The sequence below is a fragment of the Rutidosis leptorrhynchoides genome, chromosome 6, assembly GCF_046630445.1.
Source record: "Rutidosis leptorrhynchoides isolate AG116_Rl617_1_P2 chromosome 6, CSIRO_AGI_Rlap_v1, whole genome shotgun sequence".
In the NCBI taxonomy this organism is placed as follows: Eukaryota; Viridiplantae; Streptophyta; class Magnoliopsida; order Asterales; family Asteraceae; genus Rutidosis; species Rutidosis leptorrhynchoides.
Window position 1 is genome coordinate 388,634,696 of NC_092338.1, and position 72,089 is coordinate 388,706,784.

At 34.5% G+C, this 72,089-nt stretch overlaps 1 protein-coding gene across 1 annotated transcript; it reads left to right on the forward strand.

The window, feature by feature from the left end:
• The first annotated feature begins 22,042 nt into the window (after positions 1-22,042).
• LOC139853013 (ACT domain-containing protein ACR8-like) lies at positions 22,043-45,311 on the forward strand. The gene is made up of 6 exons (XM_071842381.1): positions 22,043-22,144; positions 22,390-22,435; positions 22,543-22,657; positions 23,143-23,210; positions 43,731-44,300; positions 44,544-45,311. Exons 1-6 carry the CDS (start codon positions 22,074-22,076, stop codon positions 45,012-45,014), a joined length of 1,341 nt encoding a protein of 446 aa, XP_071698482.1. The 5' UTR covers positions 22,043-22,073; the 3' UTR covers positions 45,015-45,311.
• Positions 45,312-72,089: the final 26,778 nt, after the last annotated feature.

Sequence of the window (72,089 nt, forward strand, 5' to 3'; positions counted from 1 at the left end):
CGGAAGTTTAAATAAGCATAATTCTTTTATTTCATATTTAATTTCCTTTATTTTATATTTAATTGCACTTCTAATTATCGCATTTTTATTGTTATTTTATTTAATTGCACTTTTAATTATCGTACTCTTTAATTATCGCAAGTTTATTTTATCGCACTTTTATTATTCGCAATTTCATTATCGTTATTTACTTTACGCTTTAATTTAAGTCTTGTATTTATTTTTAATATTTTACATTTGGTTTTAACTGCGACTAAAGTTTTAAAATCGACAAACCGGTCATTAAACGGTAAAAAACCCCCCTTTATAAATAATATTACTTATATATATATTTGTATTTTTATAAAAGTAAACTAATATAGCGTTGAGCTTTGTTTAAAGATTTCCCTGTGGAACGAACCGGACTTACTAAAAACTACACTACTGTACGATTAGGTACACTGCCTATAAGTGTTGTAGCAAGGTTTAAGTATATCCATTCTATAAATAAATAAATATCTTGTGTAAAATTGTATCGTATTTAATAGTTTTTCCTAGTAAAATATAAGCTATTTTATATACACCTCGCATAACATCAAGTATTTTTTGGCGCCGCTGCCGGGGACATCATTCTAGCTTAAAAGCCGGAAGCGCAATGCTAATATAAAAAAAAAAAAAGATTTTTACTTTTAGTACGCTTTTGTAAAAATACGTTTTAAATATTCGAAAATATAAAAAAAGAAAAACAAAAATATAAATATTTTTAGGAGTTTGATAAATATTTAAGTTTTATAAAGTTTCTTTATTTCCATTTTTTTTTTAGTTTGTAAAAATATAAGTTTTATTTAATTAATAAATATATTTTATATTTTAAAAAAAAAAATAAATATATATTAATTCGGCCCGAACACTGTAGCAGCCCAGCTTTTGGCCCGAAACCCTAGCCCATGCGATCGCATGGCTGGGCAACTGAGGACTCATGCGATCGTATGAGCCCATCTGACACGCCAGACTGCAGCCTGCCTGCATTAATTACGGATAATAATAATAATTATAATATTAAAACCCTAATTAGGGTTATATATAATATATATTAATTTAGTTTTTATTATTAATTTGTATTTTTAGTTTAATTAGTTTATTTAAATTGTAAAATTAATAGTTTTATAAAATAAATAATATAAAAATAATATTTTTATAAAAATTGTACTTTTTACAACTTTTTATATATTTTTATATTTTATCCTTTTTTTTAATCGTTTTAGCGTAACTTTTGTATTTTTAGCTCATATTTAGTTTTAATTCATAGTTTTTGCCATAATTATTTTTACTTCTAGATTTTTAGGCTTTGCCGTAGAATTCCTTAAGTGCTTTTTCTTTAGACTAAGATTTAGGTGCTTTAGAATTTTGCGACGCCTTTTTAAGTTTTAGTTTCTTTTTAAGTTATTTCCATTTGGGATTTAGTTTTTCCTGTAAGCTTTAATATTTTTAGACACCTTTTACTATGTATCAATTATCATTCCAATTAGTAATTTCAATTTGCGATTATAATTTTAAGTTAGTTGTAGTAATAAGGTTAGGTTAGTCAAGTATTTTTAAGTTTTTATAAGTTTCTTTTATTTTTCCGTCACCTTTTATTTTTCAACCATTTTTTTTTTTTCGACCTTTTTCGACGAACTCTTTTTCTTTCTTATTTCTCGCTATTCTAGTTTTAGGACTTAGATTTTTTTTTATTCTACTTCTTATCTAAATTTCTTAAAATTACGAAAATTTATTTTAAGTGGTTAAATTAATAGACATCAAAATTTTCTGGTTCGTAGTAATAGTTGGATTTGTACGTGGACCGGGTTATTGGAGCCAAACAGTCCTCAATTATATTGAGACCAAACGAATCCTGCCCCTCTGCTGCATCTTTTGGCTATTCGAAACGTGGGCAAAATCAGAAAAGTCTATTGATTGGATAACTTATTATAATTTTTCTTTCCTTTTAAAAACTAATAGGATATTCATTGAATGCACCGAGCAAGACGTTCATCACCTTTTGTACGTTCACCACCTGTAACTAGATCAAGACATTTAGCAAATATAACCGCCGTTGATTTTTCTTTAGAATCGTCATCCAGTCGACCAAGAACTTCAGTTCAAATTTCCGATAATCCATTTTTTGAACCCGACCTCACAATTGAGAATCCGGAGAATATTCAGGAACGGTTCGTAGATCCTGAACCACTAAACCTTCCTCCAGAACCACTAATCATTCAAACAGAGATTGTTGAGGAACGAACCATTAAATCAGAATCATCTAGTGATACCGATTCAACAAATTCAATTATGGAAAATCTGGAACCTTTAAGTATGGAAGACCGAATGAGAGCTAAACGCACTGGCCAAGGTCACGCAATTACTCATCCAGATATTAATGCGCCAGATTATGAAATCAAAGGACAAATTCTACACATGGTGACTAATCAATGCCAATTTAGTGGTGCGCCGAAGGAAGATCCAAATGAACATCTACGTACCTTTAATAGGATCTGCACACTATTTAAAATACGAGAAGTGGAGGATGAACAGATATATCTCATGTTATTTCCCTGGACTTTAAAGGGAGAAGCCAAAGATTGGTTGGAATCGTTACCTGAAGGGGCGATCGATACATGGGACGTTTTAATTGACAAATTTCTTAAACAATTCTTTCCTGCATCTAAAGCCGTAAGACTTCAAGCAGAAATTGTTACGTTCACACAGAAACCAAATGAAACTCTATATGAGGCATGGACAAGATATGGAAAGTTGTTAAGAGGATGTCTGCAACATGGTTTAGACACCTGTCAAATAGTACAAATATTCTACCAAGGATGCGACATCACTACAAGAAAAGACATAGATATAGCAGCTGGTGGTTCTATTATGAAGAAAACCGAAACTGATGCTTACAAAATTATTGATAACACTGCTTCCCACTCACATGAGTGGCACCAAGAAAAAGATATCATTAGATCATCTAAAGCAGCTAGAGCCGATTCTAGCCATGACTTAGATTCCATTTCCGCAAAGATAGATGCTGTGGAGAGACGAATGGAAAAGATGACTAAAGATATTCACTCAATACGAATTAGTTGTGAGCAGTGTGGAGGACCACATTTGACAAAAGATTGTCTCAGTATTGAATTAACAATGGAACAAAGAGAGAATATTTCATACATAAACCAAAGGCCTGGAAATAATTATCAGAATAATTATCAACCGCCAAGACCGATTTACAATCAAAACCAGAATTATAACCGAAATATTCCATACAACAACCAACAAGGTCCTAGCAATCAACAAGTATCCAATAATACTTATAATCAGCAAAGACCTAATTTTCAAAACAAACCACCACAACAAACCGATGATAAAAAGCCGAATTTAGAAGATATGATGACGAAGCTAGTTGAAACTCAAACACAGTTTTTCACATCTCAAAAACAAACCAATGAACAAAATGCTCAAGCATTTAGAAATCAACAAGCTTCTATTCAAAATCTAGAACAAGAAGTAAGTAACCTAGCAAGGTTAATAGGTGAAAAAAAACCGGGAAGTCTACCTAGTGATACAAATGCTAACCCCCAGAATGGAACAGCTAAAGCCATTACCACAAGAAATGGTACAACACTTAAACCACCTGAAATACCTGTAACTTCTGATGAAACCATTCCTACTCCACAAGAACCACAACCTGATCAAGATAAGGAAAAAGAACCGGTAGTTGAAAAGGTTAATGAAGATAACACAGTTAAGGATAAACCTTATGTTAAACCATACCAACCACCACTTCCTTACCCGAGTAAAATGAAGAAAGAGAAACTTGAAGCCGAGCAATCCAAATTTTTGGATATGTTTAAACAGATAAATGTAAATCTTCCTTTCATTGATGTGATTTCAGGAATGCCTAGATATGCTAAATTCTTGAAAGATCTAATCTCAAATAGAAAGAAAATGGAAGAACTCTCGGCTGTTACTATGAATGCTAATTGTTCAGCAGTGCTGTTGAATAAGATACCAGAAAAACTATCTGATCCAGGAAGTTTCACAATTCCATGTTTTCTGGGTAGTCTTAGTTCAATAGAAGCATTGGCAGACTTAGGTGCTAGTATAAATCTAATGCCGTATTCACTATACGCTAAACTAGACCTTGGAGAATTGAAACCAACCAGAATAAGCATATAACTAGCCGATAGATCAATAAAATATCCTAGAGGGATAATGGAGAACATGCTAGTTAAAGTTGGTACTTTAGTATTTCCAGTAGATTTTGTTGTTTTGGACATGGAAGAAGATTCTCAAGTTCCTCTCATATTAGGAAGACCATTCTTAAACACGGCTAAAGCAATGATAGACGTGTTCGGTAAGAAACTGACCCTAAGTATAGAGGATGAGAGTGTTACCTTTTCAGTTGATAGAGCAATGCAACAACCGCAATCTACAGATGATACATGTTATTATATTCAAACTATAGATGCACATGCAGAATTATTAGAAGAATTTCCAGAATTACAAGGAACAGGAGAATGTTCTTTAGGAGAACGTAATGAACCAATTGATGAAGCTGAAATGTTAGCTACACTTATAGCTAATGGATATGAACCAACAACAGAAGAAATTCAAATGCTAAAAGAAGAAGACAGATATCGATATAAATCATCGATAGAAGAACCTCCGAAATTAGAGTTAAAGCCACTTCCAAACCATTTGGAATACGCTTATTTACATGGTGAATCTGAATTACCTGTAATAATATCGTCTTCTCTTACTGAAAATGAGAAATCACAACTCATTTCTGTGTTGAAAGCTCATAAACCAGCCATTGCATGGAAGATTCATGATATTAAAGGAATAAGTCCTTCGTATTGCACACATAAAATCCTTATGGAAGAAGGTCATAAAACGTATGTGCAACGCCAACGAAGACTAAATCCTAATATGCAAGATGTAGTTAAGAAAGAGATTATTAAACTGCTAGATGCAGGTTTGATATATCCAATCTCTGATAGTCCATGGGTAAGCCCAGTTCAATGCGTGCCTAAGAAGGGTGGCATGACTGTCATTACAAATGAAAAAAATGAGCTTATTCCTACTAGGACTGTAACAGGATGGCGTGTGTGTATTGATTATAGAAAATTAAATGACGCCACCAGAAAAGATCACTTTCCCTTACCTTTCATAGATCAAATGTTGGAAAGATTAGCCGGAAATAGTTACTATTGTTTTCTAGATGGATTTTCCGGATATTTTCAAATTCCAATAGCACCCGAAGACCAAGAGAAAACCACATTCACGTGCCCTTATGGTACTTTTGCTTACAAACGCATGCCATTTGGACTTTGCAACGCCCCTGCAACCTTTCAAAGGTGTATGATGGCGATTTTTCACGACATGATAGAAGAATGCATGGAAGTATTCATGGATGACTTTTCAGTCTTCGGTGATACATTTAAATCATGTCTAGTTAATCTGGAACGAATGCTAATTAGATGCGAACAATCAAATCTAGTACTTAATTGGGAGAAATGCCATTTCATGGTTAAAGAAGGCATCGTTCTTGGACATAAAATTTCAAAAGAAGGAATTGAAGTGGATAGAGCTAAAGTAGATGTAATTGCTAAACTTCCACATCCCACCAATGTTAGAGGAGTTAGGAGTTTTCTAGGGCATGCCGGTTTTTACCGACGTTTCATAAAAGATTTTTCTAAAATTGCCACTCCTATGAATAAACTCCTAGAAAAGGATGCGCCATTCATCTTTTCAGATGAGTGTATCAAATCTTTTAATATTCTTAAAGAGAAACTCACTAATGCACCGATCATGATAACACCAAATTGGAATCTACCATTTGAACTAATGTGCGATGCAAGTGATTTTGCAATGGGAGCCGTTTTAGGACAAAGGATTGAAAAACGATTTCAACCTATATATTACGCTAGTAAGACATTACAAGGAGCACAAACGAACTATACAACTACTGAAAAAGAACTCCTTGCTATTGTCTTTGCTTTTGACAAATTTCGATCATATCTCGTTCTAGCAAAAATGGTGGTCTATACCGACCATTCTGCTCTTAGATACCTATTTTCAAAACAAGATGCTAAACTAAGATTAATCCGTTGGATCTTACTCTTACAAGAGTTTGATATTGAAATCCGAGATAAAAGAGGAGCAGAAAATCTCGCCGCTGATCATCTTTCTCGTCTTGAAAATCCCGAATTAGAAGTTCTAAATGAATCAGCCATACAAGACAACTTTCCTGATGAATATCTATTGAAAATAGATTATAAAGAAATCCCATGGTTTGCAGACTATGCAAACTACTTAGTTTGTGGATTCCTTGAAAAAGGATTATCGTACCAAAGACGAAAGAAATTCTTCAGTGATATAAAACACTATTTCTGGGAAGATCCACATCTGTTTAAAAGTTGTCCCGATGGAATAATACGCCGATGTGTATTTGGAGATGAAGCTAGTAAAATATTAAACCATTGTCACACAGGACCAACATGAGGGCATTATGGGCCTCAACTAACAGCAAGAAAAGTTTATGAAGCTGGATTCTATTGGCCTACAATTTACAAAGACGCACACCTTCTTTGCAAATCCTGTGATGCATGTCAAAGGGCCGGAAAAATAAGTCAACGTGATGAAATGCCACAAAATGTCATCCAAGTATGTGAAGTATTTGACATTTGGGGTATTGACTTTATGGGTCCATTTCCAAAATCTCATAATAATCTATATATACTCGTAGCCATTGATTATATATCTAAATGGGCGGAAGCACAAGCTCTCCCAACTAACGATGCACGAGTTGTAGTCAACTTTTTAAAACGTCTTTTTGCAAGGTTTGGAACACCGAAAGCTTTAATAAGTGATCGGGGTACTCATTTCTGTAATAATCAACTTGAGAAAGTTCTTAAAAGATATGGAGTAACTCATAAAATCTCCACCGCATATCATCCACAAACAAGTGGACAAGTTGAAAATACCAACCGAGCTTTAAAACGTATTCTAGAGAAAACCGTAGGATCAAATCCAAAGGAATGGTCCATTAAATTGGAGGATGCACTCTGGGCTTTTAGAACAGCCTACAAAACTCCAATTGGAACCACACCATTTAGACTTGTTTATGGAAAAGCATGTCATCTTCCAGTAGAAATTGAACACAAAGCATTTTGGGCTTTGAAAACATGTAATCTTGATTTACATGAAGCCGGACGTCTACGATTAAGTCAACTAAACGAATTAGAAGAATTAAGACATGAAGCATACGATAATTCGTTAATCTATAAAGAAAGAGCGAAGAAATGGCATGATAAAAGAATCAGAAGTTCAAAAGAATTTAAAGAAGGAGACAAAGTTCTTCTTTTCAATTCACGATTCAAGCTATTTCCTGGAAAATTGAAATCAAGATGGTCTGGACCATTCATAGTCAAAAGAGTTTTTCCATACGGAACGATAGAATTAATAAATTCAAATGGGATTGAATTTAAAGTTAATGGTCACAGAGTTAAACATTATATACATGGTCCGATGGAAGTCGACAACGAAGTTAATCACAATTTCGACACCACAGCTAACTAAGTGTGGGGAGAATCAAGTCTTTAAAGGATAATATGTATTTCTGTTAGAGTTAGATTGTCTGTTTTCGTGTAGTTCTCAAAAATGGAACCCGAATGGTCTTTCCCTAGCAGACCCTAAAGAACTAGTCTTCTCCCCCCATTCTGAATTTTTATTTTTTTTAGGTTTTTACAAAATGAAGACTGCCTGTGAACTAAACCATGGTCTAATGCTACACGCTTTGATCACTAAACGTAATAATGACATACTCCCGAGTGAATTAGTATCAGTAATCAGAGAAAGAATGGACGGAGTTAGAAAAGAATCCAGATGCGAAGATAATAAGTTACAATTTGGTAAAGGAAAATCAAAATCCGCAGCGAAAAGAAGAGCACGACACCTAGAACGATGTCACAAATGCGGAAAATGGTCACATGGAGGTAAATGTTCAAATAATCAAACCTATTCAAATACCGAATTTGTTACTTTATGCAGAGACGGACCGTTCATATGTTTAGAAGAAAAGATACTGAATGCTCGAGGTTACGCCTATGTAGCCATGGAAAACCAATTAAACCGACTATCTTATGAATGGGATAGATCATATAACTAAGAAATCTATTTCACAGGTATGTCTGTACAGTTTTTATTTTTATTTTTATTTTTAACCTTTTGATAATAAACGCTAATTTGTTCGCTAAAAAGTATTAAATTGGTATTAAATAAAATTAGGTTTGGCGACCGAAATTATTGATATCATTCAAAAATTTATTACATCACTGCGAAATTTAACGTTTATTCTTAAGGTATAAATATCTTTAATCAATCAACCCAAAATATTTCAAAAATTCGTCATGAGTTAAATTAGGTCTTGGAACCGAAATTACTTTACCGAAAAGAGGGGCGCATATTTTTGATAATATTTGATAGATTAAAGTGGGATAAAAAGACAAAAAGATTTTTAATTTTATTTTTACCATGTTTTTAAAATTAATATTTAAATCTTAAATTAATATTGTAACTTCGTAAAAACAATATTTTTAAAATTGTAAATATTTGAATTTTTAAATTAAGTTTGGTGTGAATTTTTAATTTTTAAAATATGAATTTTTAATTTTATGCATTTCAAATTTTAAGTTTGGTGTGAATTTTTAATATTAATTTTGAATTTTATATTTAAGTTGTGTGAATTTAAAAACAAAAATTTACTTTATCTCATTAAGTTAAAAATATGATTTTTAAAATTCATCGTAAGTTGAAGACTAGGTCTTTAAACCGAAATTGCTTTACCCGAGGGAGGGACGAGAACTTTTATTATCATTATTTTTAATCTTATTGAATTAAAGTATGCCAAAAACATTAAAAAAACCCAAAAATCTTTACTTTTAAAAACCGCGCTGTGATTTGACAAATTTTAAAATTTTGTCGAGGGACAGATTAGGACAACGATCCGAAACGGCCTCGCTCCTAAAGGAAAACAAAATTTTTATAATTTAATTAATTATAAGTTTTATAAAGCATAAGGTTTTACAAAAAAAAAAAAAAAAAAGGCTGAAAACACTGTAGCCGGCACCCCATGCGATCGCATGGGGTTTGCACTTGGAACCCATGCGATCGCATGGGGACCAAATGCTGGTCAGGAACAAATACAGCAGAGAGTCTGCTTCTACACCACAACACACACACATACCCGAAAATACTCCCAAATATTCACCAAATTTCACCAAAATTCACCGTAATTCGTCATTTTTCTTGCTCTAATCATGCCTAGATTCTCATTCTTCAGCAAATTGGTAAAAATTACACTCCTAAACTCTATAAATTCCTAGTTTTTGTGATAATTACCAATTTTTTACCTAATGCAATTTTGTTAATTTCTAGTGTAATTAGTGTTAAATTGTTAGTATTTTATGCATGTATAACCTAGATTGATGCTATTTAACATGATTTGAAGCCAAAAACTTCAAAATTTTTAGAAATCTAGGGTTTGTGTTCTTGAGCAATTTGGGACTTTTTGATATAAACAGGTTATGGCCAATTTTTGTCATGAATTATTGCTAAATTGAGTAGTGTAACATGTTTAGATAGTTAAATGATCCAAACAATGATCCTAAACATGATTTTTGGAGATTAAAGTGGACTTTTTAAGTCCAAAATTCATGAACTTGATTAATTTGATATATTTGCCATTTGAGACTTGTTAAATTATTAGTAATGAATATTTTGACATGTTATTTGAGTTAAATGCTTATGAATTTTGTATACATTTTCATATGTGCTTATTTGAAAAGTGTAGAATTGTGAAAAATTGTGAAAATGTGTATAAGTTTAATTTTGATTTAACATGTTATAGTGATTGTTTTAAGTTGTTATTTTGCTAACACTAATGCATATTTGGATGCACAATTTTTGTGTTTAATGTGTTTTACAGAGAGCCGATACTGGAGGTTCAGGAGCATCATCATCTAGACGACCAGCACCAGCACAAGAACCACAGCCAGAAATGCAACACGAACAAGAACCACAACAGGAACAACAACAGCCTGATCAGCACATACCTTATTATGATCCGGTCCAGTTTGTTGATGAATTCATAGTATTCCCAATGAGGCCGCCAGTAGAATTCCCAACGATTCCTGAGCACACTCTACATCCTAATCTGAGATTTGATAGAAGATGGAGAGATTACGAGACATATCAAAGGAACAAATTCAAATTGGTAACAAAAAATGTAGAGGTGCCAAGGGTAATTGATTGGGCCCCTTTGGAAACGGTCCATCTAGCTGACCGTGTTAGACAGCTTTTAGTTCAAAGGTATGGCAGTTCTTCTTTTACAGATTGGGAACGTCTTTTCACCATTCGTAGACCTGTATATAAGGAATGGTGTGTTGAGTTGATGAGTACTGTATCACTTGATACAAATATAGTTAGGATAGATGATAGAAGATTTCTTAGGTTTATCCTTGGCGGTAGGATGTACAGAATGTCCATGCTGGACATGGCCAGGGCCTTACAGATATATACTCCTGGTGAGTTGCTATTACCCGATTGTACAAACTTGATTCATTATGGTGAACGGGTAGATAGTAACTTTGATGCTGACGCCATTTGGAGGCGTATGTCACATTTTGATGTTTTTACACGAGCAGGAGGACACTCCTATACACATATTGACAGGGCCGAGCTTCATATTATTCATAGATTTTTGGCCAACTCGATTACACAAAGAGGTCATAATAAAGAAAAAATTACCTTATATGATTTATTCTACCTAAAGTGTATTCGGGATCCTAGAAGCTTTGTCAATATCCCTTACTGTGTTGCTTTTTATTTATCTAAAATGGTAGAGGGAATGCAGGACGGGAGTATAATAGGAGGAGGTATTTTTGTTACTCTCATTGGAGAGTATTTAGGTGTTGATAGGAACCAAGGGGGTCCATTACAGATTTGTAGAGAACAGGTTGAGCCATTAGGATTGAAAGTTTATGTGGGTGCTAAGGTATTGAAAAGTAGACGTAACCAGGCAGTACCCTATGAGGGATCTCATCCTCAGGTAGAGAGAGGCTCAGACGAGGAAATGGAGGAGGCGGAAGACATTAGGGATGTCTTTCGAGATGCTATTCTTGACGTTCACGTTCGTATAGATGAGGAAGCAATGACGAACGCGGCAAGACATAGTATGTATGAGCAGTGGAACTCCGAGCGAGTATACGAGGATTATAGGCGACGCCAACACGATAGCTGGTTAGTTCATCAGCACCAAATCATGAGCCAGCTATCATATCAGGTACCAAATAACTATGTACCTACTCGACCTGCTCATTTTCCGCCACATAGCCCCGATATCCGACCACCCTTTAACCGGTATGACTATAACCAAGCCTATCAGAACACCTATAACCAACAATGGAACCCACCCGATGAGATGAACTGGAACCCCTATCCAGACTGATTTAGTTCCAATTGGTTATTTTTATGATTTTTATGTTTTTATCTTTTGACTTTTTCATGTCTAAACTTATGTTATTGGATAAATTTGTGTAATTTTTATTATTTTATTATTATTGTGTACTAATATTTCATATTTAGAATTTGAAAGTGGGATATTAAGTCCCATTTCAAATTGCCATGCATGATTATACTTGTATGTATGTATATTGTCGATTGTTCAAAACAGGGTAAAACAGCGCATTTTCAAAGACTGGCATTAAGTTCAGCAAAAGCTACTAATTTTGACGACAAGATGACAAATAAATGTGATGTCACAACAGACGGAATGAATAAATGATGTGCACCATTTATCATTCAGCAAACAAACGCCAATATATTTGGAAACTTTGGTAAAATTTAATCATTTTCACACTAATCACCCTCAATAATTTAAATTGTTACTGATTTCTTGCAAATGAGGGCATTGCAAGATCTTAAGTGTGGGAAGGGGTTAAATTCTTTCGGATTTTAAAATTTTTATCTTAAACACTTGGTTACCATTAAAAATACTAGTAAAGCAGTAGTTGTATTAGAATCTAGTGCTCTCTGATAAAAAAAAGAACAGCCCTAGTCTTATATACTGACTACCCAATTCTAGTAAAATTTTTCAAAATTTTCAATTAAATGAATTCAAAATCATGTTTATACATATTTATGAACGATAAAACTAGGTTTTAACACCGAAATTATTGTTACCTCGGAAAGGACATAAATTGAGAAACAAACTAAAATGTTAAAATTCATTTAAAATGGAATAGAGGACGATAAAAAGGAAAATAAAAGCCAAGTGTGGGAAAATTTACCAAGTTATCTTAAACATATGTCACATATTTCTGTAACAAATAACTGAAAATACTTTTGCTTTGGACTAAACTAAACTGTTTTACCCGATAAAAGAAAAGAAGAGATGGATCTACACGATGAATCAATTCCATCATTAAAAGGAAGTAAAGTCTTCCGAAAAAGAAACGCGCTTCTTGATCTAGGTCATGAAGTTGTCGTCCAGACCAGCTGTAGGTTGACGAAAAATCTAGAAAAGTCATCACTAAAATCAGCAGGAAATCCACGGACCTCAGCATTAAACAGGGTCGCCAAGTGGTCAGATTTATCCTAACCATGAGAAGGATTTATCTCGTACAATGGGGGGCACCATGCAAATTAGCTGGATAAGACTAATGAATCAGATCCCCAGAAAGGATAATCTCATTAAAGATTAAAAATCAGCTTTTAAGACTGATATCACTCAATCCTAGAGATTGACCTTAAAGATTGAGAATTACAAACTCATGGAATTCAATGATATCTAAACTCGAGCTTGAACGAGAAAATATTTTGATCAAAATTACAAACCGATTTGTTTTCTGAAAACCCTAATTTTAATGCGTTCATTACCATTGAACGTGAAATCCTAGGAATTCACCTGGAATTCATTAGGTCACCTGAACCAAATCGGGTGTCAACCGTAAGAACGGTGGTTGCATAGTGGTCAAAGACAGGACCTTGTGCCATACCGAAAAATCATAAGGGTAAGCTTTACTATTGCTCCTACCAAGGATAGTAATTGCGTCCGACACGTTATAGACCATAATTAAAAGCATGTCAGGGGACATTGCCTTAACAGTTGCTTGTTCAACGCTTTCCTTTACAACCGGACGGTAGTTTACCGAAAGGTAATATACGGGACAAGTAAACTGGACGTGTTGCTTTCCAAATACAAGGTTAGCAAGTGGGTGACACAAAACCGCAAGTTTTGAGCTAAAATTTTCAAATCTGAAACCCACCAAACCCACAAAAATATTTTGCAAACACCGGTAAAGGGTTATTCCGGAAAACTTATCTAGGGTAAAAACTAGATTTAATTTTCAAAAGATCAAATGTTTTCATAAAGATCCAATTTCCTTAATGGATCTAAATTTTTATAGTCATGTGGGACTGTAAACCATATCGTTACTACCATTGTTTATACCGTCGTATAAAAATCACTGATGTACAAAGTGTGAAGAATAAAGAAGTGATTCTAGTATTTCAAGACGATATTGCTTGAGGACAAGCAACGCTCAAGTGTGGGAATATTTGATAATGCTAAAAACGAACATATATTTCATAGCATTATTCCTCAAGAAAGACAAGCTTTTAGTTGCAATTGTTCTATTTACAAGTGATATTCGTTTAAATAATAAAAGGTGAAGACAAAAGACAGATTCGACGAATTGAAGACGCAAACGACCAAAAAGCTCAAAAGTACAAAAGACAATCAAAGAGGTTCCAATTATTGATAAGAAACGTCTCGAAATTACAAGAGTACAAGATTCAAAACGCGAAGTACAAGATATTAAATTGTACGCAAGGACGTTCGAAAATCCGGAACCGGGAACGGAGTCAACTCTCAATGCTCGACGCAACGGACTAAAAATTACAAGTCAACTATGCACATAAATATAATATAATATTTAAATAATTCTTATAATTATTTAATATATTATATTATTTATAAAACGTCGGCACAAGGAAACAAGCAACATGTGAGCTCTCCCAGCTGGCCATGCGATCGCATGGCCAGGAAGAAGAAAGTCCATGCGATCGCATGGCATGAAAAGTCAGGCCACATCTCCTATAAAATCGAGCTTTGGTGAACCAAAAACATATCCATCTTTCTCTCTTCTCTCATATATACGTAAAATATATATATAAAATTTATATTTTAATTTTAATTTTAATTATAATTCTAATAATAAGGGTATGTTAGCGAATGTTGTAAGGGTGTAAGTCGAAATTCTGTCCGTGTAACGCTACGCTATTTTTAATCATTGTAAGTTATGTTCAACCTTTTTATATTAATGTCTCGTAGCTAAGTTATTATTATGCTTATTTAAACCGAAGTAATCATGATGTTGGGCTAATTACTAAAATTGGGTAATTGGGCTTTGTACCATAATTGGGGTTTGGACAAAAGAACGACACTTGTGGAAATTAGACTATGGGCTATTAATGGGCTTTATATTTGTTTAACTAAATGAAAGTTTGTTAATGTTAATATAAAGATTTATAATTGGGCGTCCCTATAAATTACCATATACACTCGATCGGATACGATGGGCGGGGTATTTATATGTACGAATAATCGTTCATTTAACCGGACACGGGAATGGATTAATAGCCACTAGAATAATTAAAACAGGGGTGAAATTACATTCAAGGGTAATTGGTGTAATTGTTAACAAAGTAGTAAAACCTTGGTTTACACGCAGTCGATAACCTGGTGTATTCATTAAACAAAGTATTAAAACCTTGTTACAATTCGAATCCCCAATTAGTTGGAATATTTAACTTCAGGTATAAGAATAATTTGATGAGGACACTCGCACTTTATATTTATGACTGATGGACTGTTATGGACAAAAACCAGACGGACATATTAAATAATCCAAGACAAAGGACAATTAACCCATGGGCATAAAACTAAAATCAACACGTCAAACATCATGATTACGGAAGTTTAAATAAGCATAATTCTTTTATTTCATATTTAATTTCCTTTATTTTATATTTAATTGCACTTCTAATTATCGCATTTTTATTGTTATTTTATTTAATTGCACTTTTAATTATCGTACTCTTTAATTATCGCAAGTTTATTTTATCGCACTTTTATTATTCGTAATTTCATTATCGTTATTTACTTTACGCTTTAATTTAAGTCTTGTATTTATTTTTAATATTTTACATTTGGTTTTAACTGCGACTAAAGTTTTAAAATCGACAAACCGGTCATTAAACGGTAAAAAACCCCCCTTTATAAATAATATTACTTATATATATTTGTATTTTTATAAAAGTAAACTAATATAGCGTTGAGCTTTGTTTAAATATTTCCCTGTGGAACGAACCGGACTTACTAAAAACTACACTACTGTACGATTAGGTACACTGCCTATAAGTGTTGTAGCAAGGTTTAAGTATATCCATTCTATAAATAAATAAATATCTTGTGTAAAATTGTATCGTATTTAATAGTTTTTCCTAGTAAAATATAAGCTATTTTATATACACCTCGCATAACATCAGTTACTATTACAACTTAAACTATAGCTCACCAACATTCGTGTTGACTTTTTAAGCGTGTATTTCTCAGGTGCCTAGAGGTTTATTGCTTCCGCTGTTACACTTGCTGTTATTGAATTGCTGTTATGGACCTACTGTACTAGTTATCCGCTGCATTACTAGAGATGTCTCAAATTATGAAACTTATGTTTTGCATTCGTAAACTTATGTTATTTTGGAGCAATGGTTTGTAATAAGTCTTATGACATGTTATCTTTGTAAAACGTTATCTTTTTAATGAATGCAAATCGGTTTTCAAACAGCATATAGTGTTTGACCTTGTGATGATCCTGTTGTTGATGATCCATACACGATGGTTTTGTACGGGGCGTTACATAGTATGTAATCGTGACGAGATACTCTGGAAATGAGAGAGAAAATGGTGTCTCGAACAGGTTCACCGGTAAGTGCTTCAGGTTCTTCGCCAAGAGGGCAATGTGGTGGATGGAAGGGATCACCTTCTTCTTGTCTCCAATGATTAAAGAGGCTACGAACCCATCCCCAATTCATCCAGAATAGATGATGGCTAATTGGTTGATCCATTCCGGTCACACTGCTTTTGGAGCTGGAGTGGGATTCCATTTCGGAATCCGAGGAACTTGAATTAATGATGAATTCCATTTCGTACAATTGAATAAGGATTTTTTTGATATGAAATGATTTTCGTTTATCGGATGGTATTCTAATTACATAGAATATCCATAGATATAGAATAAAAGATTTCGTAGATTATGGAGGAATTTACGGGATATGTCAGGCAAAGTTTAAATTAATAGATACGATAAGATATGATTTAGCAGATACGCTAAGATATGAATTTTGTCTATACACTACTCATGCAATTAATGTAGCAAGACGTGTCTAGACTAATAATGATAAGCAGGTAATTTCCTAAGGATGATAAGCAGATGATTTTCGACTAAAAATGATAAGCAAAACTTTTGACATGCAGACACGGTCGAAGTCCAGACTCACTAATGCATCCTAACGACTTATCAGTTAGACACACTAATGCAGACCTGGTTCGCTAAGACCACCGCTCTGATACCAACTGAAAGGACCCGTTCATATACATTATAAACGATTCATAATAGTTGATTACATCGCGAGATATTTGACCTCTATATGATACATTTTATAAACATTGCATTCGTTTCTAAAAGACAACTTTCTTTACAACGAAAGTTGACGGCATGCATACCATTTCATAATACATCAAACTATAATTGACTTAATAATAATCTTGATGAATTTCAACGACTCGAATGCAACGCCTTTCAAAATATGCCATGAATTACTCCACGTAATATCTCTAAAATGAGCAAATGCACAGCGAGAGATTTCTTTAACACCTGAGAATAAACATGCTTTAAAGTATCAACCAAAAAGTTGGTGAGTTCATTAGTTTATCATAATCATTTATTTCTATTATTTTAATAGACCACAAGAATTTCATTTCCAGTTCTCATAAATATACGTCCCATGCATAGAGACAAAAATAATTCATATGGTGAACACCTGATAACCGACATTAACAAGATGCATATAAGAATATTCCCTATCATTCCGAGAAATCCTTCGGACATGATAAAAACGAATTCGAAGTGCTAAAGCATCCGGTACTTTGGATGGGGTTCGTTAGGCCCAATAGATCTATCTTTAGGATTCGCGTCAATTAGTAGATCGGTTTACTAATTCTTAGGTTACCAAGCAAAAGGGGCATATTCGGCTTCGATCATTCACCCATATAATGTAGTTTCAATTACTTGTGTCTATTTCGTAAAACATTTATAAAAATTTCGCATGTATTCTCAGCCCAAAAATATAAAGAGTAAAAAGGCAAATAAAACTCACCATACCGTATTTCATAGTAAAAATACATATAACGTCATTGAACAAGTGCAGGGTTGGCCTCGGATTCACGAACCTATATTAATTATATATATTTATGTGTTGGTCAATGTCTGTCTAACAAATTAGGTCAAGTCATAGTGTACCATAATCCTAATGCTCGAGACTAATATGCATAGGTCAACAAAAGTCAATTTGACTCAAAATGATTTCCAAAATCTATATATAGTTTAAATGTCGTCGTTTTATATTTTTAAATATTTAAAAAAAAAATTATTAGAGTAAATAATAAAATTCATTTATTAATAAATAAAATTTTATATTATAATTTATATAATAAATTATACTTTTATATATATTAAGTAATAAGATTTATAGAGTTCATTTAATATCATAAAGATAATATGATAGGTTTTATTAAAGAAATTTTATTACACGTAGTAAAATATGTTTGTATCACATATTTATTTGATAAAATAATATCCATAATGATAGTAAGTAAAAGTTGTATTATTTTGTAATAATAATAATTATTATTTTATTAATAAAAATATCAATATTTATAATTACTAAGATGACATTATGATAAAATGATAATTCTAATTATGATAACTTTAATATTTACGACACTTTTTAATATTATCTTTAAAATAATAATTCTATTTAAAATGATAATAATAGTGGTATTTTATAATAACAATGACATTTCTATTAAAATGATAATTTTTGTTAAAATGATAGTTTTAATACTAACGATACTTTTAATAATAATAGTAATGATAAAAATAGTAAGAACGATAATTTTATCTAAATCAATATCTTATATTATTTTAATTTCATCAAGATACTCTTACTCATTATTTCCTAATCGTTTCGTTTAATAGCTTTTAATCGTCTTTTATATTATGTTCATAATAATGATAATAATAGTAATCAAAATAATTAGGTGTTACTAATATTAGTTTTAATTACAATAATACTAATAATGATAATTACTATGACATTATTAACGATAATACTAATAATTATTTTAATGATAATATCATACTAATAATAACAATAAGAATAACCATTTTTAAATAATGATATATATATTAATAATGATAATAATAATAATAATAATAATAATAATAATAATAATAATAATAATAATAATAATTAGATAATAATAATAACAATACTAATTATCACTTTAACGATAATAACGATAGTAATAATAATAAAAATAACAATTTTTAATGATAAATCCTTTTATTGATAAAGATAATAATAATAATAATAATAATAATAATAATAATAATAATAATAATAAGATAAAACTAGAACGACGATAATAACGACGATAATAATAATCATTTTTAATAATAATACAAAAATTCGATTGACTATAACTTCAAATCCGTTCATTGAAACCGTTTGATATCTAAATGAAAAGTTCTTAATTTTTCGCTAGCTTTCCAACGACATGCATATCTTATACCTTATCTCAACCGCATACGTAACTAATTCAGAATTCAACATATTCTATCTAATGGCAATATCAAAAGTACAAGCATGCATAATCCTATATTCTCGAGTACTAGTCAGGGATACACTATTAGTATGTAAAAATTAAATTATGAGTACTCACGTATCAATATTGAGATTCAATATTGCAGGAAAGGCACGTAGACGCAACGGAGATGATAAGCACTAGATTGACCCCACGAGCATACCCATGAACCATATCCATCACCTCCATAGCTATAATCCATAATTCCCTTAGCCCTATCCTACTCGAAAACCAGTTTTGAAAATAACCCACTCATGACCTCGTCGTAATATTTTATGTATAAATATTACTAATCTTAATACTCCTACTAATAATAATAATAATAATAATAATAATAATAATAATAATAATAATAATAATAATAATAATAATAATAATAATAATAATAATAATAATAATAATAATAATAATAATAATAATAATATGTATATAAAGAGAGATTGAGGGACAGAAGCAATTATGTATGGGTATAACCGAACTAATTCGTTTGATTTATATAAGTGTCATGAGATTCCAATCCATGCGATTGCATGGATGTTGTGTGTGATCTTCATGCAATCGCCTGACCATAGTTTACAGCTCCTAATCCTTTAACCTCTAATGCCGACACTCCATTTCTCATTTGTATAATATAATTAATATTATTTAATATATAATATATTTAATCTTTTGAATTAATTAAATATTATATTATATTCTCGTACATAGTTAAAATGTAATTTTTGTTCAAATGACTCGTACGTTGTCACTCGACTCATGTACCACTTTCGGTTTTTCGAACGCACTTTCGTACGTTTAGAAAACTAGCCTTTTACGTTACGCGACGTGTACCCTTATTAATAATTTGACTTACTCATCAATAAATTATTTTGTGATAAATGTAACTTTTAAAATTGAGTGTTGTGGTCATTTACTTCTATAAATCAGTGACTCTTTGTTTGTCAAAATATATTATTTTAAATCAGGACATTTTATGACTAAGTTAAAATATATATTTTCATTTCAAAATATAAGTTTGAACTCTTTACTTAATATATAGTTTTTTTTTTTCAAATTAAAGATATTCAAAATTTATGTATTTAGGAATTGTTTAAATATCAAGAATTACTATTTCGTAACATTTGTATTTTTAAAGTTTAAAATTGATATACTTTATTTATATAAAACGTTTACAAAGACATTTTAATATTCCAATTACTTTATATTCCAAATCATTTTATCACAAAGGTTATAATAGTAGAAGTTGTTATGTCATAAGACGTTCTTAAAAAGTCTATTATATCGAAATGACGTTTTCGTTTATGAAAGTAAAAATCATATATAAACCATATCAGGTTTCAAGGTTTTAACTTCCAGTTTAATCATGACTCGTAGGATTAAGTCTAAAGGAAAATCAAACGTAAGGAATCATCTTAATGTAAAATGTCGATCTATTTAACTTGTCAATATCTATTCTCTAATTTACCTATAATCCCTAATTTCACTTTCACAATACCTAATATGAATGTTAATTAATTTATCTTATCAAAAGTCACGAGACAATTATTGTAAGGCATAAATTGAAAAATCAAACGGGAATCTCCACTAACCCTTGTCTAGTTCCCGTTAATTGACACTTTTGTTCCTTTTAATAAATCACTTTACCAATTATTCCGAATACCGTTAAAAAGAATAGATTTCTTAAATCATAGTGGACCTCTTAACAGAGACTCGTAATTATAATTCAATGTATCTAATAATTCAATCATTTGAATAATCTTTTAATTCCATTGATAACTATTAGAATATATTTTGAAACAAATATGTTTATATAAAGTAATATACGTCTAATACTTTGTTAATGTTTTCAAGTTATAATATATACACATATACATATATAATCATGTTCGTTCATATAATGGTTCGTGAATCGTTGGAACTTGGTCGAGGTTTAAATGAATGTATGGACACAGTTTAAAATTCTTGAGATTCAACTTAACAAACTTTGCTTATCGTGTCGGAAACATATAAAGATTAAAGTTTAAATTTTTGGTCTGAAATTCCCGGGTCGTCACACAAAATTGGACTTAGAAGCTCCACATGAATTCAACTTGGGGTTGTTAACACTCAAACCGTATTCAAATCTAGCAGCAGTTTCAGTAAACTTTACAATAATTTTTAATGTTGTTATAAATCTTAAAATATTTATTTGAATTTCTATTGTTAGCCTTTACTCCTATACTATAAAAGATTTAAGTTTCAAGGGTTGTAGATGGAAAAGTAGTCGGGTGGTTTATAATGATATACAATTACATGGAGTACATGTCTTAGATTGTTAAGTATTAGCTTTTCAAATAAAAAAATAAAAAATACATTGTTAAGTAGGAGTATTATCTTAAGAGGTGTCTTTAAAAAAACTCCTATTTAGATCACTGCCAACGGGCCCTGTCCTCAAGCGTCCTCAACTCCGCCCTCGAGGGCGCCGTTGGCATTCAATTCGCCCTCAAGCTTCCTCAAGTGGTCCGCCCTACTTTGTTTCTTCCCCAGGAAATTTTGAGAACGGATATTCTCTCTCTTTCTGCTTTAGTCACTTGTACCATACTTTTAACAATTTGTACATTAATTAATTAATTAATTTTGTGAGTATGTGATGGGGAGGAAGTGAAAAATAAATGGAGAGAGAAAGCTGATGTGGCGCTGATGCGGCGGTGTGTCCTGGAGAAGAAGTGCGTCATGGTTGGGAGTGGTCTTATAACTGTAAAAAAAAGTTTTGAGTTCTGATTGTAAAAGATCTTTAAATATAAATACTGAGTCATGTTCTCTTGGAGACAATTAACCGTAAAGCGTGCTTCCACTCCTTCTTTTTCGTTAAATTATAGAGAGAGAAACAAATTAATACCGACAAACAAATTCTTTCAAATTTTCTTTCCTCCTTAAAAACAACTACTTCAAACCACCACACCCTGTTCTGTTTTTCATCCTTAATTTCTACAAATTATCTATTCACACAACAAAATATTGAAATAAAATGATGCAGATGGATCGTATACCCTTTTTAGAAGAATATGAAAAACTTATTGTTCGTATGAACACTCCTAGGTAACCTACAATTACTATATCTTCATTTTCTTTAATCTAGCTTTTAATTCTTGTTTAAGTTTGTAGCTTAACTTGTAAAAAAAACAGAATAATTATTTGAAATTTTCAAAAGCACATGTTTTTCTGGAACAATTTCTAATTCTACGGATCATATATTCTAGAAGTTTCGTTTGTTATACAATTTTGACTTTTTCTATGATTGACCAAATATTCAAACTTTTTGACCAATTTCTTATATTTTCCAGGGTTATGATTGACAATGCTGGCTGTGTAGATGCAACACGCATCATGGTAAGTGTTTAAAATTTGGTCACATAATTTTTTAATTTAGTACATTTAAATGATGATTTATTTTTTGGAATGGAATTTTTAATATATTTTATGTTTTGAATTTGTAGATTGATAGTGCAAGAAAAGATGGAATTCTTCTTGAAGCAGTTCAAGTTTTGACAGATCTAAATCTTTCTATTAGAAAGGGTTATGTTTCTTCTGATGGAAGATGGAACATGGATGGTAAGTCTACTTTAATATACCAACGAGCTTATAGCTCAGTGATACCCGATGCCTTTGATCCCTGGGCCCACAGTGGGGGAACCTTTGATCCGAAGAAAGGCGCAAGTTCGATTCTCAGTCTGGGCGCCCCGCATGGAATTATTTCTCCCTCCGGGGGGAAATTTGTGAAGTGTTTCGGGGGTCTAGCTAGCTGGGGTAAAAATCGCCTTGCCGTCACCGTGGTACCTGGGAGGAGGTACTTTGCCGGCACAGGTCTCTTTCGGGGTGGGATTGGTGGGTGCTACGGCACACAGGGTTAGCGTGTCCCTGCCAACTTACACGTTTTGATCCGAAGTCTACTTTAATATTGCAATCACAACTAGTTTTATTTAATTTAATTTAATTATAAGTATATACAATATATAATATATATAGTTTTTTAATCATGTATGTTTGTTAGTTTACTGATGACTGATGACTTGTTGGTTATATATGATTATCTACAGTCTTTCATGTCACTAATTTGGATGGCAAGAAATTAACAGATCATAGCATCATCAATTGTATTGAACAGGTAACTATACACTTAATTCCCTAGTTGTTATTGTTGGTCCGGTAACGAATCAAAACAACCATTAACGAGCAAAAATCAAAGACGAAAGAGATAAACACGATGAATCAAACATAAATCAATATCTTTAATATAAACGTTGAACTTGATGGAATTCAATGAATTCATAAAACATGTCATTAAGGTTAACATAGTTACAAAACCAACTTGTAATTGTTAAGAAAGCGGAAGCAAGATTATCAATGAAACAAGTTTATATGTTAAACCATTTAGTTGAATTCAATTCCATGTTAATATCAAGTCTTGAAATATATGCTTACAAATATAACAAGATTAGAAGAGAGTTTATACCTCCTCTAAGATTGTAGAGGGCTGAATTTTGGACAGCAAAAAGTAGAAGAAGGTGATGCAAAATGAGCTTCTAACTTGAAGCCTCAAGTGTGTAAAACCCAATCCTTTGATGAACCAACACCACCCTTTAAGTTAGTTAAGATTTAGACACTTAACTAACTAATTAACCAAGCTCAAAACCCTTTTATTTGCACTTGAAAAACTGGACAGCAGCAACTAGAAAGATGATGAGAATGCAAGCTTCAAAAGCATGAAACCTCAAGGAGAAATACCCCAAACTTATCACCAACACCTTGAAGTTTAGTTAGGATTTTGTTACACTATATATTCAGCTTTTTATTAAACATAAAACTGCCTCTTATTACCTCAAAGAACACGGCAGTTTCAGCAGCAAAATGGCTGAATAATTTTAGTGTATTACTTGAACTTTTAAATGCATGTGCTCCTTTTTTGGTCAAGCATCAATAACAAGGACTTGTGGCATATATTGGAAGTTACATCAAGTGTGGGAAGACTCCCTTGGTCTCCACAAAAATGTCCTATATGGATGTATTATATCAAGATTCATATTTTTATAAAACTTGTTAAAATTAGTCTTGTAAAGATATAAAACTTGATATATATAAAACCATGCATTTAAGTTACTTACATTTTATAAACCAATTTATAAAATATAACATAACATAATTATTTAAACCTATAAATAATTAAATATAAATTATCCAAATAATTTATCTCAAGTGATAATATTTTAGAAAACCGATTTTCTAAAGTTCAAGTGTCGCGTATTTATTTAACGATCCAATCGTTGTGATTAAATAAATATAAGGTGTCGGTAAGCTTGTTATTGGGTATGACCCGACTTGGATCATAACATAGTGGCCACGTTAATTTTAATATGTCTCTCGGGCATACGAAATACCTTCAATCTCCCACTTGCACGAGAAACATAAGAAATTAATGCAAGTGATGGATACCACCTAACGACCGTCCATCACCCCCAATATGTTATGACTTTGTGCCATTCAATAACATCATCCTCTTCGAGTTTCCATCTCGAATATGAATAGGTGAATCTTTCATTATTTCCTTTCGTCCTAGATGTCATGTTAAATCCAAGAGACACAGAGTGATCATTCTCTTTCTAGATTTAACTTTATCAGGCCTTAGACATCTGACTCTCAACGAATAAGAGGGACAAATTCCATCTTGACTACATACGTCCTAAATATGTACCTTGCATTGTACCTGAGCTCTTCCTTATGAACTACCATATTTCAGAATAGCGAAGGAAAGAATCAAGGCACAATACTTGGTAAATATCTGAACCCAATATGTATCTCAGGTCAGAGGATACAATGATATTCGCCTTTACTCAAGATTACATGTGATCAACCACAAAGGCTCCATTTAGCAAATCTTGAGGGCGGGTCTTCCAATATTTGCATCCCACAAATATCTATGAACCTTGGTAGCAACCTTGCCCCACATTCAGTCCGTGAATGTATACCAATCCAAGTTCATAATAGTCTAAACCTCACACTTGTTCCCACGAATGTGATCGACTACGGAATTTAGAATAATTACTTATTCATGGATAAAATATGCAAAATAGGAACATGACTCTAAATAAATTAATACCATAATTATATTAATGAGTTTGAATAATTTCGTTCCGTTACAATAATTAAAACAGATCATGACCAATCACTAGAATATCGAAGCCCTAATGCACAAACATGTCCTGTATGTTTTGCTCCATGTAAGAGCTTCGTGAGAGGATCCGCTATGTTAAGATCTGTGTGAACTTTGCGAATACATATCTTTCCCTTTTCAACTTCATCCCTTATGTAGTTGAATCTCCGCTCAATGTGACGGGTCTTTTGGTGAGCACGAGGTTCTTTGATTTGAGCAATCGCACCCTCGTTGTCACAAAAGATCTCAAGAGGGTCCTGAATGGATGGGACCACTCCTAATTCGTCTATGAATTTCTTCATCCATGCAGCTTCCTGAGCTGCCAATGAGGCGGCAATGTACTCCGACTCTGTAGTGGATAATGCAACAACATCCTGTTTTGAACTCTTCCAAGAGACCGCACCACCATTTAATGTGAAGACATAACCGGATTGTGGTCGAGAATCATCTCGATCAGTTTGGAAACTCGCATCCACGTAACCTTTTACAGCGAGTTCCTCCTCACCAGACCCATATATTAGAAACATATCCTTAGTCCTCCTAAGGTATTTCAATATACTTTTAACAGCAATCCAATGACTGTTTCCTGGGTTATTCTGGTATCTACTTGTCAGGCTAAGAGCGCATGACACATCCGGTCTAGTGCATATCATTGCATACATGATTGACCCAATGGCAGACGCATATGGGACTTTCTTCATTCTCTCCTGTTCATCTTTCGTGGTGGGGCACTGAGATGAACTGAGAAGTGTTCCCTTTTGAATAGGTACCAAACCTTTCTTAGAGTTCTCCATCTTGAACCTTTTCAAGATCTTTTCAATGTATGCACTTTGATTCAAACCTATCAGCTTCTTGGATCTATCCCTGTAGATCCCAATCCCCAAAACGTATTGTGCTTCTCCAAGATCCTTAATGGAGAAGCATTTACTTAACCAAGTTTTAACTCCTTGCATTGCCGGAACATCATTTCCAAATAATAATATATCATCCACATATAATATAAGGAACATAATGGTGCTCCCACTAGCCTTCTTGTATACACAAGCTTCATCACCATTTTTAATGAAGCCAAATATCTTGGCCTCCTCATTAAAACGATGATTCCACATTCTAGATGCTTGTTTCAATCCGTAGATTGACTTCTTTAACTTGCATACCTTCTTAGGATATTTCGGATCAACAAAACCTTCAGGCTGAACCATGTAGACATCTTCCTCAAGATGTCCGTTTAGGAAAGCGGTCTTGACATCCATTTGCCATATTTCATAATCATAATGAGCAGCAATGGCAAGTAATGTCCTAATAGACTTTATGTCACACCCCCAGTTAGGGCCTGGGTGAAATGTGACTTAATATCAAATCAACCAACATATTATAATATACGAGAACAATACTAAATGATAAAACAAACTTTATTGAGCACGCAGCGGAAAATGAAACGTAGTTACAATGATAGGAATAACAATAATGGAAATGTTCACATGCAGAAGTAATAAATGCGATATCTCTTGATCCTATGTCCAAGTAGCATCACATAAGCAGTAAGTATAAGAGCTTGAATCAAACAGCACCTGAGACAAAACATGCTAAAGTGTCAACCAAAAGGTTGAGTGAAGTTCATAGGTTTAACAAATAAGTTTGACCGTTTGTTTTAGACCACAAGATTTAATTTGTAAGGTTGATCTCCCGCAGGATCAAAAAGTTATGCCAGTGCGTGATATTTAGACTAAACGTTCAAGTTTGCCCCATGACAAGTTAGTTCTACTTGTCGGTTTAATTTCATTATCAAGCAATACAAAGATAACATCAAATGTATCGGGGACGTTACTCCCGATAGGCCTACCCCCAATAACTAAGCATGCCGCAGCACCTAAAAATATCACTGTAGGGACTTAGTCGGACATAGCCGGGTATAGCATAGTTTTAGTTGGTACTTGTGTCTAAATTGTAAATAGTAAAAGCAGCATGTGTCTCACCCCAATAAGTATAAAAAGTAAATTGAGCTCAAGTAAAGTGGGGCTATAAAAATCACCTTAGTAATTCGATGAAGTAAGGTAGTCCTTAAAGAGAATGTATGGATGATCGAAGCACAAGATAAGTCAACCTAAGAATAAGTTGAGAATAGTTTAGATGTTTTGCCCGTATGAAGATAAGTTTAAGTATTTTCGTGTGTAGTAAGTTTAAAGATTGTTTATCGTTTTGGAAAGGCTTTTGCATATTAGACAAGCTTCCAATCTACCCACTTTCAATTTAAAATGGACTTTTCAGGTCATTAGGTTTCTGAGCACTAGGATCCGTTAAATTGGTCAATCCAGACCCTCCACCTAAGACTTTCGAGCTTCCATCCACATCGAGAAAGTTTAAGATCTATACAAGTCTAATATACAGATCCAATATGTTTTTAGGTGTGTATAGGAATACAACACTTTAGTTATTTTACTTATAAGTGTTTCAATATATATAAATATTATATATATGTAAGGATACATATATATATTTATTTTAAATTTTGTTTTAGATCAATAATAGCATCAATTAATTATCTAATAATATTAACAAGTGTAATATTGATTTAATATCAGTAGGTAATATGTATAAAACATAATAAAATTTTTATACACATTAATATTAAGTTTTGTGTATTAAATAACACTTTTTATTATTGTTTTAATAGCTAAAATGTAAATAAATAGGTAAACAAATTAAACATCACATTTTATATTTTTCTTATGTTCTACTGATCAAAATAAGCTTAAGAAAAATTTATAGATTTTTGTTATGGTGTTTAAGTATTTATTTTCCATTTTCCTTTCGGTTTGTAATAATACAAAGTTTATAAAGAATTAATTATTAAATGAACCAAATTAATTCAACCAATATTTTTTTCTATGCTTATAATGTTACAACAAAGTCAGAAAAATTATTTATACATTTATATAAATAGTTTAACTATTTAATCATACTATTGTGTAGTTTTTAGTTTTAATAAAAAAAATTAAATAGAAATACATAACCATTAATTCTACAAATATTTTTATAACTTTATTAATAGTTATTAAGTAGTTTTTAATAGTTATCATGGTTAAAAAACCTGCTGTAACATGTAATTTCATTTTATTATAAAAAACAGTTTAATCGGGTACTGTAGCGTTTTCAGAAGAAAATTCAAATTAAATATTAAACATGCGAATTTAATTATAAAAAAAATTTATAATTACCCTTACATATGATATAGCAAGCGACTAAAATAAAATTTTACAAAAAAATTCGTTTACTATTTAATAAAAATCATTTATGTATTTCGGTTTATAAAAAAAAATCAGTTTTTGATTTTTAATAAATACTATTCCGACTTTATAATTCATGAAACTAATTTTTATAGACATTAGGATACTTAACACTAATTATCATGTATTTACATTTTTTATTAAAATTAATTTCGTATTTAATTAGTTTTTAACATAAAAACTAGCATAAAACTATATAAAAACTTAATAAAAACTATATAAATTAATTAGGGGACTTACAAAAAAATAGTTGCTGAGACTTGGGAGAGTTTCTTTCAAGTTGAGAGTGTGTTTTGAGGTGTGAGTTGAAATGAAACAAATGGGTGCTATTTATAGTGAAAATAAAGTTGATAAAATGAGTTTTATAATTTTTTTTTTTTAGTCAACAATAGGTGGTACTAGTTTATACCTTATTTTTAGTCAACATAAGGATGTAATGGTTTAAGATTCTTTAGTCTCATTATTATTACTATTATTATTTTTTACATTTACTACATTGATAAGTATTATTTTCTTTTTACTAATTCATGACTTGTATATATTTAGTTCCCAATTGTTTTATTATTTATATAAATGTCACTTTTTATTTATTACTTACAGGTTATTAGTTATAATATTACATAAATGCATAAATTTTAATTAGTAGCGAGTGTCGACTAACAGTTTATTATTTTCATCTTTTATTAACTTGTCAATTATTGCACAAAGTTAATTAATATGTTTTCTAACTCTTAACACTTAACAATTGTTGATTAAAGTTTGATCATTAAGTTTTAATTATATTGTTTGGGCATTTAATATTGAAAAAAATATAGAATGGAAAAACGAGGGTCGTTATAGTACCTCCCCGTTATTGAAAACTTCGTCCCGAAGTTTTTAGGTAGTTTTCTCGTTTGCATCAGCAGTTGAGAAGAGATGGGGATATTTCCGTTTCATATGGTCTTTGCGTTCCCAGGTATATTCGGGGCCTCTACGCGAATTCCACCGGACTTTAACGATAGGTATATTGCTTTTACGCGTTTGTTTGACCTCTCCTTCCATGATTTCTATAGGTTCTTCAACGAAGTGCATTTGCTCATCAATGCGGACATCATCCAGAGGAATAACGAGTGTGTCATCGGCAAGACACCGTTTAAGATTTGAGACATGAAACACATCATGTACTTGACTAAGTTCGGTTGGCAGTTCTAATCGGTATGCCACGGGACCGACTCTTTCAGTGATTGTGAATGGTCCAACATATCGTGGACTGAGTTTACTTCGCTTACCGAAGCGGACAACACCTTTCCAAGGGGATACTTTCAACATGACTTTATCTCCAACTTGGTATTCGATGTCTTTTCGTTTCTTATTGGCATAGCTTTTCTGTCGGCTACGGGCAGTTTCTAAACGTTGCTTGATTTGAACGATCTTTTCGGTAGTTTCGTGAATAATTTCAGGACCAGTTAAATGTCTGTCCTCAAGTTCATCCCAACACAAAGGGGATCTACACTTCCGTCCATATAAAGCTTCAAAAGGTGCAGCCTTAATGCTGGAGTGATAACTGTTATTATAAGAAAATTCAACCAAAGGTAGATGTCTATCCCATCCTTTGCCGAAATCGATTGCACAAGCACGTAGCATATCCTCCATAGTTTGAATGGTTCGTTCACTTTGACCATCGGTTTGCGGATGATAAGCTGTACTCATGTCGAGTTGAGTTCCAAGAGCAGATTGTAAAGTTTTCCAAAATCTAGAAACAAATCGACTATCGCGATCAGAAATGATCGAGATAGGAACACCATGACGTGAGACGATTTCTTTAATATAAAGCTGTGCTAATCTCTCCATCTTGTCGGTTTCCTTGATCGGTATGAAATGTGCAGATTTAGTAAGACGATCAACTACGACCCAAATAGTATCGTTACCGTTCGAAGTCTTAGGTAACTTAGTAACGAAGTCCATAGTGATACCTTCCCACTTCCACTGCGGAATGTCGGGTTGTGTCAACAGACCAGAAGGCTTTTGATGTTCGGCCTTGACTTTCAAACAAGTGAGACACTTACTAACATAAGTAGCAATATCGGCTTTCATGTTAGGCCACCAGTAGAATTCCTTCACATCGTGATACATCTTACTGGAACCGGGATGGATAGAATATCTAGTCTTATGTGCTTCATCCAAGACTAGTTCGCGAAGATTACCAAAACGAGGAACCCAGATTCTATTGCCAAAGTACCGTGTACCATTAGCTTTCACTTGAAGTTGGTTCTCAAAACCAATAGGTCCTTCACCTTCGATAAGTGTCGGTCTAATAGCTTCCAATTGAGCTTCACAGATTCGTGAAATAAGATTCGATTTGATTTTTAGGTTTAAAGCACGAACACGTTTAATATCGTCTTTTCGACTAAGGGCATCGGCAACTACATTCGCCTTGCCAGGATGATATTTCAGCTCACAATAATAATCGTTCAATGTCTCGAGCCATCGACTTTGCCTCATATTCAGCTGTTTTTGATCAAAGATGTGTCGAAGACTTCTATGGTCAGTGTACACCGTAAAGTGATTACCATAGAGATAATGTCTCCATATCTTTAATGCAAATACCACGGCACCTAACTCTAGGTCATGTGTGGTATAGTTTACTTCATGTTTCTTCAACTGTCTAGATGCATAGGCGATAACCTTCTCTCGTTGCATTAAAACACAACCAAAGCCATGCTTTGAGGCATCGCAGTAAACAACAAAGTCGTCGGTACCTTCAGGTAAAGAAAGAATCGGGGCTGTGGTCAACTTCTCCTTCAGAATCTTGAAAGCAGATTCCTGTTCTTCGGACCACTCAAATTTCTTCCCTTTTTGAGTCAGCTTTGTAAGAGGTTTGGCAATGAGAGAAAAATCTTTTATAAACCTTCGATAGTAACCGGCAAGTCCCAAAAATTGACGAATATGCTTTGCAGTCTTTGGTATCTCCCAGTTCTGAATAGCAGTAATCTTAGCTGGATCGACATGTATTCCGTTTCTATCAACAACATGTCCGAGAAATTGTACGGTTTTGAGCCAAAACTCGCACTTAGAAAATTTAGCATAAAGTTGTTCCTTTCGTAAGAGTTCAAGAATCATGCGCAAATGTTGCTCATGCTCTTTCTCATTCTTCGAATAGATCAAGATGTCGTCAATGAATACGATGACAAATTTGTCAAGATACGGTTTACAAACACGATTCATGAGGTCCATGAACACGGCAGGAGCATTAGTTAAACCAAAAGGCATGACACAGAATTCATAGTGCCCATAACGAGTGCGAAAAGCAGTCTTAGGAATATCGGATTCCTTGACCTTGAGTTGGTGATAACCGGATCTTAAATCAATCTTTGAATAAACACTTGACCCTTGAAGTTGGTCAAATAGATCATCAATACGTGGCAACGTATAACGGTTCTTGATAGTAAGCTTGTTAAGTTCTCGGTAATCAATGCACATCCTTAATGTGCCATCCTTCTTTTTAACAAACAGAATAGGAGCTCCCCAAGGGGACGAGCTTGGACGAATGAAACCTTTATCCAATAGTTCTTGGAGTTGGTTGGATAATTCATTCATTTCGGAAGGTGCTAAACGGTATGGTGCTTTAGCAACAGGAGCAGCACCAGGAGTTAAATCAAGTTGGAATTCAACTTGTCGAGGAGGTGGAATACCCGGAAGATCTTCGGGAAACACATCGGGAAAGTCTTTAACTACTGGTACATCTTCAATTCGCTTCTCTTTCGATTCAATCAGATTAACGTGGGCTAGAATAGCTGGATAACCTTTCATAAGGTATTTGCGGGTTTTAATACAAGAGATAATATTGAGATTGGAACCACTCTTTTCACCTTGGATAATAAGAGTCTCTCCATTTCCTAATGGAACATGAACGGTTTTATCGTAACACATGATCGCAGCTCTTAATGGACGTAACCAATCCATTCCAACTACGACATCGAAACTTCCTAGCTCGACCGGCAAAAGGTCTATCTTAAATTCTTTGCTGGCTAAGATTAGGTTGCAGTTTTTATAAATTTTATCAACTTTCATGATCTTTCCATTGGCTACTTCTACTAATCGTTTAGTTTCTAAGGGTTGAGGCTTTTCAGTAAATAGGGTACAAAATTCATTAGATACGTAACTTCGGTCGGCACCAGTATCGAATAAAATAGTTGCGTAGCAATTATTGACGAGATACGTACCCGTGATGACCTCATCTTCATCTCGGGCTTCAGCAGCAGTAATAACAAATGCACGACCCTTTGCAGCAGTAGTATTGGCTCCAGTAGCAGGATTATCTCTCTTCTTAGGGCAATTTGGACTAATGTGTCCCTTTTCCCCACAAGTATAACAAGTAGGAGGAGCTTTGGCAGGAACAATAGATTTATTCTTTGGAGGAGTCCTACACGTCTTAGCTACGTGTCCCACTTTCTTACACAACGAACAAGTGGCAGTGCACTGCCCCGGGTGATGCCTTTCACAACGAACACAAAAAGGATAAGTGCCCTTATAATTCGTCCTTGTACTATCCATAAGCTTTTTACTAACATTCTGAGTTGAACCTTGAGACGGCTCAAACTTCCTCTTACCATCATTACCCTTGGTTTCAACTTGCTTATTGGCCGACGCCCTTCTTCTCTTGGCCAACATGAGATTTTGTGCCATGAGAATCACAGCATCCAAAGTAACCTTCTCAGCAGCAATAACATTCCCTTGAACATCCTCGGGAAGACCTTCAATATACCGCTCAATTCTTCTAGCTTCAGTAGGAAACATTTCAGGACATAGAGTAGAAAGCTCCAGATAACGATTGGTATAATTCTCAATGTCAGTACCCTTGACCCTGAGTTCCCAGAACTCAGCTTCAAGCTTCTGAACTTGACTCCTTGGGCAGAATTTGTTGACCATCATACTTTTGAGTTCGTCCCATGGAATTGCATTAGCATTATCAATTCCTACGGACTTGGCATAAGCAGTCCACCAAGTTAAAGCATTACCACCCAACGAGCTAGTGGCATACTTTACTCGATCATCATTACCACAGTTGCAAATACGGAAAATAGATTCCATCTTTTCGAACCAACGAACTAGTTCGACAGCTTTTTCGTTTCCCTTAAAAGCGGGAGGGTGACAGTTTGTAAAGTCCTTGTAGGAACAAGGTTTTGGTTGAGTATTAGCATGATTAGCTTGGGCGTTGCCTTGGGCAGCAGCGAGTAACTGTTGGAATTGCTCAGTAGTTAACACAACGTTGTTAACGGTAGGTGCAGCTGAACGAACCATGATGTCACTACATAAAAGTGAACATATGTTTGATAAGTTTAACAAGTTATAAGTTTGAGTAATCACAAGTATGAATAAACTAAAGTATTGATATCGCATGATATTAATAAAACACTTTATATTATTAGAACGAGGCATTAAATAAGCCTTTATTACACGATTCAGAAATAGAAATTGTTTAAGGCACAGCCTTTACATAGATGGAAAATAGGAAAAATAACTAGGAAATATTAAGATTGAAGTAGTCTTCATATTTCGTCTCCAACCTTCTTCATAAACTCCTCAACTTTCTCATTTTTCGTCTTTTGTTTCTCATAGAGATACTCGAAGTTGTCATAAAGGTTGGTAACACGACTGTTTACGGCATTAGTGTTGTACTCTCTTATGGCAAGTTGTTCGTCGACTCGACCTTTCTCCATTTTCATTCGGACATCAACATCCTCCTTGAGGTAAGCAAGTGATTGCTTTCCCCAGCGAGTGTTGCGTTCTTCCTCGCACTTTAGCATCAGCAACTCCTTTCTTAGCTCGACGTTTTCTTTCATAAGTTTCTTCATTCGACGATCCACTCTTTCCATGTGGCGAAGTAGACCTCCAATGTTTCTCTCGGTATCGTTTCGTAATCTCATGATTTCATACTTAGGACCATCATAAAAAGGAGATCGGGCTCTCTTCCTTGATGGACCAACTTCTTCATGCTGTTTTCCCTTATCTTGGGTTCTCGGAGTTGGGTAGTATTGAGGAGACCCATGTGAATCTAAAATAGTATTCGGGCTATAATTCAGCGGTGGTGAAGCAGGACTATAAAGAGGACTTCGAACTGGTCTCGAAGTTGAAGAGTGTCCAACACCTACTTCGGTGGTAGGGTTGTGAGTTGCTTTGTTGGGCTTGTTAACGCTTGAGCTTGACATCCTATCATTAGGAAAGAGACCTTGATTAGAATCTTTGAGTCAAGTTTATTAAAGCATAATTGTTAAGATTATACGACAATCCTAAGTGCTTTAAGTCTAAGGCAGGAAAGGTTATAGTTTCCTAGATTGCTAAGGCACCCTAGCTAACAAGTAAGGCACACATAAAAATGCAATCCTGGTTCTCTATAACAGCCTGGTTTGCTCTGATACCAATCTGTCACACCCCCAGTTAGGGCCTGGGTGAAATGTGACTTAATATCAAATCAACCAACATATTATAATATACGAGAACAATACTAAATGATAAAACAAACTTTATTGAGCACGCAGCGGAAAATGAAACGTAGTTACAATGATAGGAATAACAATAATGGAAATGTTCACATGCAGAAGTAATAAATGCGATATCTCTTGATCCTATGTCCAAGTAGCATCACATAAGCAGTAAGTATAAGAGCTTGAATCAAACAGCACCTGAGACAAAACATGCTAAAGTGTCAACCAAAAGGTTGAGTGAAGTTCATAGGTTTAACAAATAAGTTTGACCGTTTGTTTTAGACCACAAGATTTAATTTGTAAGGTTGATCTCCCGCAGGATCAAAAAGTTATGCCAGTGCGTGATATTTAGACTAAACGTTCAAGTTTGCCCCATGACAAGTTAGTTCTACTTGTCGGTTTAATTTCATTATCAAGCAATACAAAGATAACATCAAATGTATCGGGGACGTTACTCCCGATAGGCCTACCCCCAATAACTAAGCATGCCGCAGCACCTAAAAATATCACTGTAGGGACTTAGTCGGACATAGCCGGGTATAGCATAGTTTTAGTTGGTACTTGTGTCTAAATTGTAAATAGTAAAAGCAGCATGTGTCTCACCCCAATAAGTATAAAAAGTAAATTGAGCTCAAGTAAAGTGGGGCTATAAAAATCACCTTAGTAATTCGATGAAGTAAGGTAGTCCTTAAAGAGAATGTATGGATGATCGAAGCACAAGATAAGTCAACCTAAGAATAAGTTGAGAATAGTTTAGATGTTTTGCCCGTATGAAGATAAGTTTAAGTATTTTCGTGTGTAGTAAGTTTAAAGATTGTTTATCGTTTTGGAAAGGCTTTTGCATATTAGACAAGCTTCCAATCTACCCACTTTCAATTTAAAATGGACTTTTCAGGTCATTAGGTTTCTGAGCACTAGGATCCGTTAAATTGGTCAATCCAGACCCTCCACCTAAGACTTTCGAGCTTCCATCCACATCGAGAAAGTTTAAGATCTATACAAGTCTAATATACCGATCCAATATGTTTTTAGGTGTGTATAGGAATACAACACTTTAGTTATTTTACTTATAAGTGTTTCAATATATATAAATATTATATATATGTAAGGATACATATATATATTTATTTTAAATTTTGTTTTAGATCAATAATAGCATCAATTAATTATCTAATAATATTAACAAGTGTAATATTGATTTAATATCAGTAGGTAATATGTATAAAACATAATAAAATTTTTATACACATTAATATTAAGTTTTGTGTATTAAATAACACTTTTTATTATTGTTTTAATAGCTAAAATGTAAATAAATAGGTAAACAAATTAAACATCACATTTTATATTTTTCTTATGTTCTACTGATCAAAATAAGCTTAAGAAAAATTTATAGATTTTTGTTATGGTGTTTAAGTATTAATTTTCCATTTTCCTTTCGGTTTGTAATAATACAAAGTTTATAAAGAATTAATTATTAAATGAACCAAATTAATTCAACCAATATTTTTTTCTATGCTTATAATGTTACAACAAAGTCAGAAAAATTATTTATACATTTATATAAATAGTTTAACTATTTAATCATACTATTGTGTAGTTTTTAGTTTTAATAAAAAAAATTAAATAGAAATACATAACCATTAATTCTACAAATATTTTTATAACTTTATTAATAGTTATTAAGTAGTTTTTAATAGTTATCATGGTTAAAAAACCTGTTGTAACATGTAATTTCATTTTATTATAAAAAACAGTTTAATCGGGTACTGTAGCGTTTTCAGAAGAAAATTCAAATTAAATATTAAACATGCGAATTTAATTATAAAAAAAATTTATAATTACCCTTACATATGATATAGCAAGCGACTAAAATAAAATTTTACAAAAAAATTCGTTTACTATTTAATAAAAATCATTTATGTATTTCGGTTTATAAAAAAAAATCAGTTTTTGATTTTTAATAAATACTATTCCGACTTTATAATTCATGAAACTAATTTTTATAGACATTAAGATACTTAACACTAATTATCATGTATTTACATTTTTTATTAAAATTAATTTCGTATTTAATTAGTTTTTAACATAAAAACTAGCATAAAACTATATAAAAACTTAATAAAAACTATATAAATTAATTAGGGGACTTACAAAAAAATAGTTGCTGAGACTTGGGAGAGTTTCTTTCAAGTTGAGAGTGTGTTTTGAGGTGTGAGTTGAAATGAAACAAATGGGTGCTATTTATAGTGAAAATAAAGTTGATAAAATGAGTTTTATAATTTTTTTTTTTAGTCAACAATAGGTGGTACTAGTTTATACCTTATTTTTAGTCAACATAAGGATGTAATGGTTTAAGATTCTTTAGTCTCATTATTATTACTATTATTATTTTTTACATTTACTACATTGATAAGTATTATTTTCTTTTTACTAATTCATGACTTGTATATATTTAGTTCCCAATTGTTTTATTATTTATATAAATGTCACTTTTTATTTATTACTTACAGGTTATTAGTTATAATATTACATAAATGCATAAATTTTAATTAGTAGCGAGTGTCGACTAACAGTTTATTATTTTCATCTTTTATTAACTTGTCAATTATTGCACAAAGTTAATTAATATGTTTTCTAACTCTTAACACTTAACAATTGTTGATTAAAGTTTGATCATTAAGTTTTAATTATATTGTTTGGGCATTTAATATTGAAAAAAATATAGAATGGAAAAACGAGGGTCGTTATACTTTAGCATTGCCACAGGCGAAAAAGTTTCATCATAGTCAACCCCTTGAGTTTGAGTGAAACCTTTTGCTACAAGTCTAGCTTTATATGTATCCAAGTTTCCATGTATATCGGTTTTCATCTTGAAAAGCCATTTACAATCAACTAGCCTTGAGCCAGTAGGTTGTTCAACAAGTTCCCAAACTTGGTTGTCATACATGGATTGCATCTCAGCGTTCATGGCTTCCTGCCATTTATCCTTATCAATCCTTGATAAAGCATCTTGGTAGTTTGTTGGTTCATCCAAATCAACCACATAGCAACCATCCATGAGAAACCCATATCTCTCAGGAGGATTACTAATCCTACCAGATCTGCGAACGTCTTGTGTATTTTGATCATCCATTTGATCACTCTCAACATTTTCATGTTGAGTGCTAGTGTCAACCAATTGTGTATCATCTACTTGATCTTGAACCTCTTCAAGATCTATCTTCCTTTCACTATTACCTTCCATTAGGAACTTAGTTTCAAGGAATTCCGCCTTTCGAGCAACAAATACATTTTGCTCGGTCGGATCATAGAAATAGTATCCCGTATCATCCTTGGGATATCCTATGAAGATACACTTCGTGGATCGAGCATGCAACTTATTAGCATTATAGCGCTTTGGATAAGCTTCACATCCCCATACTTTCAAGTATGAAAGAGAAGGAGGTTTTCCAAACCACATCTCGTGAGGAGTTCGTTCCACTTTCTTGGTTGGGGCCATATTTAAAATACGAGCCGCGGAGCATAGACAATAACCCCAAAACGACAGAGGTAACGAGCTTCTTGCCATCATAGATCGAACCATATCCATTAGGGTTCGGTTCCTCCTTTCGGAAACTCCATTAAGTTGGGGTGTTCCTGGTGGAGTAAGTTGTGAGATAATCCCACAACTCCTAAGATGGTCTTGAAAAGCATCGCTTAGGTATTCACCTCCTCTATCGGTACGTAGTACCTTGGTTGTCTTGTTGAGTTGATTTTGTACTTCGTTTTGATATTCTTTGAATGCTTCAAAAGTTTCATCCTTATGCCTTAACAAGTAGACATATCCGAAACGACTGAAGTCATCAATGAATGTAACAAAGTATCTTTCACCATTCCTAGTCATGGGCTTAAAGGGTCCACACACATCCGAATGTATTAATCCCAATAAGTCTTTAGCCCTTTCATAGGTCCCTTTGAAAGGTGCTTTAGTCATTTTGCCTTGTAAACAAGATTCACATACATCAAACGAGTCCATCTCATTTGATTTCAAAAGTCCATTCTTTTGAAGTGTATGCATTCGGTTCTTGTTTATGTGACCAAGGCGACAATGCCATAAGTAGGAATCACTCAAATCCCTTTTGAGTTTCTTGGTGCTTGTATGGTATATTGAGCTATTAGATGATGTGTCATCATGAACCAATTCATAAATTCTATTTGAAGGCGAAGCCTTAAAATAGAATACATTATCTAAATAAACGTGTATATCATCATTAACAAAATTAAGATAAAAACCACATTGTTTTAAACGGGAAACTGAAATAATGTTTCGACATAAATCCGGTGCATACAAAACATTGTTCAAAATAAGTTCCAAACCACTTGGAAGCTTTAATACAAAGTCTCCTTGAGCCTTCACTTGCACTTTGGCTCCATTGCCCATAAAGAGACTTGATGTTCCCGTTTGCTTGCTACTTCTTTTGAAGCCCTGCAAAGAATTGCAAATGTGAGTTCCACATCCAGTGTCTAATACCCATGTATTAGAAGAAGTAATACTAAGCTCTATATATACCATATATATATTACCTGAGGATTGCCCCGCATCCCTCTTTTCCTTCAACTCCTTAAGGTAGACTGGGCAGTTTCGTTTCCAGTGACCCATTTCACCGCAACCGAAACACGGGTCTTCCTTGGGGTTTGCTTGTCCGGCAACCTTTTGCTTCTTGTTCTTGTTTTTGGTTGGGGTAACCATCTTCCCCTTTCCCTTGCCTTGATGAGCGGGTCCTTTCCTTTTAGCTGCCTTAGGCTTAGAGGTGTTATTACCTTTGGACCCACCATCATTGATCATTAGTACGGGTGAAGCCCTTTTACCCATGCTAGTTTCGGCCGTCCTTAACATGCCATGAAGTTCACCAATGGTCTTATCCATCCCATTCATATTGTAATTAATTACAAATTGGTCAAACCTCTTTGACAAGGAGTTTAGGATAAGATCGGTGGCTAACTCATTAGAAATGTTGAGATTAAGACGGTTTGCACGATCAATAAGGCTTTTCATTTTGAGGACGTAAGATGAAACGGATTGGGTGTCATCCATACGACATGCATGTAGTGCTCGAACGGTCTCGAAGCGCTCGGCACGTGCTTGTTGAAGGAACATCTCCTTCAATTGCGTGATCATGTCGTATGCAGTATGATGCTCGAAATCCTTTTGAAGTTCGGGTATCATAGTCCCAAGCATTAGGCAAGCAACTTGCACCGAATCGGCGCAATACTTATCCCAATAAGCCATGCCTTCCGTATCATCCTCGTCGGGTTGATCGGGAATGGGGTCCTCCAACACATACGCCTTATCCTCGAGTTTGAGGACAATCCTAAGATTGCGGAACCAATCCATAAAGTTCGTATGGTTGAGTTTGTCTTTCTCGAGGAGAGACCTTAATGATAGGTTGTGTAAGTTAATTGGTGCATTTTGCGTGTTGTTGATGTTATTGGCGGCCATCTACAAAATTTAACAAAGTTCATTTAAGTATTGATTTTAAATTTAATAAACAATACCCTTTTATATTTTAATTGACATATTAAATCTTAGAATCCAACGGTAAACCAAATTTCGGTTAGGTGACCTTTATCCCGTCATTTGATTTAGCTAGGTAGTCATTATATGACAATTGCAATCCTTTTGCAACTTCTAAGTTATGAGATCATGCAATCCTTTTGCATGGCATATTATCCCATCAACGCCTATTTGTTCATCATGCTTCGGTGACCCTAAGTTCATGATTTCCAAATCAAGTCGTCCTACTTGTGTAAACATGTAAATTTAACATACAAGTGGTTAGGTGACCTTTATCCCACAAGTGTGCAAAATTCACCTTAATCATATTAGTTAGTTCATAATGGTTAGGTGACCTTTATCCCATTATGAGTTCCCTACTATGTTCAAGTGTCACACAAAAGGATGACATTTAACTTGTTTACCTTGTGAAAAAGGGTTTTAAGTTTTCATTATTTCTAGTTTGAGAAAACTTTTATACCATACACCAACATGCATTTAGTGTATAGTTCATTTGAAATTCATTTTCAAGTCTTGTTAGTAAAACCAATTACATGATATAAACCATTTTATATGCAATGTCATTTATGTCCTTGATAACCATTTATTAGTGACCTTTGTTGTTTTAATTATAACCAATTATAATGTCATTTTGCAAGTTGTAAATATGTGATAAATTGTAGCAGCCAAACATACAAACACAATAAACATGCAAAACAACCAAGTTCACAATCAAGCCAATTTGGTAGACATTTGTTTAGCCAAAACAAATGTCACCTTCTAAGGGTTATGACAAAGTAGGAGATTTACAAATCTCCCACTAGCTCTTGCATCCATCTTGTGTTCTTCATTCATCTTGAATCTTCATTCTTCATTCTCTTTACAAAAATATATCCTAATACATTTTTCTAGAAAATGAAATTACAACCTAATCTATTTTACATACCAAATATAAAATAAATTACAAATGAATAAATATTACAAATTATTACAAACCAAATGAATGAATTATTATTACTAACCATAAGAATGGATAAAACAACCACATCATACACACATGCAACCACAAGGCCAAGGCTTGATTGTGAACAACAACTAACAACAAAACTTGACCAAACTTTGAAGTTCCAAACCCATTTTGAAACCCCTAAAATTCGGCCAAAATTAAACCCCACCCAAAATCCAAAATTTTTACATTCTAGTTTCATGCATGTTACTAGATTGTAAGATTAGTGGATTTAAAAGTCATAAACAAGAAGCATATTTCAAAGACCGGCTCTAGATACCATTGATGGAATTCAATGAATTCATAAAACATGTCATTAAGGTTAACATAGTTACAAAACCAACTTGTAATTGTTAAGAAAGCGGAAGCAAGATTATCAATGAAACAAGTTTATATGTTAAACCATTTAGTTGAATTCAATTCCATGTTAATATCAAGTCTTGAAATATATGCTTACAAATATAACAAGATTAGAAGAGAGTTTATACCTCCTCTAAGATTGTAGAGGGCTGAATTTTGGACAGCAAAAAGTAGAAGAAGGTGATGCAAAATGAGCTTCTAACTTGAAGCCTCAAGTGTGTAAAACCCAATCCTTTGATGCACCAACACCACCCTTTAAGTTAGTTAAGATTTAGACACTTAACTAACTAATTAACCAAGCTCAAAACCCTTTTATTTGCACTTGAAAAACTGGACAGCAGCAACTAGAAAGATGATGAGAATGCAAGCTTCAAAAGCATGAAACCTCAAGGAGAAATACCCCAAACTTATCACCAACACCTTGAAGTTTAGTTAGGATTTTGTTACACTATATATTCAGCTTTTTATTAAACATAAAACTGCCTCTTATTACCTCAAAGAACACGGCAGTTTCAGCAGCAAAATGGCTGAATAATTTTAGTGTATTACTTGAACTTTTAAATGCATGTGCTCCTTTTTTGGTCAAGCATCAATAACAAGGACTTGTGGCATATATTGGAAGTTACATCAAGTGTGGGAAGACTCCCTTGGTCTCCACAAAAATGTCCTATATGGATGTATTATATCAAGATTCATATTTTTATAAAACTTGTTAAAATTAGTCTTGTAAAGATATAAAACTTGATATATATAAAACCATGCATTTAAGTTACTTACATTTTATAAACCAATTTATAAAATATAACATAACATAATTATTTAAATCTATAAATAATTAAATATAAATTATCCAAATAATTTATCTCGAGTGATAATATTTTAGAAAATTGATTTTCTAAAGTTCAAGTGTCGCGTATTTATTTAACGATCCAATCGTTGTGATTAAATAAATATAAGGTGTCGGTAAGCTTGTTATTGGGTATGACCCGACTTGGATCATAACATAGTGGCCACGTTAATTTTAATATGTCTCTCGGGCATACGAAATACCTTCAGAACTTACAATTGATTTAAACACAGAAACATCGGTGGCCAGGGGAGATCGAGCATTATCTCCCCTATGCACAGGATCGCCGAATGCGGCTCTCTCAAAGTAGGGTTTAGACTCCTGATCTCTTAACCCTAAAGACACACATAAACTGATATATATAGACGACTTAGACTTAGGTTGCCCTAATGGGCCTATCGACATGAATAGCCCAACAGTTACATATGCTCCTATAACTGATCAGTTTCACGCGTGTATATAAACTAGGTGTACAATGTAAGAATAGACGTTATTCGCCCAGTGACGGCCATACAAAATATGCATCAACAGTTATTACTCATTGCTTTTTTATCTTAATTGTGATTTATTTATTGGATTATTCTAACGACATTTCTTAGAGCAGTCGTGAACATACATAAAATATTATATATATCGGTGTATAAAGTGACAGCTAGTGAATTGTACCACACCTTTATGCATGATAACGACTGTCTTAAGGGATGTCATTAGAAAAATCTTTATTTGTTATAACGTGCTTATCTGCATATATAATATAAGTTTTGCATAATTTCGAGTGTTTATTCTTTTCTAAAAAATCAAGCTGATCAACCCTGTTAAGAAAATATTGTTTGAGCTAGTGTAGAAAACTTAAATAAACATGTCCAAAAAAACTCATATTTCACCCCAAAAAAAGCAATGTTGATAGTGTTTGGTTATTTATTTCTTTGTTATTGTGAAGAAATGTTGAATTTGCTATATATGTTTGTTTATTGTAGTCACTTGGAGCCATTCATAGTACAAGATCAAAATCAATTAATGGAATGACAGCATTGGAACTAACTGGTACAGACAGAGTTGGTCTATTATCCGAAGTTTTCGCAGTTTTATCCGATCTTAATTGTGATGTAGTTGAGTCCAAAGTATGGACACACAATGGTCGAATCGCAGCTATAATTCAATTAAAAGATTGTGATTCGGGTAACCCAATTGAAGATTCACAAAAAATAGACAGAATCGAAGGTCGGTTAAGAAATGTATTAAAAGGGGATAATGATATAAGAAGTGCTAAAACATCTGTTTCGTTAGCAGTCACTCATACAGAAAGAAGACTTCATCAAATGATGTTTGCGGATCGTGATTATGCAAGAACACCGATTATAAAAACTAGTGGACGATATACGCCACTAATATCAGTTCAAAATTGTTTGGAAAAAGAGTACTCTGTTGTCAGCATTCAGGTTAAAGATCGAGCCAAGCTTTTATTTGACGTTGTATGCACTTTAACCGATATGCAATACGTCGTGTTCCATGCCACCATCAATACTACAGAAGATGGCGCGTATCTGGTACTTTTTATTTCATGAACGAATTTCATATGGGTTTTGGTTAAATTTGCTAAAGTTTTTATCTTTTTTGTGTTTTAGGATTTTATGTCATTAACATGATGAAATTTGATATGGGTTTTGGTTAAATTTGGTAAAGTTTAAATCTTTTTTTTTGTGTTGTAGGATTTTATGTCATTAACATGATCAAATTTGATATGGGTTTAGGTTAATTTTGCTAAAGTTTCAATCATTTTTGTGCTTTAGGAATTCTTTATCAGACATATAGATGGAAGTCCAATTAGTTCAGAAGCCGAAAAGCAACGAGTGATTATGTGTTTACGAGCTGCAATTGAAAGAAGAGCATCAGAAGGTGTTAGACTTGAACTTTTTAAACCCGATAAACCAGGGCTATTAGCCGATGTGACAAGAACGTTCAGAGAAAACGCGATCAATGTGACACAGGCTGAGATATCTACAACCGTTGGTATGGCTCTAAACATATTCTATGTAACCGATGCGATTGGAAACCCTGTAGATTCAAGAGTCGTAGATTCAGTTATGCAAAGAATCGGGTCAGCTTATTTAAGAGTAAAGGAACAACCATTGATGTATAGTCAAAAGGAGGATAATGATGAACAAAACACAAGTAGTCTCGGTGCTGCAGTTTTGGTTTCACTTGGAAGCTTGCTAAGGAGAAATCTGTACAATATGGGGTTGATAAAATCATTTTCTTGAGAAAGGGGTTAAAGTGCATTGAAGGGTTGTAGTTCATGCATCAAAAGTTGTGTTATGAAAAAGATAGCGTGGTCATGGTTTGGTGTTGTGGTTTTGTACTTCATAGAAGAAAAAAGGGGCATTGGTTGGATTGGTAGATAAACATAGTTACATAGATGTGAATATGTCAAAATACTTCTTATTTTGAGTAGTTATAGTTATTCTTTATTAATTATTAATATATATATTATTACGAGTATTTTAATGTGTATTGAATTTTTATTTTGTTGTTTTTATATTATAATTTATAATTATTATTATGCAATGTTTTAGTATGTTAGTACTAGTTTTATGAGCCTGTGCGTTGTACGGCAGTTGTACAAATTAATATTCGATAACGTTAGCATTGATATTTTATCAAATGTATAATACAATACTCACTAATAATATTTGTATCGAAAAAATTAGTATTGAATACTAACGTGAGCCCGTGCATTACATGACAGTTGTATAATTAGTATTTGTTAACGTTAGTATTAATTGATATTTATTAGATGTATAATAATAGAACTACAATGAGAAAACCATTTATTATCAATAACATTTATATCAAACATTAGTATTCAATATAATAACACATTGATTATAAGCTCGTTTAATATACTAACACATTGATTATAAGCTTGTTTATATGGCAGATGTAGAAAATGTTATTATAATCTGATTATAATCTGAATTAGTATGATAATCTGATTTTATATATATAATTACTAACACATTGATTATAATCTGAATTAGTATTGAACTAGATTTGTGGTCCGCGCTTCGCGGCGGATTAGTGTCATTTTAACGCTACTATATCGTTAGACAGTTTTCGACCTCAAAGTCATCAAAATGTTTCAGACCATTTACGCAATGGCCGGCAACTGTTATGGTAATATTCTACTATATAAATGAAAAATACGTAAACAATTGGATATATGCTACAGTCTGGGCTGCAATGTTCAATTTAACAACAAAACGAATCAAAAACAAATTAAGTTTTGAAGCTTCTAAACAAATTACTTATTTGGCAAAACCTTATGGTCCATATAATTTTAGTAGGTTTTTTTAAAGATAAAAAAAATCAAATAATATACAGTATATTGAAAAAGGCGATGAAAAATAAAAATATAACGCTTTTTACATATATTTTTTTAGGCTTTTATTACGATAGGATTGTATTAGAAAATTGAAATTAGATTTTTATGTATTTGCAAAAAAAAAAAAAAAATGCGCCTGGCCCGCTTCGCTGGGCCAAAAGGCATTTCTGTCCACATAATTGGTTATCGTTGTACGAAACTATATGTTTTTCGTTAAAATATTGTGTACTATATTTAAAAAATTAAAAAAAAATAAAAAAAAACCTAGTTAAACCAATTAAAATTTTGATAGTTTAACAAATCAAATTCACATAATTTAGTTGTTTAAATTGTTAGCAAAAAAAAAAAAAAAAAAGAAAAGGAAAAAAAGAAAAATTGTTAAACCAAAAGTAAATAATAATTGATATGTCTGACTTATTTATGCACATTAAAAATACCTAATAGCTTATCTTTAGAAAAATAAAAAAATATACGTAGTTAATCATTTTTTACCAACCGTTTATATAAACGGTTGGTAAAAAATAAATTAATGACTGATTAACTATTAATGAAAACAAAATCTTCACAATAATAGTTCTTATGAATTTATAGTATCATTTTTTAAACGGGGTAAAATAAATTTATTACTATATATAAAACACTCTCCAAAAAGTTTATTTATTTTTTTATTTATGACTAAACTAAAATAATTTTTTTAATTGATTCATTCAAATTAGAAATATAGGCCAAATATCAAATATGAAAAAGATCTTTGATCAAGTTAATTTTTTCGTATTTTCCTTAATAAGAATTTCAATTACGAAAGTTATGAATTTTTGTATAAAATGTTATTGTACAAACATTTAGACACTACAAATATTTACAGAGACAAACATTGATTTAGGCAAATATTTAGACACTACTATTCTGGTATGATTTTTTGTACTGTCTTCAATAAAGTAGTCTTCCAAATAATAATAATAAATCAAATGTATTAATTGAGGTAATTAACATTTCAAATATTATTGAACTACTGAATTTAATTTTCGCCATTATCGAGCTATAACTATCATGGTGTACGTAGGAAAGATAAAAACCAAATTAACTTAAATTGAACTAAAAACAGATAAATAAGAGGGTCAGTATTCTAATTGCATATTAATTGCAAATTAAATAGCATAAACATTAGTTACGGAATAAAGGGAAAACCAAAGTGCAACCAAATTAGCATTAGCAGTCCTTTAATATTTTCTCTTAAATGTAATCGATAAACTTAATCATAGATCTTAATCCTTGCATGAAAAAATAAATAAAAATTTAAAAAATTTAAAAATAAATTAAAATTTAAAAATAATCATAAATTTAGTTAAGAGGAAAATGAAAAGACAAGACCTTTTTAAATATTGTAGAAGCCACACTACACAATCTTTTATACTCGCGCTTTTGATAAATTGTCTCAATTACTCCATTGATTAAAAAGGATAGTTTAGACACAATCTATAACATATGATTAAAGCATAATTATATAAAAAGATGTTGAAACAACAGAAATAAAACAAAATTAATACTTGTGGGGTATTTATTGAAAAATAACTAAGTGTTAACATACTCACGACACTCATATTTGGTTTTCATCTAAAATTTTCTTATTCAACTCCATAAATAACTTGTTGTGTTTTGTTTGAAAAATATTTTTTATGTTTAAAGGTGATTTGTGACATTTAGTCTACGGCCGACGGGATGAAAAATCCATTCAAATTTATATTCATTGATGGTTTTGTGTTAGTGAAAAAAAAAAATATTTGGAACTTAAAAATTAAACAAAATGAAACTTAAACAAATCACCCTGGAATATTTGGAACTTAAAGTAGTTGGGAAATGCAAAGGGGTCTTGACTCTATATAATCAACAAATTAGATTTACTTTACTACTCCGTATGCTACCATCCTGTTTCCTACTTATTATGTCTATCACATCTCTATTTCTTCTTTTTCTTCTTCAACATTAATCTAAATCTAAATTCATTCTCTACCCAATTAGTCGTATCTTTCATCTTTTCATCTTCTTCAAAACACAATCTAAATATTATTGTCTTCAAAATACAGGTGTAGAATACGGCGTCGATTATGAAGATAACCTTGACCGCAAACCCATAGAGAGTACATCGACCAGGAATCACTTTTCGGTAGGATGGGTTTTGTGTTTTGTGGTTGCTCTTCGTTGTTCTGACGCCGTTGAAGGTAGATGGTTTAGGTTCGTACGGGGATTAACAGTTTAATGGTGGTGGTGGCGGCTTCTATCTTCCAGGGAGTCGGGAGGGAGCTGGGTCCGGTGTAGATCTTAATTTTTGTTTAGACCGGTGCTTAGGTCATCGTCGTCCGCCGTCGACCGTTACCGTTGAAATGTCCCGTTCTTATTGATTAAAAACGTTCCATATTAATTGATTTCGTTGCGAGGTTTTGACCTCTATATGAGACGTTTTTCAAAGACTGCATTCATTTTAAAACAAACCATAACCTTTATTTCATCAATAAAGGTTTAAAAAGCTTTACGTAGATTATCAAATAATGATAATCTAAAATATCCTGTTTACACACGACCATTACATAATGGTTTACAATACAAATATGTTACAACAAAATAAGTTTCTTGAATGCAGTTTTTACACAATATCATACAAGCATGGACTCCAAATCTCGTCCTTATTTAAGTATGCGACAGCGGAAGCTCTTAATAATCACCTGAGAATAAACATGCTTAAAACGTCAACAAAAATGTTGGTGAGTTATAGGTTTAACCTATATATATCAAATCATAATAATAGACCACAATATTTCATATTTCAATACACATCCCATACATAGAGATAAAAATCATTCATATGGTGAACACCTGGTAACCGACATTAACAAGATGCATATTTAAGAATATCCCCATCATTCCGGGACACCCTTCGGATATGATATAAATTTCGAAGTACTAAAGCATCCGGTACTTTGGATGGGGATTGTTAGGCTCAATAGATCTATCTTTAGGATTCGCGTCAATTAGGGTGTCTGTTCCCTAATTCTTAGATTACCAGACTTAATAAAAAGGGGCATATTCGATTTCGATAATTCAACCATAGAATGTAGTTTCACGTACTTGTGTCTATTTTGTAAATCATTTATAAAACCTGCATGTATTCTCATCCCAAAAATATTAGATTTTAAAAGTGGGACTATAACTCGCTTTCACAGATTTTTACTTCGTCGGGAAGTAAGACTTGGCCACTGGTTGATTCACGAACCTATAACAATATATACATATATATCAAAGTATGTTCAAAATATATTTACAACACTTTTAATATATTTTGATGTTTTAAGTTTATTAAGTCAGCTGTCCTCGTTAGTAACCTACAACTAGTTGTCCACAGTTAGATGTACAGAAATAAATCGATAAATATTATCTTGAATCAATCCACGACCCAGTGTATACGTATCTCAGTATTGATCACAACTCAAACTATATATATTTTGGAATCAACCTCAACCCTGTATAGCTAACTCCAACATTCACATATAGAGTGTCTATGGTTGTTCCGAAATATATATAGATGTGTCGACATGATAGGTCGAAACATTGTATACGTGTCTATGGTATCTCAAGATTACATAATATACAATACAAGTTGATTAAGTTATGATTGGAATAGATTTGTTACCAATTTTCACGTAGCTAAAATGAGAAAAATTATCCAATCTTGTTTTACCCATAACTTCTTCATTTTAAATCCGTTTTGAGTGAATCAAATTGCTATGGTTTCATATTGAACTCTATTTTATGAATCTAAACAGAAAAAGTATAGGTTTATAGTCGGAAAAATAAGTTACAAGTCGTTTTTGTAAAGGTAGTCATTTCAGTCGAAAGAACGACGTCTAGATGACCATTTTAGAAAACATACTTCCACTTTGAGTTTAACCATAATTTTTGGATATAGTTTCATGTTCATAATAAAAATCATTTTCTCAGAATAACAACTTTTAAATCAAAGTTTATCATAGTTTTTAATTAACTAACCCAAAACAGCCCGCAGTGTTACTACGACGGCGTAAATCCGGTTTTACGGTGTTTTTCGTGTTTCCAGGTTTTAAATCATTAAGTTAGAATATCATATAGATATAGAACATGTGTTTAGTTGATTTTAAAAGTCAAGTTAAAAGGATTAACTTTTGTTTGCGAACAAGTTTAGAATTAACTAAACTATGTTCTAGTGATTACAAGTTTAAACCTTCGAATAAGATAGCTTTATATGTATAAATCGAATGATGTTATGAACATCATTACTACCTTAAGTTCCTTGGATAAACCTACTGGAAAAGAGAAAAATGGATCTAGCTTCAACGAATCCTTGGATGGCTCGAAGTTCTTGAAGCAGAATCATGACACGAAAACAAGTTCAAGTAAGATCATCACTTGAAATAAGATTGTTATAGTTATAGAAATTGAACCAAAGTTTGAATATGATTATTACCTTGTATTAGAATGATAACCTACTGTAAGAAACAAATATTTCTTGAGGTTGGATGATGACCTTACAAGATTGGAAGTGAGCTAGCAAACTTGAAAGTATTCTTGATTTTATGTAACTAGAACTTGTAGAATTTATGAAGAACACTTAGAACTTGAAGATAGAACTTGAGAGAGATCAATTAGATGAATAAAATTGAAGAATGAAAGTGTTTGTAGGTGTTTTTGGTCGTTGGTGTATGGATTAGATATAAAGGATATGTAATTTTGTTTTCATGTAAATAAGTCATGAATGATTACTCATATTTTTGTAATTTTATGAGATATTTCATGCTAGTTGCCAAATGATGGTTCCCAAATATGTTAGGTAACTCACATGGGCTGCTAAGAGCTGATCATTGGAGTGTATATACCAATAGTACATACATCTAAAAGCTGTGTATTGTACGAGTACGAATACCGGTGCATACGAGTAGAATTGTTGATGAAACTGAACGAGGATGTAATTGTAAGAATTTTTGTTAAGTAGAAGTATTTTGATAAGGGTATTGAAGTCTTTCAAAAGTGTATAAATACATATTAAAACACTACATGTATATACATTTTAACTGAGTCGTTAAGTCATCGTTAGTCGTTACATGTAAGTGTTGTTTTGAAACCTTTAGGTTAACGATCTTGTTAAATGTTGTTAACCCAATGTTTATAATATCAAATGAGATTTTAAATTATTATATTATCATGATATTATCATGTATGAATATCTCTTAATATGATATATATACATTAAATGTCTTTACAACGATAATCGTTACATATATGTCTCGTTTAAAAATCATTAAGTTAGTAGTCTTGTTTTTACATATGTAGTTCATTGTTAATATACTTAATGATATATTTACTTATCATAGTATCATGTTAACTATATATATATATATATATATATATATATATATATATATATATATATATATATATATATATATATATATATATATATCCATATATATGTCATCATATAGTTTTTACCAGTGTTGTAAAAAACGGAAAAAACGGGGGTGTAGACGGGGGTGTAGACGGATTTTGGAGTGTCCCATCCCGTTTATACATAAAACGTTTGAAAAAATGGAAATCGGCCAAAAAACGGTCAAAAGACGGACAAACACGGTCCGAGACGGGAAAAAACGGGTTTTTCTGATTTTTTTAAAGTTTTTTTTAAAAAAAAAAAAAAATTAAACGCTGTGCTATTACTTAGGGTTTTTTTTTTGTGTTTGAAATATTGAAATATTTAAACATGTGTGAAATGCTTATGTTTGGAATAATGTAATGTACAATATATATATAATATATAACATTTTTATTTAAAAGTCAACGTTAGTCAACATCCGTCTAGACCTCCGTCTCGACCCCGTCTCGACCGTCTCGACCCTTTTAGGACCCGACCGTCTCGACCCCGTCTCACGTCTTTTGCAACCTTGGTTTTTACAAGTTTTAACGTTCGTGAATCACCGGTCAACTTGGGTGGTCAATTGTCTATATGAAACATATTTCAATTAATCAAGTCTTAACAAGTTTGATTGCTTAACATGTTGGAAACATTTAATCATGTAAATATCAATCTCAATTAATATATATAAACATGGAAAAGTTCGGGTCACTACAGTACCTACCCGTTAAATAAATTTCGTCCCGAAATTTTAAGCTGTTGAAGGTGTTGACGAATCTTCTGGAAATAGATGCGGGTATTTCTTCTTCATTTGATCTTCACGCTCCCAGGTGAACTCGGGTCCTCTACGAGCATTCCATCGAACCTTAACAATTGGTATGTTGTTTTGCTTAAGTCTTTTAACCTCACGATCCATTATTTCGACGTGTTCTTCGATGAATTGAAGTTTTTCGTTGATTTGGATTTCATCTAACGGAATAGTGAGATCTTCTTTAGCAAAACATTTCTTCAAATTCGAGACGTGGAAAGTGTTATGTACAGCCGCGAGTTGTCGAGGTAACTCAAGTCGGTAAGCTACTGGTCCGACACGATCAATAATCTTGAATGGTCTAATATACCTTGGATTTAATTTCCCTCGTTTACCAAATCGAACAACGCCTTTCCAAGGTGAAACTTTAAGCATGACCATCTCTCCAATTTCAAATTCTATATCTTTTCTTTTAATGTCAGCGTAGCTCTTTTGTCGACTTTGGGCGGTTTTCAACCGTTGTTGAATTTGGATGATCTTCTCGGTAGTTTCTTGTATTATCTCCGGACCCGTAATCTGTCTATCCCCCACTTCACTCCAACAAATCGGAGACCTGCACTTTCTACCATAAAGTGCTTCAAACGGCGCCATCTCAATGCTTGAATGGTAGCTGTTGTTGTAGGAAATTCTGCTAACGGTAGATGTCGATCCCAACTGTTTCCGAAATCAATAACACATGCTCGTAGCATGTCTTCAAGCGTTTGTATCGTCCTTTTGCTCTGCCCATCAGTTTGTGGATGATAGGCAGTACTCATGTCTAGACGAGTTCCTAATGCTTGCTGTAATGTCTGCCAGAATCTTGAAATAAATCTGCCATCCCTATCAGAGATAATAGAGATTGGTATTCCATGTCTGGAGACGACTTCCTTCAAATACAGTCATGCTAACTTCTCCATCTTGTCATCTTCTCTTATTGGCAGGAAGTGTGCTGATTTGGTGAGACGATCAACTATTACCCAAATAGTATTAAAACCACTTGCAGTCCTTGGCAATTTAGTGATGAAATCCATGGTAATGTTTTCCCATTTCCATTCCGGGATTTCGGGTTGTTGAAGTAGACCCGATGGTTTCTGATGCTCAGCTTTGTCCTTAGAACACGTCAAACATTCTCCTACGTATTTAGCAACATCGGCTTTCATACCCGGCCACCAAAAATATTTCTTGAGATCCTTCAACATCTTCCCCGTTCCAGGATGTATTGAGTATCTGGTTTTATGAGCTTCTCTAAGTACCATTTCTCTCATATCTTCAAATTTTGGTACCCAAATCCTTTCAGCCCTATACCGGGTTCCGTCTTCCCGAATATTAAGATGCTTCTCCGATCCTTTGGGTATTTCATCCTTTAAATTTCCTTCTTTTAAAACTCCTTGTTGCGCCTCCTTTATTTGAGTAGTAAGGTTATTATGAATCATTATATTCATAGATTTTACTCGAATGGGTTCTCTGTCCTTCCTGCTCAAGGCATCGGCTACCACATTTGCCTTCCCCGGGTGGTAACGAATCTCAAAGTCGTAATCATTCAACAATTCAATCCACCTACGCTGCCTCATATTCAGTTGTTTCTGATTAAATATGTGTTGAAGACTTTTGTGGTCGGTATATATAATACTTTTGACCCCATATAAGTAGTGCCTCCAAGTCTTTAATGCAAAAACAACCGCGCCTAATTCCAAATCGTGCGTCGTATAATTTTGTTCGTAAATCTTCAATTGTCTAGACGCATAAGCAATCACCTTCGTTCGTTGCATTAATACACAACCGAGACCTTGCTTTTATGCGTCACAATAAATCACAAAATCATCATTCCCTTCAGGCAATGACAATATAGGTGTCGTAGTTAGCTTTTTCTTCAATAACTGAAACGCTTTCTCTTGTTCATCATTCCATTCAAATTTCTTCCCTTTATGCGTTAATGCAGTCAAGGGTTTTGCTATTCTGAAAAAGTCTTGGATGAACCTTCTGTAGTAACCAGCTAGTCCTAAAAACTGGCGTATGTGTTTCGGAGTTTTCGGGGTTTTCCACTTTTCAACAGTTCTATCTTTGCCGGATCCACCTTAATACCTTCTTTGTTCACTATGTGACCGAGGAATTGAACTTCTTCCAACCAAAATGCACACTTTGAAAACTTAGCGTACAATTATTCCTTCCTCAATACTTCTAACACCTTTCTCAAATGTTCACCGTGTTCTTGGTCATTCTTTGAGTAAATAAGTATGTCATCAATGAAAACAATGACAAACTTGTCAAGGTATGGTCCACACACTCGGTTCATAAGGTCCATGAACATAGCCGGTGCATTAGTTAAACCAAACGGCATGACCATAAACTCGTAATGACCGTAACGTGTTCTGAAAGCAGTCTTTGGAATATCATCTTCTTTCACCCGCATTTGATGATACCCGGAACGTAAGTCAATCTTTGAATAAACAGACGAGCCTTGTAGTTGATCAAATAAGTCGTCGATTCTCGGTAGTGGGTAGCGGTTCTTGATGGTAAGTTTGTTCAACTCTCGGTAGTCGATACACAACCTGAATGTACCATCTTTCTTCTTGACAAACAAAACAGGAGCTCCCCACGGTGATGTGCTTGGTCGAATAAAACCACGCTCTAAAAGTTCTTGTAATTGGCTTTGCAGTTCTTTCATCTCGCTGGGTGCGAGTCTGTAAGGAGCACGAGCTATTGGTGCAGCTCCTGGTACAAGATCTATTTGAAATTCAACGGATCGATGTGGGGGTAATCCCGGTAATTCTTTCGGAAATACATCGGGAAATTCTTTTGCAATGGGAACATCATTGATGCTCTTTTCTTCAGTTTGTACTTTCTCGACGTGTGCTAGAACAGCATAGCAACCTTTTCTTATTAGTTTTTGTGCCTTCAAATTACTAATAAGATGTAGCTTCGTGTTGCCCTTTTCTCCGTACACCATTAAGGGTTTTCCTTTTTCTCGTATAATGCGAATTGCATTTTTGTAACAAACGATCTCTGCTTTCACTTCTTTCAACCAGTCCATACCGATTATCACATCAAAACTCCCTAACTCTACTGGTATCAAATCAATCTTAAATGTTTCGCTAACCAGTTTAATTTCTCGATTCCGACATATTTTATCTGTTGAAATTAATTTACCATTTGCTAATTCGAGTAAAAATTTACTATCCAAAGGCGTCAATGGACAACTTAATTTAGCACAAAAATCTCTACTCATATAGCTTCTATCCGCACCCGAATCAAATAAAACGTAAGAAGATTTATTGTCAATAAGAAACGTACCCGTAACAAGCTCCGGGTCTTCCTGTGCCTCTGCTGCATTAATATTGAAAACTCTTCCGCGGCCTTGTCCATTCGTGTTCTCCTGGTTCGGGCAATTTCTAATAATGTGGCCTGGTTTTCCACATTTATAACAAACTACATTGGCATAACTTGCTCCGACACTACTTGCTCCGCCATTACTCGTTCCGACACCATTTGTTCCTTTCGTTCTGTTAACCCCTGGTCCGTAGACCTCACACTTCGCCGCGCTATGACCATTTCTTTTACACTTGTTGCAAAATTTGGTGCAGAACCCCGAGTGATACTTTTCACACCTTTGGCATAGCTGCTTCTGATTGTTGTTGTTGTTGCGGTTGTTATTGTTGTTGGGATGATTGTTGTAGTTGTTGTTGTTGTTGTTGTTGTTGTTGTTGTTGTTGGGCCGTTTGTTGTAGTTGCGATTGATGTTGCGATTGTTGGGATAATTGTTGCGATTATTGTTGTAATTGCTGTTGTTGTTGTATTGGTGATTCTTATCACCGTTTTCCTCCCACTTTCTTTTGACTTGCTTCACATTGGCCTCTTCAGCAGTCTGTTCTTTAATTCTTTCTTCAATCTGGTTCACTATTTTGTGAGCCATTCTACATGCCTGTTGTATGGAGGCGGGCTCGTGTGAACTTATATCTTCTTGGATTCTTTCCGGTAATCCTTTCACAAACGCGTCGATCTTCTCTTCCTCATCTTCGAACGCTCCCGGACACAATAGGCACAATTCTGTGAATCGTCTTTCATACGTGGTAATATCAAATCCTTGGGTTCGTAACCCTCTAAGTTCTGTCTTGAGCTTATTGACCTCGGTTCTGGGATGGTACTTCTCGTTCATCAAGTGCTTGAATGCTGACCACGGTAGTGCGTACGCATCATCTTGTCCCACTTGCTCTAGATAGGTATTCCACCACGTTAATGCAGAACCTGTGAAGGTATGCGTAGCGTACTTCACTTTGTCCTCTTCAGTACACTTAATTATGGCAAACACCGATTCGACCTTCTCGGTCCACCGTTTCAATCCGATCGGTCCTTCGGTTCCATCAAATTCCAAAGGTTTGCAGGCAGTGAATTCTTTGTAGGTGCATCCTACACGATTTCCTGTACTGCTAGATCCAAGGTTATTGTTGGTATGTAGCGCAGCCTGTACTGCGGCTATGTTTGAAGCTAGAAAAGTACGGAATTTCTCTTCATTCATATTCACGGTGTGTCGAGTAGTCGGTGCCATTTCCTTCAAAATAGTCAAATGGAACAAGTTAATCATACAGAATATTAAGAGTAGTTAATAGTATTTCGTAGCATAATATGAACTCATTTATAAAAGCTTTTTCTTCATATTAGCGTTTTATAAGTTTAAATTTGGGTAGTACCTACCCGTTAAGTTCATACCTAGTAGCTAATATACAATTCAACTACTAAAATTCTATATGAAAAACTGATTATAATAATATTTCGCGTTCAAACTTTTACACAATATTTTACAAACTTACAATACCGCTTATTTTACATATAGCATGAAATATAGCACACAATAAATTTGATACAAGATGGTTGTGAAGATAATTCTAGCTAGTACACAAGTCGTTCAGCAAAGGCAATAAAGACACGTAATTCATACGTCCAGAAACAAGTCATGCATTCTGGTTTTACTAGGATTACTTCCCATCCTTGGTCTTGTGGAACATAACCGTTATGGCCGTTGATAAGACAGCGTGTTGTAACATCGTCAAAGGGATGAGGGTTACGTAATGTCCAACTGTGATGCCCCGTACAAAACCATCGTGTACGAATCATCAACAACATGATCATTACAAGGTTAAGTACTATATGCGTTTTCAAAAAGAGTTTGCATTCATAATTAAAAGTGATGTCAAACCAACATCGAAAGTTTTACAATCCAAAAGTATGCTTCACTAAGTAGAAGCAATAAATAAGTGTACGTGACCCCAAATGGTCATTACAAGTCATAATTCAAAAGTACTAGTGTTTGAATGCAAAGTAAAGTAGTCATGCGATAACAACTCTAAGCAGCGGGTTCTACAGCACGACTAGTACACAGCGGAAGCAACCTCAAGCACCTGAGAAATACATGCTTAAAAACGTTAACACAAAGGTTGGTGAGCTATAGTTTAAGTATAACAGTATGTAAGGTAGGCCACGAGATTTCAGTGCTACAAAGAGCGTTTCAAAACAGTATGATAAAGTATATGTTAACCGTGGGCACTTGGTAACTAACTTAACGTTTATACCCCCTGAAAGTACACTTGGCAAGTGCGTATGTCTACGAAGTATTAAACACTCGTTAAATGCTAGCGCTACTAGCCCGAGTGGGGATGTCAAACCCTATGGATCCATATCTAAGATTCGCGTTCACTGTTCAAAAACCAATGATTAAACGTTACCGAGCTAAAGGGAATGTTTATGCCGTTGTATAACCCACACATATATAAGTTTAAGTACTCGTGCCTAGTATGTAAAAAATAAAATCCGCATGTATTCTCAGTTCCCAAAATAAGTTAAAGTAAAAAGGGAATGCTATAACTCACAATGATATGTAGCGGTAAAGTAGTAGTCGGGAAAGGTGTGCAAGTAAATGGTCCGAAGTCCTCAACCTAAGTCAAATAGTACTAGGTCAGTAAATCATCTTAATAGGTTTAAAAGTATGTAATTAAGGTCTTAAGGGTCATCATCATTCATCATCAAACAAAAGGCGTAAGGTAGGTTTCGTTTATGAAAGTAATGTAAAACAAAGTCTGACTTCAGTCAGTCACCACGGCCTCTACCCTTACTGAATTAAGGTGAGACCAGTGGCCATGGCTCCGTCTATGAGTCCCTTAAGTATGGTAAAATTTACAGAAGCAAACTCGTCTTGGTTTGACCGTGGCGACGGTCTAAGTGCGAGTAGGTCAGAAATTTCTGCACAACGTTAAAGGACATAGTAACGATCGGAGGGCCATAAATCCTAAACCGTAACTCGGATTAAGACGAGTCCTATATGAAAAGTTATCTACTCGAAAAGTTCTATCTAAAAATCAAGGTTAGAACAGCCCAGGTCTACTGGTCTGTTCCAGAAGCATCAGGTCAGTAGGTTTTGGACAGAACAGTGAGTTTAAAAGGGTTCCGGTGATCTTGGTGCTTGATGTTCATCATGGTTCTCATCCTTGATGCATATAGCTTCAAGTGTACAACTCATTGATGTATCTACATCATCTTAACCAAGTGTTGACCATCATAACACTAGTGCAAGTCTAAGACATGAAGCACAACTCACTTAAGAGTTGCATGTAGTTTGATGAACCAAAGTTACATCAAAGTCTTAGGTTTGACACTTACATGAACTATAAACTTGAAAGTTAACTAACTAATCAAGATCATAAGTAGTAGAACATAGTTCTTAGTTTGATCTTGAAGATCCAAGACTCAAAAGTCTAGATCCGAAGTTATATTTAAAGAAAACTAGTTTATGTGTTCTTGAACTTTCAAAGTTACTTAATTTGTTCAAGAGATATGAGATCAAGACTAACTTGTAGTACTTGACCAAATACACTAACTACATGAAATTAAAGTGCATAAATTGAAGAAGTAAACTTAAATAAACAAGAAAAGAATTCATGGTTGTTCATACTTTTTAAAGATTCAACCAAAGTTGATCTTTAAGTAAAGTAAACTTTAAGTTTACTTCCATGACTTACAAGTATGATTTTATAAAACCATGAACTTAAATCTTTTGATGCAACATATGTAGAACATAAACTAGTAAGCTTAGTTCTTGTTTGTTCTTGAAAGCACAAGATATTATGAAGAATTCAAACTAGTAAGTTTGATTCTTGAAAGCTAGTAATTAAGTAACAAGAAACTACAAAGTAAGTAACAACAACATGATTTAAATAACTAGTAATCAAAGACAAGTAACATTTAAATAAAAGAATGATGATGATGAAGATGTAGAATTCAGTTTTTTTAGAAGTAAAAAGAGAAGAGAATTAATTGTTTCAAGTCACTTACAAGATGAGAGAAAGAGAGAAAATGAAGCAAGTAAAGTGTGTGTTTGAATGGGAGGGAATACAAGTGAAGTAGTACTACATAAAATGAAACAAAAAGGCACTCCCAAGGCCTCAAAATTTCGGCCAGCAGCAGCTCACAAAGGGGGGGAGGGCTTTGTTTGGTGGTCTCTAGCATGTAAAGCTTCAAAAGTTGGATAAAATGGGTGTTTGCATGTGAATGAACAAGTAACTTGATTCTTTACTAAGTTAACTAACTAGTTACATGTTAAATGGTGCTTACAAGTTGCAAGATTGGGCTAAATGGTCCATTACAAAATGTAGGGTGGGCTTGGAAGTCCAATAACATGAGTCCATTACACTAACAAAGCCCAAGTTCAAATAAATCACAAGTTAAACCAATTAAAGCCCAAGTAACTAACTAATAGCCTTAGTTAATTAAATTGATTAATAAATTTAATCATGAATGTAAATAATATCTAAAAATATTATTCGTGAAAGTTCCGGGTGTCACAAAGACGTTTCGGGCACTTAAAAGTCAAGTACGGGCAATCATGGCAACATGTAAATGTAATAACGTACATTCGTTTAAACACGCGTATTAATAATAATAATTATTAATAAAATAACGTTGGAAATTTCAGGGTCGTTACATTACCCACCTGTTAAAGAAAATTTCGTCCCGAAATTTTAAGCTGAGGTAGATGGAGGAGTCGGGAAAAGGTGAGGATACTTTCGCATCATTTGATCCTCTCGCTCCCAAGTAAATTCAGGTCCTCGTTTGGCATTCCATCGCACTCGGACGATCGGAATCTTGTTGCGTTTCAAAGTTTTGATCTCACGATCCATAATTTCAACAGGTTCCTCCACAAAGTGGAGTTTGTCATCAATTGTAAGTTCTTCTAATGGTATGATAAGTTCGGGTGCAGCAAGACACTTCTTCAAGTTTGACACATGGAAGGTAGGATGTACTGAGCTCAATTGTGCTGGTAGATCTAATCGGTAAGCAACGGGTCCAACACGTTCCAAGATCTCAAAAGGACCAATGTATCGTGGGTTCAACTTCCCACGTTTTCCAAAACGGATCACACCTTTCCAAGGTGCAACCTTTAACATTACACGATCACCAACGTTGAATTCAAAGTCCTTACGTTTAAGATCGGCATAACTCTTTTGGCGATCACGGGCAGTTTTAAGTCTAGCTTGAATCTGAGCAATCTTCTCTGGGGTTTCATGGACTACCTCGGGTCCGGTGATTTGCTTTTCGCCTACTTCGGCCCAACAAATAGGAGATCGGCACTTACGACCATACAATGCTTCAAAAGGTGCAGCATTAATGCTAGAGTGATAACTGTTGTTGTACGAGAATTCGGCGAGTGGCAAATGCCTTTCCCAGGCCTTTCCAAAATCAATGACACATGCACGCAGCATGTCCTCCAAGGTCTGAATCGTTCGTTCGCTTTGCCCGTCAGTCTGAGGATGATAAGCAGTGCTCATGTCGAGACGAGTTCCCATGGCTTCTTGCAAAGAACGCCAAAATCTAGAGGCAAAACGGGGATCGCGATCGGAGATGATCGATAAAGGTACACCATGACGAGATACAACCTCTTTGATGTATAATTGGGCAAGTCTTTCCATTGTATCAGTTTCCTTCATCGCTAGGAAGTGTGCAGATTTGGTGAGGCGGTCAACAATAACCCAAATGGTATCGTACCCGCCCACCGTCTTCGGCAGCTTAGTAATGAAATCCATTGTGATCCTTTCCCACTTCCATTGTGGGATTTCCGGTTGCTGAAGTAAACCAGAAGGTCTCTGATGCTCGGCTTTAACCTTCGAGCAAGTTAAACACTTACCAACATAAGTCGTGGTACATCTTACCCGCACCGGGGTGAATCAAATATCTCGATTTGTGTGCTTCATCAAGTATCAGGTTTCGTAGATCTCCATAATAAGGTACCCAAATTCTTCCGGCATAACATCGGAGTCCAGACTCTCTAACCTCGAATCGAGAGACAAGTATGTTCAAATGCTCGTGAGATATGTTCTCCTCCTTGAGAGCCTCAACTTGGGCTACTCTGATCTGGCTGTTGAGGTTCGAATGGATGGTGATGTTCAGAGCCCTAACACGAAGAGGTGCCGTCCTCTCCTTTCAGCTTAAAGCGTCAGCTACAACATTGGCCTTGCCAGGGTGATAACGGAGTTCACAATCGTAGTCGTTGAGCGTCTCGATCCATCGACGCTGTCTCATATTCAGTTGCTTCTGATCAAAGATGTGCTGGAGACTCTTGTGATCGGTGAAAATAGTGCTCTTAGTTCCATACAAATAATGTCTCCATAATTTGAGTGCAAAGACAACGGCTCCAAGTTCAAGATCATGTGTAGTGTAGTTTCGCTCGTGAATCTTCAATTGTCGGGAGGCATAGGCAATAACTTTTGATCGTTGCATCAGTACACAACCAAAACCACTCTTCGATGCATCACAATAAACAACGAAATCGTCACTGCCTTCGGGAAGCGATAGGATAGGTGTGGAGGTTAACTTCTTCTTCAAAGTTTGAAATGCCGATTCGTGTGCGGGTTCCCAAATGAACTTCTTGCCCTTGTGAGTCAGCGCGGTCAAAGGACGCGCAATCAGAGAAAATCCTTCGATGAATCTTCGGTAATAACCGGCGAGACCTAGGAATTGGCGAATATGTGTCGGAGTAGTGGGGGTCTCCCACTTGCTGATGGCTTCAATATTGGCGGGATCAACTTTGATACCCTGGTCGCTTACAACATGACCCAAAAATTGTACTTCCTTCAACCAAAATTCACACTTGGAGAATTTGGCGTAAAGTTGCTCTTGTCTTAAGAGTTCAAGCACTAATCGGAGGTGTTGCTCATGTTCTTCTTCGCTCTTAGAGTAGATGAGGATATCATCTATGAAGACGATAACAAACTTGTCCAAGTAAGGTTTGCAGACACGATTCATGAGGTCCATGAACACGGCAGGTGCATTTGTCAAACCGAATGGCATCACGAGAAACTCATAATGACCATAACGGGTCCTGAATGCAGTTTTCATCACGTCACTTTCCTTCACCCTCAACTGGTGATAACCGGATCGCAAATCGATCTTTGAGTAGACACTCGATCCTTGTAGTTGGTCAAAAAGATCGTCAATTTGTGGAAGAGGATACCGATTCTTGATTGTCAATTTGTTGAGCTCACGGTAGTCGATACACATACAGAAGGATCCATCCTTCTTCTTCACAAACAACACAGGTGCGCCCCAAGGCGAGAAACTTGGTTGGATAAATCCTCGATCAAGCAGTTCTTGTAGTTGGCTTTGTAATTCTTGCATCTCGGAAGGTGCGAGTCTATAAGGTGCGCGAGCTACAGGTGCTGCTCCTGGCACTAAATCAATCTGAAACTCTACTGCTCTCTGCGGCGGCAATCCAGGCAACTCTTCTGGGAAGACATCAGAAAATTCGTTCACAATTCGAACGTCGTTCACGCTCTTCACCTCAGTTTCTACCGCTTTCACATGAGCTAGGACAGCAAAACGTCCCTTCTTCATAATCTTTTGCGCTTTTACGCAACTAATGAGGTTCAACTTCAAGGTAAATCTCTCTCCATAGATAACCAGTGGTTCGCCATCTCCTTGTGGTATGCGAAGTGCTTTATCTCCATAGATAATATCGGCCCTTATCTTACTCAACCAATCCATACCAACGATCACGTCAAAACTTCCCAGTTTGATAGGTATCAAATCAATTTCGAAATCTGCACCAGCTATGTTGATAATAGCTCCACGACTAATATGGTCAACCTTTTCAAGTTTTCCATTTGCGACCTCGACAAGCATACTTTCTTTTAACGGGACTAATGACCAATTAATCTTATCGCAAAAATGTCTACATACATAAATTCTATCCTCACCAGTATCAAACAAGACAGAAGCTAAAAGATTGTTGATTGTGAATATACCTGTCACCAAGTCGGGGTTATCGCGTGCATCCCTTGCATTAACATTAAAAGCTCTACCACGGGGTGGCCCGCCATCTTTTCGCTTGTTGGGGCATGCGTTTCTGAAATGGCCCGTCTGTCCACATTCGTAGCACTTCTTAGGTCCATTGGTGTTCGGCTTCCCATTCAAAGTGGTGACCTTGCAGTCTTTTCCGATATGCCCAGCCCGTTGGCATTTCTCACAAACAACATTGCAATATCCAGTATGGTGCTTGTAGCACCGCTTGCATTGTGGTAAGGTTCCTTTGTAGTTCGGGTTGGTGTTGGTGTTGTTGTTGGGATTAGGGTTTCCACCGTTGTTGTGCCTCTTGGCGGGGGTTTGATCGTATTTTCTCCCACTGTTGTTGTTGTTGTTGTTGTTGTTGTTGTTGTTGTTGTTGTTGTTGTTGTTGTTGTTGTTGTTGTTGTTGTTGTTGTTGTGGTTGTTATGGTTGTTGTCCCATTTCCTCTTTTCACTACTACCGGCTTCAAACTTAGCCTTCTCCGGCTCGTCAAGGATGATTTGATTCAGGAGAGTATGCGCCATGCGCATTGCTTCGGGAACATTCGGTGGTTTGGATGAGGTAACATTACCCTTGATGGACTTAGGAAGTCCCGAGAAGTATTTCTCCAAGCGTTTAAATTCGGGGGTGACCATGGTCGGACACATCAGTGCTAACTCCAAAAACCTACGATTGTAACTGTTAAGGTCGTTCCCTACGGCCTTTAACTGCATAAATTCGATTTCCATCTTCTGAATTTCGGTTCTCGGACAATACTCATCAATCATAGCCGCCTTGAATTCCTCCCATGGCGTAGCATACGCCTCATCGATACCTTTCGCTTGAGCTAACGTGTTCCACCACGTTAGCGCGCCGTCTGATAGCGTGCAAGATGCAAACTTGGTCTTATTGTCCTCCGAACAGTTGCTAACTCGGAATACTGATTCAAGTTTTTCGAACCATCTGGTGAGACCAACTGGTCCCTCGGTGCCGCTGAAGTTATGCGGTTTACAGCTCTGGAATTCCTTGTATGTACACCCATTTCGAACGGGTGGAATAACCGGTGGTGGTGGCGGTGGAGCTTCGAGATTTCTTTCTGCTAGGGCTGCAGCGACCCGTTCGTTGATCATGTCCTCAATCTGGGCGGCGGTAGGTGTGGATCTTCCGTTAGCCATGGTATTCTAAACAAAAATTTTGACCCAAGTCAAAATCCAGCATGCAAGTAGTAATAATACAGTATATAGTGACCAACATGGAATCAAAACATCACATGTTATTAAATAATGCATCTAGGCACAAATACCACAGAATCATCGTACAGCAATGTAAATAGAACATCGTGCAAGAATTAAATAACGCAAAGTTCCATTCATTAATAATAATAAGTTTCATACATCCGAATAAGTTCGTACAATACATATGAAATACATGAAACTATATCTAGATTACATCATGAAATCTAAATACAAGGTCCTACAGTGAAGGTGGGTGAACTGCTCCTCGAGCCAACTGCTCCTCGAGCTCAGTGACTCGAGCTCGAAGAGTCTCAATCTCCCTCATCAGTTCCTCATTAGAGGGAGCTGGTGGGGCAAGCGGTGCAGGTGGGGCGGGTGGTGCGGGTGGTATCGGTGATGCTGATGTAGATGGTCCGGCTCCAGATGTAGACGGTACGTCCCTAGATGTAAGTGGTCCGTATCTAAATCTAGGTGGTACGGTTCCAGGAATAGTCAATACGTAACGGGGAACCTTACGTATCTGTGGGTCGGCAGGGTATGGCACAACTCGTTTACGAGCAGTAACCCTACGACGATGGCCAAAAGCGTCAGTAAAAGCACGACCTCCATTCACCCCTGGAATGACGGTGCCGTCGAAACGGTACCGCTTCCTCGGCGGGGTGGAGGGTGCCTGAATAGGTCTATCAGCAGGATCCTCATCATCGCTGGAGTCGTCTGATGATGAAGAATCGGCGGATGATGAGTCATCCGAATCGTGTGGTGGTGATACTGGTGGCTGAGCTGGTAATCCAAAGCGTCCGAAGGCGGCCAACATCTGTCTGTGTCTGCCTGGAGGAATCATGACTAAACGTCTGTCGGGAGTGCATCGGCAAGGCGTGCGCATGTGGTTACGAAACGGCCCTTCCCCGAATTCCGCGGGGATCTCAATACCACCAATGCGGGGCTGTGACCTCGAGGGTCCGGGAGCAGACACTGGGGCAGGTGCACTAGTACCAGCTCCGGAAGTAGAAGCGCCGGGATCACTAGTGGGTGTCGGGGCCGGTGTATCGGCAGTAGCAGCAGCAGGTGTAGTAGTAGGTAGGGCGACGGGGTCTGAGTCTGTACTGCTCGAAATGCCAGCAGGTGGGACATCCGACATCTGAACAAGGAAAAATAAATTTTCCATGTCAGTATGTCATAAAGCAAGCAAATAATAGGCCAACAGTTTAAATCATGTATAACGGTAACTAGCATGGAAATAACAGTAATTCGTATGAAAGTAGCATGCAATCGAAAGCAAGTAGCATCATGCAGTAGTGAAATCATGTAGTAGCATACGGCATATAGCAGAAAAAGTAAGCAGTAGCATGCAGTAAATTCAGCGGAAACAAGTAAACTAGCAAGTTGTAGATTAGTCCTATTAGTGAATCCTACTCGGGTCGGTCTTAGACTCACTAATGCAACCTAATTCCCTACAACCAATGCTCTGATACCAAATGTGATGCCCCGTACAAAACCATCGTGTACGAATCATCAACAACAGGATCATTACAAGGTTAAGTACTATATGCGTTTTCAAAAAGAGTTTGCATTCATAATTAAAAGTGATGTCAAACCAACATCGAAAGTTTTACAATCCAAAAGTATGCTTCACTAAGTAGAAGCAATAAATAAGTGTACGTGACCCCAAATGGTCGTTACAAGTCATAATTCAAAAGTACTAGTGTTTGAATGCAAAGTAAGGTAGTCATGCGATAACAACTCTAAGCAGCGGGTTCTACAGCACGACTAGTACACAGCGGAAGCAACCTCAAGCACCTGAGAAATACATGCTTAAAAACATCAACACAAAGGTTGGTGAGCTATAGTTTAAGTATAACAGTATGTAAGGTAGGCCACGAGATTTCAGTGCTACAAAGAGCGTTTCAAAACAGTATGATAAAGTATATGTTAACCGTGGGCACTTGGTAACTAACTTAACGTTTATACCCCCTGAAAGTACACTTGGCAAGTGCGTATGTCTACGAAGTATTAAACACTCATTAAATGCTAGCGCTACTAGCCCGAGTGGGGATGTCAAACCCTATGGATCCATATCTAAGATTCGCGTTCACGGTTCAAAAACCAATGATTAAACGTTACCGAGCTAAAGGGAATGTTTATGCCGTTGTATAACCCACACATATATAAGTTTAAGTACTCGTGCCTAGTATGTAAAAAATAAAATCCGCATGTATTCTCAGTTCCCAAAATAAGTTAAAGTAAAAAGGGAATGCTATAACTCACAATGATATGTAGCGGTAAAGTAGTAGTCGGGAAAGGTGTGCAAGTAAATGGTCCGAAGTCCTCAACCTAAGTAAAATAGTACTAGGTCAGTAAATCGTCTTAATAGGTTTAAAAGTATGTAATTAAGGTCTTAAGGGTCATCATCATTCATCATCAAACAAAAGGCGTAAGGTAGGTTTCGTTTATGAAAGTAATGTAAAACAAAGTCTGACTTCAGTCAGTCACCATGGCCTCTACCCTTACTGAATTAAGGTGAGACCAGTGGCCATGGCTCCGTCTATGAGTCCCTTAAGTGTGGTAAAATTTACAGAAGCAAACCCGTCTTGGTTTGACCGTGGCGACGGTCTAAGTGCGAGTAGGTCAGAAATTTCTGCACAACGTTAAAGGACATAGTAACGATCGGAGGGCCATAAATCCTAAACCGTAACTCGGATTAAGACAAGTCCTATATGAAAAGTTATCTACTAGAAAATTTCTATCTAAAAATTAAGGTTAGAATAGCCCAGGTCTACTGGTCTGTTCCAGAAGCATCAGGTCAGTAGGTTTTGGACAGAACAGTGAGTTTAAAAGGGTTCCGGTGGTCTTGGTGCTTGATGTTCATCATGGTTCTCATCCTTGATGCATATAGCTTCAAGTGTACAACTCATTGATGTATCTACATCATCTTAACCAAGTCTTGACCATCATAACACTAGTGCAAGTCTAAGACATGAAGCACAACTCACTTAAGAGTTGCATGTAGTTTGATGAACCAAAGTTACATCAAAGTCTTAGGTTTGACACTTACATGAGCTATACACTTGAAAGTTAACTAACTAATCAAGATCATAAGTAGTAGAACATAGTTCTTAGTTTGATCTTGAAGATCCAAGGCTCAAAAGTCTAGATCCAAAGTTATATTTAAAGAAAACTAGTTTGTGTGTTCTTGAACTTTCAAAGTTACTTAATTTGTTCAAGAGATATGAGATCAAGACTAACTTGTAGTACTTGACCAAATACACTAACTACATGAAATTAAAGTGTATAAATTGAAGAAGTAAACTTAAATAAACAAGAAAAGAATTCATGGTTGTTCATACTTTTTAAAGATTCAACCAAAGTTGATCTTTAAGTAAAGTAAACTTTAAGTTTACTTTCATGACTTACAAGTATGATTTTATAAAACCATGAACTTAAATCTTTTGATGCAACATATGTAGAACATAAACTAGTAAGCTTATGTCATAACCCGTCCTTAACCCTAAGAACGAGTTAGATAACGTATGATTTCATTGCGAGGTATTGACCTCTATATAAGACATTTTTAAAAGAAAACTGCATATATTTTACATTACAAACCACAAATCTTATTTTTGATACAAGCTTTAGACGATAGAAAAATGATTATCGTTTAGCGATAATCTTCGACTTACAAACTTTACAAATAATGATAACAACACGATTTCTAGTATATTTTACAACACAAATTCTCGGGTATGCAGTTTTATTTTTGACACAAATATGCGTACGCAAGATCCTGCTCAAATTCAACATAATGCAGCGGAAACTTCTAATTATCATCTGAGAATAAACATGTTTAAAACGTCAACATAAAGTTGGTGAGATATAGGTTAATGCCGGCAGCAATATATATATAGACCACAAGATTTCATATATAAACAGTTTAATAAAAATATTCTAAGTGGTTGACCACTTGGTAACCATACTTAACATTTAATCACGTCGCATATTCCCTTTATTATGAAATCTTACTACACCGTACCAAGTGTAGTCACGAAACGAAGTACTGTGCAACCGTTGAATACTGGTCGTCCAGTCCGGTTGGGGTTGTCAGGCCCGATAGATCTATCAACAGGATTCGCGTTTACAATACCGCTGTAAATAACAGTTACCAAGCTACAGGGAAGTATGCCAGTGGTACAACTTAACGTAGAATATATTTTTCAGTTACTTGTGTCCATAACGTAAAACATAAAATACATGTATTCTCATCCCGAAATACTTAGAGTTTAAAAATGGGACTATATACTCACTTTCGTCTTGAAGATATGTAATTTCGACTTGGTCTCCGATTGATATCACGAACCTATCCATATATAGTTTATCAATATATTTCTATTTTAAACAATCGTCACATATATATACTTTTTATACTTTTAATAGTTTTAATAATTTCTTAGTCCGTAGTTAGCAGTCCGATGTTAGTAATTCAATTTTAATGGTTCATTTTTAGGTGTTTAATAAACCCCCAATAAAATAAATAAAAACCCCCATCGTATATGTATTGGTCGAGATTAATCTTGACCCATGGTACCGGTGTTGTCAAATGACGTGTTGCGTACATAAAGTACCGGTGTTGTCAAATGACGTGTTGCGTACAATCATGGGATCTTATGATTAATCTTCTCGTATTGTTTACGGGTGATCCTGAACCATATAAAATTAAATTATGAGTACATATATATAAAATATCATGTTATTTTAAAAAGATGTGATTTATTTAATTTTCTCCAATTATTTTCGTAGCCAAACTAGTCTTAGATATCCGATCTCGTTTTGGTCATAGTTTCTTCGTTACAACTCCGTTTTCGTTGATTCAACTTGCCACTTCCTTGGATCGAGTCCCTCTTTAAGACTATGAACTGTAAATACCTTAGTTTGTATTCGAAATCACAGGTCATAGGTCAAACTTTAGTGAAACTTATGAAGTTAATCATTTTCCATCATGTAAACAACCTTAAATGATTATTTTTCTAAAAATACTTATACTTTGAGTTAAATCATGAAATTTTTATGTGTTATCATATTCATAGTAAAAATCATTTTTCCAGAAAATAAACCTCCAATTCAAAGTTTAAGATGGTTTTTAATTATCCAACCCAAAACAGCCCCCGGTTGCACTCCGACGTCATAAAAACAGTTTTTAAGGTGTTCTTTGAAAAACCAAGTTATACCTTGTTAAATTAGCATATTTTTAAGTTATATTACAGGTCTTGAAGTATTTTAAAAGTTAAGTTAGAAGGATCTATTTAGTTTGCGAACAAGTTTGAAATCATTCAAACTATGTTCTAGTTTATAAACTCTTATATATATAGCTATAAATATATGAATTGAAAAAGAGTTGAAGTAGAGTTTTTACCTCAAGTTTAAAATGTAAAGTTGCTGGAAAGAAGTAGTAAAATAAAAGTTGAGAGAGTTCTTGCAAGTGTGTGTGAAAATTGGAAGTAAAATTTGGAAAATGAATGTGTAAAAATGAGTTAGAAATGGTGCTTATTTATAGGCTTGAAAATTTGGTTTTTAGTGAAAATATCTAAGATAAGTTAAAATTTATTATGTCATGAATGACATATTATTCCAATAATTGAAGATTTCTATTGGTATATACCAATAGTAAATACTTCTAGAAGCTGTGTATAGTACCCTAGATATACGTATAGGATTATTGAGGAAACGGAACGAGAATTCAAATATAACTATCTTTTGTAAATATACTTATATTGTTTTATGTATAAAAGCCCTTTAAAAATAATTAAATACATTACTTATACGATATATGTATAAACATTATAAATCATCAGTATTTATGTCAAATAACGTTACGTATGGTTATTGTTTTGAAAACTTAAGTTAGTAGTTTCAAAATATACTTATGACTTTTTGTTATTAATACAAAATGAGATATTAAAACATCCTTAGATCATGTTAAATATGTATGTATAATTATCATATATTGTATAGTTCGTGATATCATCGGTCAAACTACACGGTCAAACGTTGTGTAAAACTCTTTTCAAAAACATAAATCTTAACAATTTGGATTGCTTATCATGTTGGTAAGGTTTAATTTATATAAATATTAATCTTATAAGTATAGAACGATCGAAAAAGTGCGGGTCATTACAGTACCTACCCGTTAAATAAATTTCGTCCCGAAATTTTAAAATTGTACCTATTTTGCGTCATCGGAAAACAAGTGTGGATATTTTTGTTTCATTTGATCCTCTCGTTCCCAAGTAAACTCGGGACCCCTTCGAGCATTCCAACGAACCTTAACGATCGGTATGTTGCTCTGCTTGAGCCATTTAACTTCACGATCCATGATTTCGATTGGTTCTTCGATGAATTGTAGTTTCTCGTCGACATGGATTTCTTCAAGAGGAATGGTGAGGTCTTCCTTTGCAAGACACTTCTTAAGGTTTGAGACGTGAAAGGTATTATGTACTCCGGCGAGTTGTTGCGGTAACTCGAGTCGATAAGCTACCGGTCCAATGCGTTCGATGATCTTGAACGGGCCTACATACCTTGGGTTTAGTTTACCCCTTTTTCCAAAACGTATTACACCTTTCCAAGGTGACACCTTTAACATAACCATGTCACCGATCTGAAACTCTAATGGTTTCCTTCGAACATCGGCGTAGCTCTTTTGGCGACTACGGGCTGTTTTCAATCTCTCCTTGATTTGTACTATCTTCTCAGTCGTTTCGTGTATGATCTCGGGACCAGTTAATTGTCGATCTCCTACTTCATTCCAACAAATAGGAGATCTACACTTCCTTCCGTACAATGCTTCGAATGGCGCAGCTTTAATGCTCGCATGATAACTATTATTATACGAGAATTCTGCTAATGGTAGATATTTATCCCATCCGTTTCCAAAATCGATCACACATGCCCTGAGCATGTCTTCAAGAGTCTGAATCGTTCTTTCACTCTGCCCGTCGGTTTGCGGATGATACGCGGTACTCATATCCAAACGAGTTCCTAGGGCCTCCTGTAGTGATTGCCAGAACTTTGATGTAAATCTACTATCACGATCGGATATAATGGAAATAGGTATTCCATGCCTTGAAACAACTTCCTTTATATACAATCGTAATAGTTTCTCCATTCTATCCGTTTCCTTTATAGGCAAGAAGTGTGCAGACTTG

Bases quoted from the DNA above. Each gene is read 5' to 3' on its own strand.
- LOC139853013 (XM_071842381.1), top strand. From the start codon at position 22,074: ATGATGCAGATGGATCGTATACCCTTTTTAGAAGAATATGAAAAACTT. The intron at 22,436-22,542 runs GTAAGTGTTTAA...TTGAATTTGTAG, and splicing joins TAGATGCAACACGCATCATG to ATTGATAGTGCAAGAAAAGA. The intron at 44,301-44,543 runs GTACTTTTTATT...TTTGTGCTTTAG, and splicing joins CAGAAGATGGCGCGTATCTG to GAATTCTTTATCAGACATAT.